General features: G+C 45.5%; 1 pseudogene; it reads left to right on the top strand.

The window, feature by feature from the left end:
- The first annotated feature begins 19,746 nt into the window (after positions 1-19,746).
- On the top strand, positions 19,747-20,663 carry LOC125943375 (uncharacterized; annotated as a pseudogene).
- Positions 20,664-70,722: the final 50,059 nt, after the last annotated feature.

The following is a 70,722-nucleotide window of genomic DNA, read 5'->3' as shown; positions in this document are numbered from 1 at the left end:
TTTTTTTCCTTCACAGCCAGGAAATCGGGATGCCGAAGGAAGAAAGATAAGCAGTAAACTCTACCCCCGCATTGTTATTTTCGTTCACTGTGGACGTTTCGAGTGCTCCGGCGCACATTACTAACGACTGACGTTGTGTTTACGCTCGCCTTTCTTAGGAAATAAGGTGATAGCTTCTGCGCTCGTGATCACACATTTTGGTCCATGCTGAAACGAGACGGTTTTCTTTGCGTTTTCGTTACCATCTGCTTCATAGACAAGCCGCCTTCATGTATACGAGTGAAAAGGTGCATTGCGGCTGCTTGCGTATGCCTACGTTGCTTTTGAAATTTTTAGTTGGTTTATTGTATTTTGATAATCGGATACACGCCAAAACGGCTGCTCGTACGCGTTATCGGTTCACACCGATTGTGCTGGAGAGTGTGGTATTTAGTTTGTTTTCGACTGTGGTGTTTCACAAGATACTGTTTGGTGGGATATGGTTCACTGACATTTTGCAAGCATTCCTGGTGCTATGGAATGTTGGCAGGGGCTTCAGGTGTGTCTGAAACTTCCCGTATGAAAATGAAAAATAGCGTTTTTGGAAATGAATTACATTCGAGTGTGGACACGCGATTGTTGGTTTCGTCGAGGTATTTTCTTGTCAGCGTTTCCTCGGCGTCGCAAAATCGAGTCTAGCAGCAATGCTTTGAGATCCGCAAGACGCCCGTAGGCACCGAGGCGATGGAGTGAAACACTAATTTCATTGACCTAACATGTTAGGATACCTCGGAAACCCTACTGCATTCAAACTTTCTGAAACAAACGTTGCTCTGACAGCTTCTTGCTCATACCATCGTCGCTATGCCTGGTCGCATCGCTCGCGAAAGCCTCTTCATAACCTTCGCACTGTTTGCAAGCCCACCTTGGTACGCGAAAGCGTTTCCTGTTGGGCCAACATTGCAACTGCATGAAGGCTACCCAAAATCACATTCTTTGGGAATGCGAGGGAAACCCTCCTCCACAGTCAATACTGCCAACTTCCTTCCACGAGACATGGGAGTCAGTCCTCTCGGCGACTGACTACCAGATTCAGGCAGAAAAAACTAACTGTGCCGAAGCGGTCGTGGCAAGCAATTGGGCCACCACCCTTCGAACCACCGGCAAGCTAATTTAATTACCTTGTTATGACGTAAATAAAGTTGTTTCTCTCTGTCTCTCTCGCACACTGTACCCAGGATATTCAGATGGCTTAAAACGCTTTATAAGCCACACTGAAAGCAAAACGGCAAAGTTTATTCCCTTGCGCACAGCTTCGTTCTCAACAACGGCAGGGTCACGTACGACTCGGTGACAAACTTGTAGCTTCGTTATCGTTGTTAGGCAGTTCTTCACGCGTAACAACTGTCATCTAATCACTAGGAAATGCTGTTAACGTGGACAGGTCCGTACAGCACTCGTTTGGCATTTTTTATGCGCAGAATGATTACCATCAAAACGCATTGTAGCAGCGACAGCAATACGACTCGGACAGATGCTTTCTTAGATGGCTTGCACGGACGTCATTGTAGCCGCCATGTTGGTACACCGACAGGATCATAAGCTGGGTACGTAACGTCACGTGAAAGCTTTCAATAAGATGGATTGGACGGAAGCGCTCGTAGTCGCCATGTGGGTGCCCCGACACGGTGATAAGGTGGGTGCGTGACGTCACGTGAAAGCTATCAATATGGCGCCGCATTGATAGCATCGTCCGACCTCCGACAGATGGGAGCAACTTCGCATAAGGCCTAGAGTTACTGTATATGCTCCCTACGGTAGCAGAGTTGCGTGTAGGTCCGCCATCTTGCCTGGCAAGCAACTAAAACTATGTGGCGAAGCCCAACTCCGTTTTTGCAGGCGACATGCCTATCGTGTCGTCAGTCGACGGTGGGCGCTTCTCCATCGCGTGTCGACCGCTTTTCCGTCTAATCGCTATCAAGGCGCATGGAAACGGCTCAGTAGATAAAATAGTCAAGAAGAAAAAAAGGCGCTGCTCATTTTTAATGCGCGGCGTTAGATGCAGCGCGAATATTATTAGTTGCTTTTTGGAGTTGGTGCATTCACCTGTGCACCTTCTCGGAACTTTCCACTTTCCGAGCGATTGGTGCAGTTGGGAGCAGAGCACCCGTCATTGTATCATTCCGATGGAACTGTGATGGAACACCTGTGAGATCTGCTGCACTCGTTGTGTTGTTCTGCAGCTGACACGCACGTAACAGCAAAGGCCAAGATCGACCGGATTCGCTTTGAACTTGGCTAGCGTTAACTTGCATCAATCCAGTTAGCTGCAGCGGCGGCGTCGGGAAATACAAAAAAAAAACCTGGCCGGAGCACCAGCTTCTCCTCAGTGCACGGTTGCTTGGAACCCACGTGATGGTGTTCGGCCAACGGAGGCACGATCGGCGTTTATAAATCAGTAACTCAAACTAGTAATCACTACCTCTCAGTAACTATCAGTAACTATAAATGAGCACGATCGGCGGTAGCATATAGAGTAGCTCTAATAAGGCCTATAGAGGTCTATTTGAAGCTATTGAAATCTGCATGCACCGAGTTGGTCCAAAAATATCCTCTAAGCGGATGCCTGCTCTGAACCCACTATAGGTACTTCCCCTACTATAACATTTTCTTCCATCCACTTCGACAACTCTCATTTTATGGCCTCATTGCCGTTCTATATAACACCGACGTTACTGTATACCTTGCATACACGAGCACGTCTTACCCTTATCCTTTTACCTTTGTAGATGACATTCAATTTGCTTTCACACTACTCAGTCGGCATTTTATTTTTATTTTAATCACTTGCACTATGGCATTAGTCAGATGTGCCATGATCTCTAGACCCAGCTGCATGATTAGTTGTATTGCGATTGCATGTGGTCCCACTGCCGTGTTATCAGGGACGTTTACGTTATTCTGCTCTTTAGATGGCGCAGCGAACAGCGCCATCAGTCCTTGGAATTTCGTCTGTGGCATATGAATAGACGATCCTCCGCAGTATGATGCTCAGTACAATCAGCGTGTTTGAAATAGTTTTTTTTTTGTAGAAAACCTTCGTTACGCCAATCATCATCTACTTACTGGATATGGCAGATAGCTCAGACTTGGTTTGTATGAATTATCGGGGCACCTCAGGAAGGAGGATCACGCGACCATCTCGCAGTTTCTGCAGGTCGCAGACTATCAGTTGCTGACTCTAGCTTCGGGGCAACGGTTACTTAAAAAAACAAAAAAACACCTGAAAACGCAATACATTGCTCCTTATTTTAATAGGAACTGAGATGTTGCAGCACCCGTCGCGTTTGTTTGTTGTAAAGACGACAGAGGGGGGGGGGGGGGGCAGGAATTTTTGGGTGGTAGCTAACCCTGATGAGACAATTTGCCAGATTGTCGAAAGAAGTAAAAACCTTGCCTAAACCTTGCCTATATTACCATGTCCAGCATCAAGAGACTGTCTGGTATCTTGTTTTGCGAATATATCTAGAGTAAGACTATTTTTGAATACGGATCCAGTTCGCCATTCACACGGCTTCATGTCGTAAACATGCAAGCTTTTATGCCGACCACTGCGTTCTTTAATGCTAAGTTTAAAATTAACATTTCCTGCAACGGCCATTCGTGTCCTGCATTTCTCTTCCCTACTAATGTCTGCTTCACATAGAAAGGAATAGTCCCGGTCATGGTAGTGCTGTTCGCTAAAGCGCTGTAATGCCAAGATATTCACCAAGCCAGAAGCGTAGGAAACGTCCACCGTCCAGACGCTCTGCGATTGAAAGCACATGGATTCAAGGCAGTTACGGAAATTTGTAACTCTACAATATAGAGATAGAGGTTTTAATCAAGAGATGAAAGATGAGAGAGATAGGCAAAATGCTAGACTGCAATAGGTAGATATAAAACCGCATTAGCTCAAACAGGATAGGTGACTATTTTCGCCCCACCCCGTTTCAATTGGAATGCCATAGAAACCATTATCATCATCATCTGGTGGCCGCCTTCTGACGGACGCGTAGTTCTTCACATGCCCGCATTACGTGTGGTATGCATGTATATCTTAGGTGAGTACGTTAACAATTTGAGACAACGACATTGAAAGTGTTGAGGTTGCGTAACTCCGAGCACCAGGCGTGGAGCGCGCTATTGGCAATTTTACTCGCAGGTTGCTGGGGGGTGTTCTCCAATCGGATTCTCTTCTACAAGGTATTGCCACATTTTTCATGTGTTCGATAGTAGCATATCGTATTTGCCAGTGCCTCGCGGCATAATACGGCCCCAGTTACGCCTGCCGCATCACCCCTTGCACTGCGGCGTCCGGAGCAATCTGGAAAAATAAGCATCCGGCGAGAGAGTTTCACTGGTGAATGAGCCTCAGCCGTCTCGAGTTTCTCTTCCGTGATGCGATGCGCATGCGTGTACCGCGTCAGATGGCGCATCCTTCTCGATGTAGCTTCACCTGACCCATTCACCATGTAATGATGCCCAAACTGCAGTTCCACGACAAGGAAAATTGCAACAACTTGATGACCTTTATTTCTGGACACGGAGAATTAAGTTGTTCAAAAGAATTAATCATATCTTCATTTGAGTGATAACTTAATTAGAACAGTATTTATGTAGTAATTGGTTTGCTGAACAATCCGCATCAAAAGCGAAACTACAGGCTATGCCTGAAGATTTTCTGGCATAAATTCCAATTTTGCGGTATCAAAACAGCATAGCATTTAAGCTACGTTGGACATTACAGGGTTAATGCCTTCGTGGCTCATTACTGGTACGTGTTTACGTTTATGCGAAGTGGGATGCAATGTGTCATACTCATTAGTACAAGAGGCTTGTGGCTGGAATAGATACGGCCAGGGACAATTACAGGAAAGTGCTTATGTGGCTCCTTCCGTGATGCGAATGCGCCACACCACTAGCTGTCTTGAACCCCAGGCCGAGAAAAATAACCGCTTATAATAGGAAAGAAAGAAAGAAAGAAAGAAAGAAGAAAGAAAGAAAGAAAGAAAGAAAGAAAGGCTAATATTTTTTGCGTTTGTGGCTGTATGCCGTTCGCATTCGTTAAACTGATTTAACGCGCAGGCCTGGATTAGTGCTCTAGCGTGACAAGTATGACCATGTTAAAAACACAGTGCTGTAGTTTGTTCTGGTATTTGTCTTAATCAAATTCGTAGCTCTTAAGGTGCAACTTGGCGAGGCAGTAGTATACGTGAAAGAAAAAATTGAAGGAAGCTTAAGGCTTCGCCTTTAAGAGTAGAACGCGTTAGCATTCAAAGATCCCTGAATGCTTGTCAGGCTTCCCGGCAACTGCAGCTTTCTTTTTTCTTCACCTTCGTCTCTGCACGCCGCTGCCGTTTTATACTGCTCCTGATGATGATGATTTATTGGCATCCCCTTTGAAATGGGGCGACGACAAATGGTAACTTAGACGGCTTGATTTATTCAGGTATGCTATACATGTGTTTTATCTAGCATTTTTGTAAACCTCTCATTATTCTTTTTCTTTTTCAAAAACTTACCTTGTACCTCTACCTATGATTTTAAGAGATCAAGTCGTATCCATCTTTTCCCTGTTTTTTTTTCCACCAGCACTCTAATCGTCGCTTGCTTAGCTCTACGACTGATCTGGAGATGTTTCCTTCCACTTTAAACCCAAGCGCTTCTTGGAGTTGCACGTTACCGACGGTTTTCGCTGGGTGGATCCTGTCGCATTTCATTAGGGTGTGCTGAGTGGTCTCTGGATCTTTACTGCAGCATACACATGCCTCATATAGTTCCGAATATTTGCTCCGGTATGTTTTGGTCCTTAGGCAACCAGCTCAAACCTCAAATAGCAAGGCACTGACCTTTGTGTTATGGTACAGATTTTCGCTTCTAATATCATTCTTTTCATTCTTATAAATCTCCATTGTCCTTTTTGTTTCCATTCTTTGCATCCAATTCAAGGTATCTATTTCTCTCACTTTCTGATGACTCCTGGTGATCTATTTACGCTTTCAATTACATAGTTGCCAACTTGCTTGACTTCTTCCTTTATTATTTGAGCACGCTTATGAGGCACAAGTATTTCCTCCATTCTGTGTCCACGCTTTTCATGTACAGGATACTTGTGCACTTTAGCCGCCCATTTATTTTCATCCATGTTCCTGAGCCTTTCTTCAAAACTAATTTTGCTCTGTGCTTCTCTGACTTCAAAAGAGGCTCAACCCATGTCACCCTGCACTGCCTCATTTGTGGTATTACCGTGGGTTCCCAAAGCCAACCGGCCTACTGATCTTTGGTTAACTTTCAAACCCGACAAGATATCCGATTTTAAGCATAGAATGTCATTTTTGTAAGGTAAGGTAAAGGAGTAATGGTGCTGGCAGCATTACTCCTTTCCAGATTCCACGCACCACCTCATACTTATTGTGGGCTCTGTGTTTCATTATTGCTGCATACGCTGCTGAGGAGGCGAGCGCCATCTGGATAGGGTTTTCGCAACTAACCTACCTGAGAGCGCCGCTGTTGGTATGGTTGAAAGGCTGATAAAGGGACTTGTGTTTGAGTTTCCTCGTAACAGAATTATGTTTTCTCGTACATTCAAATTAAAATCCGACGCTGTCATGTTTGTAGGTTGTGGTTAAGTCGTACTTTACGGTTTTCAGACAGATTTTACTTTTAGGAATTCAATTTTGTTCACTAACGCCATCTGCGCCACGCGGAGGGCCTGTGTGGTCGGGGTGGTTCAGTATCATTTTCTCCGCCACTGACACCGGCGCTTACGCTGACACCGACGCCGACGCCGGATTTTCTGCGACACGGGGCCCTTTACGCTGTCGCGTTAAAGTTATCGAGATTCTTGAACTAGTGTTTGTACAGATTGTAAGCATTCAATACACGGTAGTGCATGCGAAAATAAGTCAACCAGAGGAGCGGAGAACAGTCCTCCCGGAACGGCTTCTTGCCGCAGCTGCTGACTGGCGGCTACACAAAACACATGCTAGCGCCGACTTGGCAGCAGCTGGCTTCCCAGTAGACAAAGCAACTTTTATTTTTTTAATGAAAACTAAGCAAGCAACTATGCAAAGCGTAACGTTGAATAATCCTGCTTGTAAAATGCGATATTTTGCTAATTTTCAGAAACAACAGAGCAGCGGGAAGCGCAAAATTATTTTTCTACGATTTTAACAGAAACATTTCCGTTCCAATATATATAGTAACCTTACGGGATACATTCTGCTGGGTGTCCCAAATACTTATGAAATGTTTAGATCATTGCGGTTACTAGGAAATCAGAAGGAAGATGGGACGGACAGATGCATTCCATTTGAAACGTTCTTCGGGTTGCTTGCTCCAAACAACATATAATTCACAAAATTAGGTGACTAGCTCTTCAGAAATTATCGATATTGCGCTATTGTTAGTGTATGGTGCCAAAACACACCCACCACGGATGTTATTTCATTTCTGCAAGACTTCATTCCTTGCGCCGCTGGTACCTGTCTGAAGTGAATTGTTACGAGCACTCATAATGCTTGCCGTTCTTGCACCTGTTGGTGACGCAGTTGGGACGCCACTACCACGATGACAGTGTCCCGAGAACTGTGTACGCGTCATCACGTTGAGCACACGTGACACGGTAACAACCGCCGCGCTATATCAATGGTTTGTATATCAACAACACTTGTATATCGAACCGCTTGTATATCGGTACGGTTTAGGTACCTGCGGTATCGACGAGGGAAGTACGGTGATCGCCGCTTGTGGTAGATCGGTGAATCCGGCCATCCTCCACGCGCACGTGACTGCCAGTGGCCGTACAATGTGGCGCAGGAGTTCGAACCGCGGGCTCGGAACGTTGGTTGGAACCTCGGGCAGGCTGTGCCTGTGCGCAACGCGTGGGGCCCACGAGCTGCCTTGGGCGTCGGCTGGTAAGAGCGGTGGTACGCTGCTGCAACCCCTGTTGGCAGAGACGGCGCATTTCTCTGTAATGATCACGGCACGAGCGAGCGGTTTGGTGCATGTGGCGTAATCAGGACTCAATTGTAGTGTTTGCTTTCCGCCTGCTGTTCTTTCCGGGTGTTGTTTTGGCCTGCAGTGCACCGTTTCTCACTGTTTGCACAGTCATTAAGCATTTAGGACATCTCCATGACAGAAACCTGTCCCATAAAAAGGAGTTTCTCTGGCAGGCAGCAAAAAGCACGCAGTTAGATCTCTAAAAACACTTCGTGGCGGACAATAGTTTTCAAGTGCACGAGATTCAATATCAGATCGCTCCCATCGGATGTCTTCAGAAGGATGTCTTCATTTGGTAACTTTCCGCGTACGTCGTGTTTTGTAATGTGCTGCTGCCGCGGGCCGAAATGCTACTAGCGACCTTGCGTTCAGCAGCACAACGCCATAGACAATGAGCCGCAATGGCGGGTGGCGTGATATCGAGGATGCAGCATCGATCAGTAGTGTCGAGAATGTTACGAGAATGCATTCCTATCGTATTCAATTGAACAAACTGCAACAGTTTAGTTTGTTCAAACATAAGAACGATGACAATTTGGTGTAGATTGTAACTTGTTTGGCTACATACGCGCCACTTATCTGCATAGCTCACCAAGTGCAGTTGTACATAGCGCTAATAATAGTTGGTAGTTAAAAGGAATTTGAAGTCTGGAGGCAGCACACAAAATTAGTTATGAAAAAGTTGCATTGTTCGTCCATAAGGCGAAGCACTGACGCGATAGCTCGCGCAATGTTTATGCGCAGTGTGTTCCTCACTGCGATATTTGTTGGAGTAAATATTCGCAGGTGCGAGCGACCAAGCTCCTTTCGAGAAGAAGCCTTGAGTCAGTGAAGGTCGAATAGAGTCACCTTCGCTTTAGAGCGCAGCTCTTAAGCGCCCGTTCCTGTGTCGAGCGTGGGCGTGCCTCGTAACCGAACGAACGAGCGCAACGAAGGATGAAAGAGCGAACGCGGAGCGCAGCGGGAGAAGAAAGACGGCGAGAACGAAGAAAGCGCTAGAAGGAAAGCGGAGGAGGAGAATGTGGCGAAAGAGTGAGGAGGAAAGCGGAGTGCCGCACGTGACATGCTCAACGGCGGCGACCAGCGAGCGCTATGAAAACAAAGCGCTGGCGTGGGCATCAGACCCACTGCGCATGCGCTACTTCGCCTGCGCCGCCGGCTCTCGAGATACGCTCCGCACGAGCTCCGCGTTCCCGTGTTCAAGCTTTCTATTTCAACAATGAGCGACGCAACCGGTGGAAATGCTTCGTCTGCCGCTGCTGCTAAACGAGCTTGCCCGAGCAGAGGACCCTGTCATTCAGAAACAAATTATTTGCCACAATATGTCACGAATTCAAAACACCTAAACAGCTGCGCTCAAAATTCGCATTAGGGAGTATCGTAATCGTTGACAAATTTTTCTTGTATATAGGTGGCACTTCGCATTGTGGAGCATGGACCTTTTTCCTCGTCTTTGCTATCCACTTCTTGACACACGCTTCGTAAATTCCACTTGGGATTATATTTACAAATAATCTGCAGAGCGTGGCACTAGCCATTTATTATAATGAGCGCTCAAGATGCCATACATAGCACGGTATTAAATTTGGCGCACTAATGTTTACGAACTAACTGATGTGCTAGTTGGTCTTGCATAACTGTTGATGAGAACTTGCGCTAGAAAAACGCGCGCACAGGTTTTCCTGCGCTGTTCCGATCTGCACGCTCATTGAGCGCCGCTTCCTCTCAGCGGTATTGTTTGCTGCAACGTCGGTGGCTTGGCACAGGTGTCGAATCTTCGACTGGAAACATATTTGCGTATGGCGTTCGAATTATGGCAGGGCATGCGAGCTTATACTTTATCAAATCTAAGCAACGCACTCTGTAGGATTTACAGCGACGGTCACCGTCGGCAGGAACCGGCAACATCGGTAGATATCTAAACAACCAGAGGAGTAAGCCCATAGCAGCTATCACTCTAAATATAAGCCTAGAACGCCGGGATCTTCAAAAAATATTGGCGAGATGTAGTGGTGAATATTCAAGATGCATTATAAAGGTCGTAGACGACCCTACGTATCTGGCACGTTCAAACATATCAACGCATACTAAAAAAAAAATGTTACACGCAGAATCTCCTGTGGGCGTTATCTAAACGACGCGTAAGCATTTGCCACTAATCAGCGGCTGTTTCATCGTTGTATGCTGCTGCGTTTTGTGTAATTGCGAGAGACACCGCGAAAGAATTGTGAAACGGAGAAGCGCGGTTTCAACACTGAAATGAGACCAGCATGAGACGATGAAGAAGAGTGGAGTTATAGTAGCAATATTCACTCATGCTATATGATGGTGCGTTGAAATGATGCCGCTGCTTCGTGGAAGATGAGTACTGACCGATGTGTGCTGTATAGTAGATGACGTAATTGAACAGTGTCATGCTTGGTAGACCTCCTACAAAGACGTGGTCGATAACGCTGCCTCCTCTCGAGGCGAATCATTATCAACCATGATCAACCGTACTCCGGCGGCGGCTGCATTTGGCGGGGCCGCGCAGGTCCTATCTTGAAAGTGATCTGCGATGCGGACAGTGTGCGCCGAGTGCTGATTGCTTCCTGAGAGCTCTGTTCTCGCCGCTTAGTTCGCTTTGAAGCGAGAGGCAGCACAAAGGTCAATTCGCTAACTGGTGCGGGCCCTATCTTTAAAGCGATCGTCTTTCGTGACGGACGGACGGGTTTCCTCGTTCGGTACGCATAGAAATGCTTACGCATTTGAAAAATCGCAGAGGCTGTTTATTTTGCGGTGTATTCCTTCTCTGTTTTTGACTGTAAAACCTCTTTGACCTCTTCGCAACAACCCTCTGAATCGCCTGAGTTTCCTTTCTCGATTAGATTAGTCGCAGATGCGTTTTGATGCATGCGTTTATTTATGCGTGCGGTGAACAGGGACGCTATAACGTAAAATGATTCCAAACTGTTTTGATTCCAAACTCCTCATGTCAAATTTACGTAACCACCGACGCAAGCATCCGGCGGTGACCGACAGCGTTGTCTGAACAACCCAATCAAACACTCTCTTCGTTTATAGGAAGTCACTTTTGTGCGATTTCAAAACCAATAACCTTGTCTCACTCAGCGCTTTTCTTATCTAATTGGCTGACAAGAGGCGAGGAGCACGCTCTAGTGGAGAGGGTTTCGATGGGGCCGAGCCAGCACAGTGAAAATAGATATCCGCATGAAAAGGATGGTGCCGGCTTCTCCGATTGGTCCGCTTCGCCTTACTTAGCTTGCGGTGGCTGGTCGAAAATTGCGGCGGCGTGCAACGGAAGGATAAGAATGCCGCTTAAACGGATCCTCAGCAAGGAAAAGTTGGCAGAGCGATGTCGTATGCATGCCGAATGGGCGCGATAACGCTTTACTGCCCCGCGAAAAGGTTTATAGTGCGCAAATAAATACATGCTCACCGACAGGTGCGTGTATAGCGAGGGCCTGAGCGATCGGCGGGCAGCCATCTTCTATTTCTTTCGGAACGGGGCAGTCTGTGGCAATTCAGAAAATTTTTTAATTTTGTTCGGCATAATTATGCATTTTTTTCGCCTACACGTCATTTTGACGTGGTGAGTTTTCGCGGTTTTGTGAGGTCGCGTGACAGGCGAAGTGGGCGTAGCCAGAAAACATTGGACCAAGAGCAGAGGGCTAATGGTGAAAAGGCGTCGAATCAGGAATGATTATTTTTCCTTTGTGCGGTTTAATCATGCATCATATTCAGTGTGTACACGTTATATCAGATGGGAGCTATCGTGGTTTTCGTGACGTCGCGTGGCAGACAGGCGAAGTTGGGAGAGGCCCGAAAATGTTTTGACCAATCGTGGAAGCTGGTTGCAGAAATTGAAAGCAAAACAGTCTGGAATCATTTTACGTTATAGCGCCCCAGGTGTGGCAGAAGAATGCCAGAAAATAACAATACCAAGCCGCTTCATCAATGTGGGTTCGCTGCCCTCCATAGAAAGCACGCGAATGGTCTCCCGTCTGATTTGTCCTTTATGCGTGGAAAGCGTGCACATCATGGAAATATTGGTAGAAGCACTCGCCCCCCTTTCCCCATAATGGTTGTCGATAAACGCAACAGGTTACAACTACCGCGATGGGCATAGAAACATATCTAGTTTATTGCGAAGTCTCGCGAAGTAACTGGAGAAAATACCGATGAAAGGCGAGCCTTATAGTCCCTGACTCATTTAAAAAGAGGAGGCTGTCGAAAATTTAAATACATTTTCTTTTGGACGGATTTCATGAGAATTATTTCCAGCCCTAGGGGTCTTAAAGAGAGACTAAAGAGATACTTAATCAGTTTAGAGTGACAAAATATTGTTTCAAAACCGTATTTTCGGCAATTCCTTGGTAACAGGTTCGTTAATAAAACAATAAACGAAGACTGAACCTCCCATTTTTATTGTTTTACTTTAAACAGTCCAAAATGTTCGCCTAAAGAAAGGCGTAGAGGTCAGGCAAAGCGCTTTCTGTACTTTACCTCATTATGCTGTCGAATCGCCCGCCAACACCCTACTGTCGTCAAGTCTGTGTGAGGTAAGTGATGTCATATTCAACGTTATTCAGGAAAAGTTCTCTAAACGTGCTAAGTTTAGTGTTTGGCTCCTGGTTTCTTTGGAATACAATGTAGTCCCACCTGTATACGGACAAAGAACTGACTAGTCTTGAGTGGACCCTGTCCGAATCCATGACGTCATGATCACCTGGTGCGGGGAACTCGAGGCAGCGTCGCCCCCCGCATATCCTGTTTGCGTCTTTTCGGGCTTACAAAGTTGCCTCTCGCAGAAATAGTGGCTTACTCGCAGCATCCGCCTACTCCGACTGCAGCTGCTTACGGCACAGCCGTGTGGCCGCCGTGTGTTTAAAGCGATCTGCGACTTGGACAAAGTACGCCGAGTGCCGGTAGCTTCGTAAGCGCTGTGCTTTCGTCATTTAGTTCGCGTTGAAGCGAGAAACAGCACGAAAGTCAACTCGCTCGCTGCTGCTGCCACGCTTCCCGATTCCAGCGTTTTGACAGCGAGCTTCCGCGGTCATCGATCGAGCGACATGTTTACCTGTGCGCGCGTGACACCGTGCTAAATAATTTAGTTAGTATGCCTATATGTTTACAAGCTTATGCGGCCGATAAAGCTAATATTCTTACTTCGTATAACTGTCCGCTAATTTGCTATCGCAATCGGTGCTTCGCCTTTCGGGCGAAACTGCTAAAATAAATCGGCGATGAAACACTTTATCTAAATGCGTCCCGCCCCACCCCGCCACCGTTACGGCACCGGTTTCCGTTGGAGGAAAGCGTTCTTTCATCTTTTTTCTTTACAAAAATGGGACGACAGTGACTTTGACCGCCGGCGACATTGCGAACATCGGCCAAGGTCACAGGCGCCCTATACGTTTGGGGAGAAACTGCAGCGGTGACGTGACGGTGACGGGACGGGTGAGCAACTTATACGGAAAGGCCCGTCTATAGCGTACCTGTGCTGCGGCGTCCGCAGTGCTTCGTGGCCCGCAGGGACATTTGAAAAGGACTTGCACGTGGGAGTGCAGCTGGAAACTTGTCGGAACCGCGCAGGTAACACACACGGGCCATTCGTTTGGCCGATCGACGGGGGACAGTCGTTCGGCCGCCTTCCCGATCTCCCTGTGTGTGCAGGCGGACTTTGGTTTCCGGGAGGCCTTTCGCACCACACGCTTTCACCATTTGGCACTTTCCAGCTGTGGTGTCCAGCTCAGTCAGTACGGCAAACTAGCTGGGTGCACGAAAAAGTAGAACAAAAGGCTGTTGCTCTGCTGGTTCCCTAACGCGCAGTTTTTGAGATACGCCTAGATAACGCCGAAAAACATTTTATCATGTGACGACTGCTTTTATACGATCGGATGACAATAAAATTTTATATGGGACTTTCCAGCACAGCTGCACTTCTAAACTGGAACCACGAAACCGAAACTGACTTCTGATAAGTACGACACAACAGCCAGCTTAAAGAAAAATGCACCGGCTGTTGAGATGTTTTCGGATGAAATAAAGTAGGCAAAACTACATTTCAGAAATACGCCATGTGCTTACGACCAGGGTGAAGGCAAGATGCCTGTTCTGTCTACAAATCACGCGTCAGAAACTACATTGGCTGGTAGCTTGCCACGTGTTTCCTATACTAAGCAGGGTTCGCCGATTCCCTCATTACGAGGCTATTTATCATCGACACAGTTTCTAAAAAAATTGACCTACTTCATTTTTAGTGTGGCAACACACATTACATTATCTAGAGCATAGAAGTTGAAGCTGCGAGCTGTGTTTGCGGTCAGTGAAAGAAAAACAGGCCCTCAATGGCTCAGTTCCTTCTAGGACTGACTCAATGCGTACAAACCACGGTGGTACAAACCAAACGGTTCTAAGCGAACGGGTTTGAAGGCTCCTATAGGATGTTTAGTTTAGGACAGAGGGTGAGCCTATATAACGGCAAGCAACCTATTGGTGTGAAGTCGAGGAACTGTGCATGGAAAATGTCTCTTACCCAACGGCGTCGACTCGCAGGCACCGACGATCACGAAACGCTGGCAGCAGTGCACGCGTCAATTGCACGGGCTGGCCTGCTATATACTCGCGCCGTTTACGCTCGCGTTCGGACGTCGTCGTCGGCTTCTCTTGAGCAATGAGATCTTAAATGAATAAAATACGATGACATGGGTTGATATCAGAGCATTCTTGCAATAAAGCGTGTTTTTGAAAACGTGCGTGAAATGCCAATCCACAAAGGAAAAAAACAAAAACAAAAACCAAGCAATGCACATAACGTTATCCGACGCAGAACTGTAGGCCGTGAGTAAATCATCAAATTCAAATATTCAAGATCGCTAGTGGCAAGTGGCTGTGACATAGTATCAAATCGATACGCTTTAAGTAATGTAATTTTAGGTTTGATGCCAGGTATACAAACTCGAACTTCGTTATTTTGAGTAACACTGTCTGTACGCCCAGCTCGAATTGACACACCCGTACAGCATACTTCGAATATGATGCCTCACATAAATAATGTGAATCACTATAGCTGATATCAGGCGGATAATTAACGCATAATAAAATGGCACAACAAAATGAGAAATATATAAGTTGAGCTTAATTAGTAACTTAGGCTAAATTATGGCAAAGCAACTACTTTTGACGCACCGGATAATCATGACGTGATGTATCCTCCTAAGACAAGGGCCCTTGTACAATAGTTTGCGCATTGCCTTCAACATTTTTTTTTAATTCACTTGGAAGTGTTTACGCGAAATATTCATTCTGGGTATGACGTACGGTGCATTTGTAACTGTAATGAAGTCGATTACTCATATTCTTGTCATCCGCTTTCGAAAGACTTGATACTCAATTGATCTAGACCTCTGTGTCATCCCAGGAGGTCGAAAGCAACCTTGATGTGAGTTTCGAAATCACTGACATTTCGTGACAATACCGGACGCGGCAGCAGCATGGCAATGTATTACACGTAGGTTCCATCTTCGTCTCTGCCTTTAAGCTATGAAAAACTGTTCTTGCCAAACAAACATAAGGAGATGAGGGAGATTGTTTTTTCTCACGTACATGGAGACGCAGGTTTTGGAGTCTAACCGTGGTATCTAAATTTAAAAAAAAATCACAGCCCTTCCACTAATGTGAAGATGAAAGCCAGTGAATCTGTGACTATGGTGGGTCTGCTGTAGTGAATATGCTACAGTGAATTTATGTATTGTCATTATTGACTATATTGAGCGTCTTCAGCATGTTCGTCAACGAGCAAGGACACCGGCGTCTTGTTTTTGTCCGGCGCGATGGCCAAGTAGTGCGTTTGCTGCGCCAAGTCCGCCCGCGATGCCGACGAGATTTCTCCCGCTCTCGGCGGCTCATACCCACATATCCTACGTGGGTGTGAGCCACACGTGATTTCTTTCTCACCTTCCTTCTTTCTTTCTCTTTTTCTACTATCGTTAATCGTGACGTAACTGACGAGCATGTGATGTTATTGATGTCATGACCTATTAGTCATGTTAGTCATAGATGCGTACCCTTCCATGCCAATTTTGGTATATACCAAACGAACGAGACGCCACAAGATTGTTGCCTACTTCCGCTGTACACGGACGCGATCTCCTAGAACCTAGTCCTTAGCAGCTTCACTGTAAAATTGTTTATAAGTTCATAACACATAACAGTAGACCTTGAGGACCGATTATATCCCATAGTTGAGTTCGGGTCTCAGGAGGGTATTGCGAAAGAATTCGACGGTCTTTAGATAGGTGTGTATGACTAAAGGACTAAAGTGGTTTTTGAAATAACCAGACTCTGTATAGGAAGCTTTGAGAAATGTTCATGTGCCAACGATCCAAATAAAAAAAAACATGCACATGCGTGATATTACGTGTATGTGGCGGCGTTATTAGGTCTCAGGCAGAAATAAGAAATAATCTTACACTTTCATTTTCTATTAGCGCCATACCAATAACAATAGAAGGAAATTTTTTGGCAACACCGGACTACACAGTTTTCAAGTGGGTGACAGAACAGGGTCTATTCTCGCCTAACAGTTTCCCACCGTTCCGCAAGTCTTAAGGCGCCCAGACATTTGACCTACTTTTCGCATGGCAAACTGGCGAATGACATTTATCCCACAGGAAACACACCGCACCCGTAAAAATTACTCCCAAGAATGAAATTCCACAAGCGTACAGGCAGTGTAGTAGACCTATTCCTCAAACAGAGCAAAAGAGCAGCATTCATATCGTCGGTTGATAAGAATTTCGCAACCTGGCAAGAATCACTGGCCCGAATAAAAAATTGTCCGCAACGTGAGTCTACTATAAGAACGATATGCCGTTGGTGTCATTCGTATAAAACGTACCAGCGTATTCTAAAATGTTTGGTTTCAGTTACGTGAAACGCCCCTATATGAGTACATTTAGGGCTTGTGTAGCCCTTTAACGGTGGCGCAAACCCATTGTGGGGAATTGACAAAAGATGGGCACATACCCCGAGGTATATATTTATTTCTTGTACCGCGCTGTTTTGAACACAAAACAGAAATCAAGTATGTACGACCAATTAGCCCCCGTCCCAGCCCTTCTAAACAGTTTTCTATCCACACATATCCCCACTGGCAAACACCCTGTTTTACCGTTCTTATCATTTGGTATGCCATGTTTTGCCATATTTTGGCATGTCTTTTTTTCATGTATTGTATCGGGCAATTATCTATCACTTCCGGGACAATTCTTTTTTTTTTGTCTTCCTTCCTTACTTTGTCTTGTTCTTTTTATAAATTATTGACTTCCACGTGTTTAGCTTTGACGTTTTCTTTGAAAGTTTCTGCTTAATTGTATTTGTATTTTTTTCTATAATCAACTATGTGTGCTTTGCCTCTGTATTTACCTTGCCCCTCCCCTCTGCTATGTAGATCTGTACCTTGAGGGTATATTAAATAAATAATAAATAAATAAATAAATAAATAAATAACACTCATAATTACACCGAGCTACGTGGAGATGAGCAAGTGGCACAATGCTTACGCATACTTAGACAACTCCCGTAGGAGTTTCTGCGAGTCTGTTTCTCCTTGAACAGCTTGGCTAAAGTTAACTGGGACACCCTGTATATTAACTATCAGCTCCCAACGCTACACAGACTCGAACTGATTGTCTTCATCATATGAGAGGAATATCTGCGACTAGGCCGTCGCGATGGTTTTCGGCGTAAAGAAATGTAAACAAACCCTTTTTTCCGAAGCAAAGGTCCTGGCAGCCTGGCCTCGCAGCTAGCTCATCAGCCGAGAAAGCCTCACGAGCTCTTATGTCGTACATGAAGGCGACAGACTTAAGCGCCCGACTGTAGACACGCTGCTTGTGTAGTGCCTATACATGACTGATCTGGACAAGTATCTTCGCTCGCTGTTTATTTTCCGTTCCCCCTTCCCACGTGTAGGATAGCAAACTGGATAAAAGATAACCTACCCGCCTTTCCTCCCTTCCCTCTCGCTCTTTTGCGTGTATTCTCGTGAAAGAAGCCCGCGAATACACGCAAAATTGCCACACAACTGACCGTTCGAGGCACTTTGCGTGTATTCGCGGGCTTCTTTCACGCTCGGAAAAACACTTTTATGTAGCACGTACTGAGCAACCGAAAGCTGTATCGGGGAGTTTCTCATGTTGCTCTACAATTTTCCCATTGACACTTTTCATCTAATTATAATAATTGAGAAGTCGATAATTAATTAAGACTAATTATCTAATTAGGCGTAATAAAAACATAATCTGACTATCTCCAAGCGACGGCAAGCAATATTACCTTGGTTCTCTCCAGCTATGTAGCATTTGCATATTTTAAAAGTTTGACTAAAGTTACGTGGGACACCCTGTATAGCGACACACCGTGTACTGCCAGCGTCGAAAAGAATTATGTATGAGGCTTATACTGCAGCGGGACTCCTGTTTCGCGCTTTCCCAAGCACACTCGGCGATGCACACACCCAGCGGCACATACTTGTAGTGGATCAAGTTAGCAAGATGTTCATTGAAGAGCGGCATACCCAGTGCATTCGTGGCGCGGCTCGCTAAAGCGTTTGCGTGAGGCGTGTTCATTGAAATCAGCGCAGCACCGAGTGGCACATACCCAGTGCTCCAAATCGGCGTCAGAGAGTTTCTTCCAACAACGGTATACCTACCCAGTTCCACATCTACAGATACATATGTCAGCCTCTAGAGAATCGAACAGCGGTACCTACCTAGTCCCGCATCTATAGAGTGACCCATGTCGGCGTGAAAAGAGCTTCGTTGAAGAGTGTCACATATGTACACATTTCCGCATACTCAGTAACCCTAGTTTGTTGGACGGTTGGTTTTGAACCCTGTTCCCTCACCACAGCATGCCGATGCCCTACCCATTCGACCATGGACTACCGAGTGACCCAGGTAGACGGGAAAAGGGTTACACATACACACGTAGCTAGCTCCCGGAAAGTGCGTCAAGTACCTCAATAATGCTAACGCATTCACAGCTTTCTGCCTGGTTCTTCGCTCTTTCCGACTGCACCACTTCCCCATGTGTGCCGGTTAGCGCGGCCTCGTTCCTTGCTTCTCCTCAGGCTGCGTCGGCGACAGTACACTCGTCGCGCGTTTCTCAAGGAAACCTGATTTACGAGTTATACTTAGAACTAGGCTACGGCGGAAAGCAGTCTCTCAAAATTGCGAATGCTTTCATTAATCACGGCAACATGCATTCAAGTCTCGCCTCCATTCAAGGAGAGTCCTGATTCTGTCAGCAAAAGTAAAGAAAAAGGCCGCTCAGTTCATCGGTTCTTTCTAAAACTTCGTGCGCACAAATCCAAACGGTGTCGAAGCTAAGGGGTTTTAAGCCTCCTAAGATGTGATACTTTTGGGGGGAAATGGAACGGTTATCCATGTTATAAGAGGGCACGGCACTCGGCCTGTAAACAGCATGCCTAAGCCGCTACTGCTGCTTTTGCAGGTCTTGCCGTGTTTTTTTCGCTCTGGCTTCTTCAAGCGACTCCGACCGGTCTCCACACTTGCCGCCACATCTCGCAGACAGAACTATTGCCTACGAATTGGTAATCATCTGCCTCGTGGAGTGACGTCATCGGTACCAACAGTACTAAAGGACCATCGAGACACGGGCCACTTCAGAGGGCACGGCACTCTGCCTGTGGACAGCATGCCTAAGCCTCTACTGCTGCTATTACAGGTTCGTCTTCGATATGAAGTTCCGTCTTTCCGTAGTGACAACCGTTTTCTGTTAGTCCTGCCGTGCCCTCGTAGATTTTGCCAGATTGTTCTTGATTGTTGGTCAATGGTGTTACTGCTCATAGTGTCGGGTGATAATGAAGGAAACCCTGGGCCCAACTGTTGCAAATGATACTAGATAACCAGGCCAAGGCTGATAGTTGTTTGAATGACATTAAGGCTCAGATTTGCGAACTGAATGCAAAGACAGAAAGGGTATCCAGGGCACTAGAAGTTATCCAGGAATTGAAAACCAAAATAGATTCTCTTGAAACCACTGTGCGGTTACAAGCCAAAAAACTGGTAGAATACGAAAACAGAAGCAGACGCAACATATCTTCTCGTGTTTGGTATCAAAGAAAGTGCCTCTGAAACAGTCACTGACTTGAAAGAAGCCGTCATGAAAAAGGTATTTCAGGACAAGTTCGGCGTTGAGATAAAGACGTTAGAAAGAATGCATCGCCTATGCAGGATTAAAAAAGGGAAAAGTTGACCAGTTAATATGCGATTCTATGAGTATTAGGAAAAGGAGCACGTGATGAAAAACTGCTATAAACTGAAGGGATTCTACTACTCGGTCAGCAATGAATATGCACCAGAAACAGTGGAAATCCGAAAGCAATTATGGGAAAGTGCTGCATCGGAAAGAGCTAATGGGGTGAAGTTTCCCTGAGCCATGAAAAACTGAAAATAAAAGACAAGTGTTACATTTGGGACCAAACTCGAGGAGAGCGCCGGGAGATACCGCAAAGCGGGGACAAAACTGCCCCAAACATGCACGGCTTCTCTGTAGCTACTGCGCGGGAGAGTGCTTCTAATTCTGAGCAGCACTACACCTGCTTTTGTTGAATGCACGGAGTGTTGCAAATAAAATCGCACAACTTGAATCTATATTACTCTCTCATAGCCCACACGTACTTATTATTGCAGAAACGTGGTTAAATAGTTCAGTTCCCAATGACTGTGTTGTTCCTTCAGGGTATAAAATGTTCAGATGGGATAGGGGCTCAAGATGTGGGGGCGTAGCTGTAGTTGTGAAATCATCAGTTAGGGCCGAAAGAATAGACTGTGGCTTTTCAGAAGCAGTATGGTGCAAAATATCTTTAAATGGCGTTGCGTTATAGTGGGAGGCATTTACAGGGCCCCTGCTACCACGCGGTTGTTCCTTGACGAAATAAACGCTTTTTTGTGTGCTCATTTGAATAATAGCACGAGGCTAATAATGACTGGAAATTTTAATTTACCGCACATAAACTGGAAAACTCTCTCGCCCGGACATACAGAAGTCTCGAGTGCTGAAAAACTCCTGGAAAATATTTTTGCCATACTTTCAGGCAAATTATTGAAGAAAATACACGAGAGACTTCATGTTCTCAGTCATTGTTAGACCTTGAGTTCTTATCCTGCAATGTTGCTGCTAGTAGGGCGTCAGTTGAACCAGAAATATCAGACCACGAAATGATATCCGTCGATATACCAATCGGTACACACAGTAGGTTTAAAACAGTAACCTGTTTTTAAACCTATAAAAGACTACGCACGGGCAAACGATACAACAATAGTAGATAACTTAAGTCTATCATTTAGTGAACTTGAACTTGTGTCATCTAGTGAGTCAGTAGAGGAATTGTGGCAGCGTTTCAAGGGAATCGTCAACCATTGCGTATATGAATTTATTCCTACCCGCATGGAAAAAGAACAAAGCAGCATAGCCCATGGACAACTCGGGAAATTATACACACAAAGCGTAGAATAAAACGGTTAGGCAAAAATAAACAAAATCCAACCCAAATATCTGATTTGCGTGCTAAACAAAAATTAGCGATAAAGGAATCCAAGCAGAAGTATTTTAACGAAACACTTCCTCGGTTCCTGAGGTCTTCTCCACAAAAATTTTGGAGGTAAAAGGGACAAGCGATAAAAAGGGACAGATAGATCAGATAAAAAAGGGATCAGATAAAGGGATCACGGAAAAGAATCAGATAGCAGACTGTTTCAGTGTGTTCTTCCAGTCAGTATTTACGAAGACGAGAACAGAGCAAGGAAACAATCAGTGTAGTGAATTAGGAGCTTGCGCAATGGGCCCACTAGAAATCACTCAAGCAGACATATTTCAGCAATTGCTTGCGCTTGACGCCAAAAAAGCAAGCGGACCAGACGGGATCCCAAGTGAATTTTTGCAGCGATATGCTGAATGGGTGTCATTTTACCTAGCAATAATCTTTAGAAAGCCCTTGGAAACCAGTTCACTGCCTCAAGATTGGCTCAGCGCTGTTGTGATTCCGGTTTTTAAATCCGGCAGTCGAAGTCAAGTTAACAACTATCGTCCAGTATCGCTCACTTCTGTGAGTTGTAAGGTTATAGAGCGTGCAATAGCAAAGCATATTTCTTTTCCTTGAGTCGAATAACTTCTATTCTTCACAACATGGATTCCGAAGTGGTTTATCCACTGTTTCGCAACTCATTGAGACGGTTCGTGATTTTTATCTAGCTTTGGATGCCCAAGAACAAATTCACAACATCTGCATAGATTTTGCGAAGGCCTTTGATAAGGTACCGCATTGTAAATTGCTTTTTAAAATTCAGAATGCAGGTATCGCTCCAGACATTGTGAAGTGGATTGCAGCCTATTTGAGTGGTCGTGTGCAATCCGTCCGCATTGAAAATTGCTTGTCTCGTTCACTAGAAGTCTTGTCGGGGGTTCCACAAGGATCAGTATTGAGGTTGCTATTGTTCTTGTTTTACATCAATGGTATTTCCAATTTTATTGAAACCTGGTAAAATAAAACATTTTGCCGACGATTCCTTAATTAATTCCTCCGTGCCAGAAAAACCAATCAAAGGAAAATTAACTGATGCCTCCAAGGTTTATATGACTGGTGCATAAAATGGGAAATTGAAACAAATTACTCGAAATCAACGTTTGCTCATGTAAAAAGAAAGAAAACCGCGCTTTCCTTTGACTATAAAATTGGTGACAACCCTTTGTTGAATGTACGTAGCTTAAGATATTTAGGGATGATCATACATCATAATCTGTGCTGGCGCCTCCAGGTGGAGGAGGTCTGCTCTAGGGCTTACCGGAAATTGTGCTTCTTGAGAAAAAAGTTGCAGCATGCACCAAAAAGCTTAAAGTTAATTGTGTACAAAACATTCGTTCGCCAGGTTTTGGAGTACGCCTCCTCCGTTTGGATCCCTCATCAGCTGTACTTGCGAGATAAACTCGAAAAAATTCAGAGAAATGTTGTGCGTTTTGTTTGTTCGCGTTATCGGAGAACCGATTCTGTAACAGACATGTTGAAATGTCGCGACCTGGAACTGCTACAAACACGACGAGAAAAACAGCGAATGAAATTGTTTTTCCAGATAACCAGAAATTAAAAAAATATAAACAAAGAAACGTACATTCGTCTCCCCCTAAAACACAGTGCGCGTTTAAACCACAGTGCCAGTATACAGCCTTATAAAACACGCCTTGGTGGTTTCCAACACTCGTTCTTTCCCTCATGTATTAACAAATGGAATGGCCTTCGGGACTGCACTGTAACAGCACAAAATGTTAGAGTTTTATACTCAACTAGAATTGTATTACAGGCAACAGGATACGTAAGAATTTATCCTGCTTTCTGTTATTTCTTGCATTTCTAACAGAGCTTATACGTGTATAATTTGTTCATTTTCCCTGTAATTTGTGTTTCACAATGCCTTATGTTGTTGTATTGTCGGTGATATTCATATTTATGTTTTCTTTGAGAATTCCTCTCCTGTAATGGCCCTCAAGTAAGGCCTACAGTATTCCTAAATAAATAATAAATAAATAAGCCCCGTGGAAATCGATCTATGCGAAGGATTATGCAGGTAACTGGCTATCCAGCATTATCTGTGAGTCCGGAAAGCACTACCACATGACACACACGTTTGTTTAAGGTGATCAGCTGTGTTTGTTTTCCTATAGCGCGTGTATGACGAAGACAGCAAGGCGGTAGCGATGGTCCGGCGCCGATTTATTATATTATCATCGTTAGTCCATGAGTCACACAAGCCGTCATTTTCCGCGTCCCTAAACCGTCATCGCATCGGCCTCCGTCAGGACAGAGCGTTTTCTCGCCGCTTTCTCCTAAAAAACGGCACGCCTGTGACGTTGTCCTAAGGCTCATAACGTCGCCGCTAACCTGTTTTATTGCGATAGCAATTATATGGACACTCCAAGCGCATTCCCGCCGTCGCCGTCGTCGTCGCCGTGAGGTTCCGTATAAAGTCCAACGGCGATAAAGTCGTCGCCGCGCGCCGTATGCTGACTTTCCTCTGTACACCCCTCAACGACCTCTTCCCAGCAATCTCCGCTGTGCCCCTATTCCCTCTAATATGACCCCAAATCTTCATGAGGGACGACGACAAGCCCGAGCTCACTTCCACGACCCTTTTCCACCGGACACTGTCACATGCTACGTCGACGCAGCGTATTACCAAACTCATGGCTCCACTGCTTCTGTGACAATGCCGACCCCCCTTGGCATTCCCATCACTTCCACCGCTGGCCCCTTCTCACCCCCCTTCCTAGTTCTTCTCTATCCCTTGAATTGGCCGCGATCGTTCACGCGACGCACGAACTAACCCTTATTTCTCCCTCTCCTCGGTATCGCATTTGCTCGGACTCCATGGCGGCAATCAGGGCTCTTCCGCGACAACAGACTTCCCGATAATCTTCATGACGACCTTTCTGACGCTCTCTCACTTCTCTCTCCTGCTTTGGTCACTGTGGTGTGGGTGCCAGGTCATGCGGAGATTATCGGCAATAAGCTCGCTCGTGAGCTTGCCCGCGAGATTAATAGTCGGGCGCCGACGATCCCCTTGCCGTGCGTGCCCATAGCGGACGAGGTACACTTTTATAAGAAAACTCTGAAGAAGCACTACAAACACCTCCGGCATTCATTGCAGACGCTTCCACCACCACACCCTCGTCTCTCCACTGCCCAAGTACGCACCCTCAGGGCCATCCAGCTCTACACCTTGATCACTCCAGCACGCCTATACCTTTATCGTTACCGCTCAGACCCCTCATGTCCCAACTGCCCCTCTACGTACGCAAATGTAGAGCACATCCTTTTCTCTTTCCCCGCAGCCCTACAATCCCCTCACTACCCCAACCCCCCACCTCCCCACTGGCGGGTGTGGTTGGCGTCGGCGGCCTTCGCCGACCAGCTGGCCATGGTGCTCCTGACGGAGGAAAATCTATAGGTCTTAGTCTGACCTGGAATAAAGTCTTTTCTCTCTCTCTCTCTCTCTCTCTCTGCATGTGCGAGTGAAAAGGGCGCGAGGGACGCGCGCTTTCACGTAGAGGGAACGCACGGCGGAGAGCAAACACGACGTCTCCAGTCGTGCGAAAGGCCGTGGTGGGATGGGAGGGAGGGAGGGGAGGCGACGTTTAGCTGCGGCACTAAATGCGTATCTTGCGACTGGGCGCAAGCGGAACTGGCGACTCAATCTCCCAGGCGAAAGGAGGAAAGCGGGAAGGCAGCGTGGGAGGGAGGGTGCGCTGCTTCTACTTTGCCAGGAACTGCGTACTTTGCACGGCTGAGGGCTGTCGCGCGCACCGTATCTTGAAAGCGAGCTCCACACGGCTCTGACCTTTGTATGCGCTGTGTTTTCGCCGCTCAGTTTCCGTTGAAGCAACAGAACACACCAACCTTCGGTCACTGCTCCCGGCGCGCTAGCACACGTTACCGTTTTGACAGCGCTTGTCTGCGGTCGTCGAGTGTGATCTATTCATGTTTGCTTGAGCACACTGACACCATGCTTGTTAATTCATTTAGTAAGCGAATGTGTCCAAGTTTATGCAGCCTGTAAAACTACTATCCTTACTCCGTATACTCTAGTAAATTTGCTATCGCTATTGATGGTTCGCCTTTCGGGCGAAACTGCGACTTTTTTTACTAGAAATCAGCGAGGTAACGCTCTGTCCTGACGAACGCCTACGCCCGCAGTGACGATTAAGGGACGGGGTAATTTACTACTGTGTGAATAAATCCTTACAGCCTCATCCGTTGCGACCTATATACTAACCCAGAATACGGTACATAATGTGGGAAACTGCCGCGCTCTCGCTTTTCTAAGCAACTTGTTGCTATGTGACGTGACACACGCGATGGACAGCGATCTACAGGTTGACCATTTCAGCATTTCATTCCGGCGCCTGTTCAAACCTCGGGAAGCTGCAGGTCCCGCGCCGCATAATAGTACCGGCTGGTGTGCTGGGGAACCATGGTTCGCGATCCCACCATTGGTCCATCACACACGTAACTTTCTTTTTTTATAGATCTCAGATGAGGCGTCCCAGCAACCTTTCGTTTGGTATACGAGGCAAATCATTCTGCACATTGAGAGTCGTCGACAACAGGTAATGAAGATAATCATGCTCAAGGAAAGTCAAGCCTATGGGCTTCGAAGAATTCTGCAAGAATTATGTATATAAAAAGGTCGCTTACCGAACTGTGTTTGGATGGAAAACAGTTATTCCGTGCACCTCACTGACAGATTTACTCGAAAACAAGTGGTTAAGAGTATGACGCCACATGGCCCGCGACTCCTGGGAATCTGGTCGCTTCGCGCACGTGTTCGAGGACTGGCGCCATGATTCCGATGCTTCCTCGCGTCCAGGTTTTGTGCATGTGTTTTTCTCGTTATCACTTTTTTACACCAGCTGCGCTGGTATGCCGTTTCTTGGAACTTAAGACAAATATGGGCAGCCCGACCCTCTCCCTTTTGTTGTTGTATATTGTGTATCTTGGGTGAGGACTCTAGACGGCGAAATGTGCTAAAAAAGTGTTCTAAGATGGTTTTTTGGTCGACTGGTCAATCACGCATAGATGTTCTAACGAACTCAAGGATTGGTGAATGATTCTCCAGCCCCAAAACAATCCAACATTCATTCGTCAGCAAACATTTTAGGCGGAGCGTTGGGTCTAGAAAATTCGGCTGCAGCGCTCCGACCAGGTACACTGGTTGTGGACCTGACTTCAGGTGCTAAGCACCATCGGCTCGGCCGAGATAGGGTCGCTCCGGTTGGTCTGGCCAGGGGAGTGAATCTTCCTATTGACCCTTTTCGCGGCGATCCCGTGGGCGCTGCCATGTTTGATCACGTGGTGACGCGTCCATTGCTTGCCTCAACTGCCTCCGTTGCCTCCGTGTTTACAACGGATGTGTATGACGCCGGTGCGGCTTAGCAAACCTCTGTTTCGTGAGATATCGTAGGCGGTGACTGGGTGGACGACACGAAGCTTCGGCCGCAGTTTCAGAGAACATGCAAAAGCGCTTTCGGAGTATGTCCAAACGGCGCAAGCAGCGTGTATTGTACTTGCTCTAAAAGCGGGGCTAAATATGTGTTCGTAGCTATCCAAACTTTCTGCTCATGAATTGAATCAGGATTATGATGTTTTGGTCTTCGTTCTTTATTTGGGGGGCAAATATTTTGAGGCAGCGGCTTGTCACGTTTCTGACTGAGTAAAGTTCCTCGGTGCGGTCACTATCTGATTATTTTCTTCCTTATCGCTCGCGGGTGTGCTCAGTTCCGTTAGATTTGTTCATGCTACACACAAGGCTTGAAACGGAGCTGTTCTGCACATTGTAATACGTTGTAGCAAATGCGTATAATCGCTAGTAAATCGCTTACTCTTGCGGACCTTCACGAAAAATGCGTTTCTGAGAATTAAGGTTGATATATCACAACTAGTACTCTGCCGCGACGCGAAACGAGCTCAGTTTTGTATGTTCCAACTGCGATGTTATAATTTATGATCTTCACTGTTCTTCAGGATGGAAGCGTTTTTAACCTACGCTGGAAGGATGGACCTAATGGTTTTGCCCAGAGACAAGGTCAACCACCACAGAATATGCTCGGCGCACTTCACGGAGGTGGATTTTATGGACCGAGCGCGAAGCAGACCATGAGAAACTATTCTGCGCATTGGCCATTAGAGTAATTACAATAAATGTTTTTTTACATGTGCGTACATGAAGCACCATACGCGTTTTGTTGCATTCTATAGTGTGTTGCACTGTCTGCTCCAATTCTGCTTTTCGCAAACGAACACAATAAAGTGATTCCAGAGAACTGTTGTGTTGTCCCTTTTGTTGTTGTATATTTTGGGTGAGGACTCTAGACGGCGAAATATGCTAAAAACGTGTTCTAAGATAGCACACGAATGGTCAGCTTCGACCATTCGTGTGCTATCGGTGTAGTACCGTCACTTATTGTGCGTATATAGTGCGCATACGAGTATATTCAAGTGTTCGACCATTCACTTATTCTTGACACGTTGGCGTTATCGTTTCTCGTTATCACTTTGTTACACCAGCTGTGCTGGCATGCCGTTTCTTGGAACTTTAGACAAATATGGGCAGCCCGACCCTCTCCCTTTTGTTGTTGTATATTGTGTATTTTGGGTGAGGACTCTAGACGGCGAAATATGCTAAAAAAGTGTTCTAAGATAGCACACGAATGGTCAGCTTCGACCATTCGTGTGCTATCGGCGTAGTACCGTCACTTATTGTGCGTATATAGTGCACATACGAGTATATTCAAGTGTTCGACCATTCACTTATTCTTGACACGTTGGCGAAAGAGTGAGTGTAAGGTTCCGTGTTGGTTGGGGTAGATGTGTGTAGATACTGTGCGCGAAACCTACTATGACAGAAAGCGGCGCTACTCCCGTTATCATTGTTTAATGAGCGGTACTCACTCTTGCCGACGTACCGGGGCTGAAGCCCTTTCTTTGAAGATTAGCAATACAACGCTGGCGGATGAGCAAATTTGTGTGTCCTCAAGGAAAGCCGTACATCTCGAAGTGCCGTAAACACGTGCGGACAGTTGCAGCAGCGGTCCGCGAACTTGGCCCCACATATTCATTACATTCCTTAATATGCCAGTCACTATTTTTGCAGCCAGCTACTGCACACGCCTTCAATCCACATGATTCAAACCAGCATGAATGCAGCACAGTGCGTTAGCGAAAACTCAGTTGCACTTCCGGCAGCTCATCGCACAGAAGCAAGGTAGACGCGGTAATGGGTTCGTATTCGTGCGCGGTCGCTGAGCAGACGTATGGCGCGCCGCCGAACGCGCCATCTCGTTTCTCTAGAACAAACTGCTCCGCGAAAAGGGTCAATACCTCCCATTGGTGCTTTTATAGCAGACGCTCAGTCAACGCTAGCGCCAAGGCGCACTTCAGTTAGGCCCTAGCGGATGGATGACGGTACGACGGTGGCGAAAAAAATACAAAAGAAAGAAAGGCGGCGAGATTTTTTTACCCTTCCCCTTTCGCTATACACTTTTTTTTCTTCCTTTTTTTATGATAACGTTGTTCCGCTCGATTCTCCTTTCCCTCTTGACTTTCCTATCCCTCCCCTCATGCCTCGCGCAATGCGTTTCTTTATTATGTCTTTAGCTGTCCGCGGCGCGCTCTTTTCTTTCTTTTTTTTTTGGCCGCAGGCGTTATCAGACGCGCCACCGGACCGAAGCGCGCTCCGCGCTCCTCTTAGGGATGGTCGATTAAATGTTTTAATCGATTAACGATTAATCGTTCGTCGCTTTTGCGTATCATCGATTAATCGATTTCGATGCGGGGTTTTTCGTCGATTAATCGATTAATCGACCTTTTTTTCGGGCGCTTTAAAAAGGCTGAAACACAGTTATCTATTCACATAAGTACCTATTTTAACGCTTGAAAGGTGGAACCAGGATAAGACATACAAGCGTATATATTTTGATAAAGCATAATGTTTAATTTGTTAGAGGTCAACTATAATTGCCACTAGTGACTAGTGAAGGAATAAGCAATATACAGAGTGTTCATATTGACACGTGTACTTGTTTATCTTTCCCCGGTGACCGCTTTTCACCGGCTAACAAATGTTAAGGTGGTGGTACCACTCCGGCGGCACCAGCCCCCCGTTTCGAGTACTTTTGGAGCAACCGTGGTGGCTCTTCTACTTAGGATATAAAGTTGTCGTATATGCCATAAAAAAGCCTAATTCTTGTAGATTCCAACTATTTACATTATAAAGAAATTGAATAATGTGATTTAGAAATAAATGTTCAAGATCAAGCATGATATACACGGTTCTTGCGAAATGTGTCTCAGTTGTGACCATATTTAGAAGAAAATACCGCATTTACTGCATTGCGGCTTGCTCTGTAGCTTTAGGACATATTTATCCATTGCCTAGACGCAGCAAAATAATGTTGAATTTTTACTTTTTGGATAATTTGCTTTTGAAGATTGCCAAATATCGCAACTTCTGTTGCGATATTTGCCCGGTCACTACATGCTCTAGAAAGCTAAATTTTGGACAATTAGAGTTCAAGGAATTTCCATGTAGGACGCTAAATTTCATTCATGTACCTTTAGTAGTTTTACACCGCACCTTCGTAGCTTTAGTACCTTCCCGCAAAAATGGGCAAAAGTAGAACCAGAATTCTAAATATTGCTTAATTTCGGTCGCATTATTAGGAAAGCCAAGAAAGGTACATAAATGAAATTTTGCATCCCAATTGGAAATTGCTTGATCTCTAATTTATCCAAAATTTAGCTTCCTTGAGCGTGTAGTTGCCCGGCTAAACTGTTAACAACAGAAGTTGCGATATTTTGGCAAACTTCAAAAGCAAATTATCCAAAAAGTAAAAATTTACATTGTTTTGCTGCGTCTAGGAAATAAATATGTCCTAAAGCTACAGAGCAAGCCGCAATGCAGTAAATGCGGCAATTTCTTCTAAATATGGTCACAACTGAGACACAGTTCGCAAAAACCATGCATCTCATGCTTGTTCTTGAACATTTATTTCTAAATCACATTAATCAATTTCTTAATATTATCTATAGTTAGAATATACAAGAATTAAGCTTTTTTATGGTATATACCACAACTTTATATCCTAAGTAGAAGAGCCACCGCGGTTGCTCCAAAGGTACTCAAAACAGGGGGCTGGTGCTGCCGGACCACCACCTTAAACGTTATCGCTCGGCGCAGGAAGCCCCTGCATGTATCGGAATTTTCTCGAACGTTATCGATGCTTCTATCCGTTGTCAGTTCTGACTGATTGGCGTCGCTCATACAATCTGATTGTATGAGCGACGCCAATTGTCTAGTACCTTCTGGAAGACACGCGGGTACCAGAGATTACTCTGGAACCTTCGATGACTCATGTATAAAAGCCGACGCGCTTCGCCGCTGATCATATTTCGACGATCGCCGATTGTGTTCGCCGCTATCGTTGTGCTTCGAGTGAAACTTGCTTTTGTGGGCACAGGCTCGCCCAATAAAAAGTCCGTTTCGTCATTCACAGTTTTGCGACTGTTTTCTTCATCGTAACTACTACGTGACAACTACTACGGAATTTTTAAAAATCGCCTGTGGCAGGTAGCATAATTCTTATCGTTGAGCGGTGAACATTAGTAGCACGAGGAATCGAAAGACATATTCAACCAATTAACAAAAATTGACTAATGAACTTCTTGGTTAATTACTTTACGACACATATCGCAATTTACGAACTGTAGCCGGTGAGTTTGCAAGACGCATCTACTTGAAATGAATTTCCAGGATGACACCAGTTTCGAGATACTATTTCTCAAAGTGTAGGACGAAATACATGGACGTTACAGTTACTTTTGTGCTTCAATGCATTTTGGTAAAAAATTAAGTGGAACAACAGTGCATTTTTACGGCAAGTATGATGGCGCATATCTCCAAACTGGTGTCGTTCTGGAAATTCATTGCAAGTGGATACGCCTGACAAGATCACCGGCTACAATTCGTGAATTGTTATATGTGTCGTAAAGTAATTAACTAAGAAATTAATCAGTGATTGTTTGTTAATTAGTTGAATATGTGTTTCGATTTCTCGTGCGAATTTGCGCCTCATCGAATAACTCAGCTCAATTATAAAATTATGCTACCTGCCACAGGCGATTTCTAAAAATTCCGTAAAACTTAAAAATGAACACCCTGTATGTTAAAAATGGCGCTTACTGAGGAGGGTGGGCATGGAGGAAGGAATAATTAGAAGAGAACATCGCAGCACAACTGACATCAAGAAGTAATGGCGCAACACCCGCCGCGGTTGCTCAGTGGCTATGGTGTTGGGCTGCTGAGCACGAGGTCGCGGGATCGAATCCCGGCCACGGCGGCCGCATTTCGATGGGGGCGAAATGCGAAAACACCCGTGTACTTAGATTTAGGCGCACGTTAAAGAACCCCAGGTGGTCCAAATTTCCAGAGTCCCCCACTACGGCGTGCCTCATAATCAGAACTGGTTTTGGCACGTAAAACCCCACAATTTAATTTTAAGTAATGGCGCAACACGTGATCGCCACATCAGAGCGCGCGGTAGGTTTAATGCTGCCGGGTGCAGGGCAGCAGCGCAGCTGAACGGGTGCGCACTGATTTGAAACTGCTGCGAACCAAACATTATCGGCCAATACGTTATGTCACTCAGGGTCACGTGTTGACCCTACTGCGAAGTAAAAAGCGAAGGAAATCGCTTGACGGTGAGTTCGCTTGCCAAGACTAGCTGCCTCACGTAATGCTGTCGCCTAGTTTATTTCTTCCTCCACGGGGGCGGCCTCTCTCCGGGCCCCAGGCAGCCTGTGTGACGTGCGCGTAAAGCGGGGAAGCGCTTGGCCAGCTCGACATGACTCGGGAAAAAAGTCGACAGTCAGCTCTCGGTCTTCGCAGCCGCGCGGTCGTTGCTCGTACTCCGCATTCTACAGTACGATTTCAAAATTTTCACGCCACTTTAGTCATTGTCTGGAAGACGATTAATCGAACTGCTTTAATCGATTAAACCGATTAAATTAAAGGTACACATCGATGACGATTAATCGTATTGCGGCGTACTTTTAGTAGATTAATCGTTCATCGATATTACCATCCCTAGCTCCTCTCCTGTCCGGCCGTGCTATTCGTGCTGCGTGCTTGTGCGCAGTCGATTCTCTTGCGTTTTCATGCACGCAGTCGCTGTCATTATTACAATCAAGCAAGCATGTGCCCAAATTGTATTAAAAAATAATTCCACTTACAACACAACAGTTCTTTGGAATCACTTTATTGTGTTCGTTTGCGAAAAGCAGAATTGGAGGAGACAGTGCAACACACTATAGAATGCAACAAAACGCGTATGGTGCTTCATGTACGCACATGTAAAAAAAACATTTATTGTAATTGCTCTAATGGCCAATGCGCAGAATAGTTTCTCATGGTCTGCTTCTCGCTCGGTCCATAATATCCACCTCCGTGAAGTGCGCCGAGCATATTCTGTGGTGGTTGACCTTATCTCTGGGCAAAACCATTAGGTCCATCCTTCCAGCGTAGGTTAAAAACGCTTCCATCCTGAAGAACAGTGAAGATCATAAATTATAACATCGCAGTTGGAACATACAAAACTGAGCTCGTTTTGCGTCGCGGCAGAGTACTAGTTGTGATATATCAACCTTAATTCTCAGAAATTTTTATACGATGGCGACCAATTAGCTAGAAATAAGTGCAAAGCGCACGCCTACACACATGTTCCTTGCAATATGCACAGGTGGTACTGCATTTATCAGGAGCTTTATGTTTGCTGCTTGTTGACATAACGATTTACTGCATCGTGGTGGTGTTTTCAAATCAGCTAGCTCCTGCCTCACCACCGGACAGCCATGTACGACTGCGCACAATTACTATCACAAACAAAAACCGGGAAGTAAACTGCACAGTTCTCACCTGTTACCTTTAAGGATGCGGTAGAATTTCACGTCGCATGGCTCACTTCGTCTTGATGTGTTCGTACACCATCGAACCACACACGAACAGCGACAGCTGCGAGACATTGCGGAAAAAAGCCGACAAACGTGCAGCGGTAGGGTACCACATGGACCACAGGGCTAGCGAGGAAGGCGAAAACCGTAAAACTGACAACATAATGCCAGAAAAAAAATTGCTGCCGTTTTGGCCGTTATCAGCACGGCCGACGACGAGCGCAGGCCGCGCCAGCCGCGCCGCCGATAGTTGAAGGCGAGAGAGAAACGACAAAGTTGAGGGAGGGTTGACAAGAAAAAAAATAAAAATCGATTTTGGTTTCGCATCCATCGATCTCATGGATGGCGCTGCAATTCGCGTGGACAAAAAACCAGCGGAGTTTCCGAGGCCTGGTCTGGCTGCTTGGTGTGCACCATAGAGAGAGCGTGATCACCTGTGCAAACACTCGAAGTCTGCTGGCTGCGTGGGACCGTGAGAGCGGTATGGCCTCTTATGCCACGTACACACTAGCGGCAAAACGCGCGCGGCGCGCCGCCGGCGGCAAGACGCGCGCCGCGAAAGCAGCCGCGAAACGGGGTTTTCTTGCCGCGGCATGGATCGCTCCTGGACCGATTTTTTTGCGGGTTGCCGCGTGCCGCGGATGAAGGAGACCAATGAGAGCGCCCTGCTTCCGTAACGTGCGCGCAAATGGTGCCATGCGGACCCGCCCGACCGCTCGTTTCTCGTTTCGCACTATCATCTGCACGCGTCAGCTCCCGGATAGTTCGAGAAGGGGAGAGGAGTAGAGTCTGTCACGTGATTGCCGCTGCGGTGCGCCGCCGGTTCGTGTGGCCGCCCTGCCGCTGCTGCGTTTTGCCGCCGGCGGCGCGCCGCGCGCCATTTGCCGCTATGTGTACGTGCCCTAAGGGAAGCAAGAGAGAGCAAAGACGGCCCTAACGCCGCAATATTGTTGGCCTATTTCGCTTCAGAGATTGCGTACGCGAACAATTCTTGCTGTATCTCTTCAATACAAACTTCGCGCATGATGTACCTTAAAGTTCACCGTGAGCGAAGCTTTTTTTCAAATTCAGACATTCGAAAGAAAAGCCATTCGATCCAGCCAATATAGCTAAACAAATATATATTTTTTCGACATTCAAATGAATAGATAGCTACTACTGGCCCAGCCATTACTGATTTGTTATGTAAAAGTTATTACTGCAATAACCTCGTTTTAATAATCAGTGAATCCTCTCTGAAATTACCAACATGTAACTTCTCATTATATCAGAGTTATTGCGTAACGTGTGATTTCTTACGTAAACTAACAAGCATTCATGGCGCGTGACAATGTTTGAGCTTGCATTATATTGAGTGGAAAATCGTCTTGAAAATTACTGTCTTTGATGCACTACAAATATCGCTATTGATTCTACATATCCCTAAAATAGTTACCTTCAATAACAGCAAAAAATGAAAAGTTTATGTTCCGGTGATTTGTTGCCTCTTCCATTACGTAACTATAAGTACGTAGTTATTTATCAGTCAGACTCAGTATATTTGCTGTGTACGAACCAGCGAGCATATGCAATAAATATTCCTAAAGTTACTTTCATGTTAAAATTCGATTAGTGTTTGCGCTCTTGCAACACAAGAACGCGAAAGACGAGTTGCACATACGTAATCCATCATGTTCGTTTTCTGACGCTTGCTCGTAATTATAGAATGAGGGATACGTATATAATGTTGCACTTGTAGCATTTCATTTAGTTTGGTTTGTCTTGTTTTTTGCCGCGTATATTTCTCGCCTACCCTTTACCTATACACGCCGTGCTATAGCTTAGTGGCTTTGGTAGGTTGTACTGCTAAGCTCGAGGACGCGGGTTCGATTCCCGGTCCCGGCGGCTTACATGTCGATGGAGGCGAAATGCATAAAACACACGTGTACATAGATTTAGATGCACGTCAAAGAACCCCAGGTGGTCGAAATTAACGGAGCCCTTCACTGCGGCGTCTCTCATAGCCGTATTGTGATTTCTGGGTGTAAAACCCCAGAAATTATCATTACAATTATTAACCTTTACCTGTGCTCTCAGTTCTTCATGATATATGGGTAAGTTCGACACGTTGAGATCGAGATTGGCATTCAACACGTTGTTATCGTCACACCCACAGCATCAGAGGGATTTCTGGCCGTCGTCTTATGACCACACGTCATATTGTTATCGTTAATCGTGACGTGAGTGCAAGTATGTCAAGTTACTAATGCCATGACCCATCAGTCATCTTAGTCACACATTTGTGCCTTTCCACACTCTACTTTGGTATATATACCAAGTGAACGAGCCGCGAGAGTTACGCGGTTTGTATTTATTTTTGGTACGGCAGCATTAGCCAACAGACACATTCCGCGTCCCAAGAGCCCAGTTAAGGATTTCGCCTTACTAAAGAAACAATAGAGCACGGCATGCAGTCTTGTAAAGCAAATCGAATGCATGAAATAAAAGAAAGGAAACGATAGGGTGTAAAAGCGTTAGCATGAGCTAGCCAAATCTGCTACGTTCTCTTGGTTATTATCGCAGTCTCCAGTTTATTTTCTTCTGCAGCACGTTCACGTTGCTCATTCCACGCATAACTAAATGAAGTAAGCGCGCGAAATCGTTACTCAAACAGCCGCGTAAGCGCGGACCAAGCGAGCTAGAAGTCAATAGATTAAATACCCGTATTCACAGCCGGCAAACGCGTTCTCTGTGCGGTGAGTCATTGCGGTATTACCTTGCTCTGACGTGGTACTTAATATATTTCACATTATCGCGATGTTGGCTAATAGCAACCAAAATATCAGGCTCGTAGCAGACGCCCGCCGCCTTGGCGCGGCTTCCGCAGCGGAGAAAGCCCACGGGTCCTAGGGTGCCTCGATGCCAGCGTGCCTAGGGTGCCACTTCTAGGGTGCCTCGATGCCCAGCGCCGCCGTCCAGGGTGGAGACAACCCCGCCGGCGCCGCGATATTGAGTCACACGAGCTGAGACTCAGCTACGCTTGCGTTCATAAATAGTGTTACTCGCGGTGCACTTCCAAGTGCTTTGCCTTGATGAGGATTTTTTATCGGTATAGCATCTGCACATCTTTATAACCAATAGCCGTTAACTCGTCGAAGGTCTAAGACGTAAATGTATGGCGCCGGGAACATGCCCCAAGCTGCCTAATTCAATTTACATTTAACATGCCGTGTGTATGTTTGAAATACGCACTATTTTTTTTTGCGCTTAGATGCCTGGTATATAAGGTTTGCGACCCCCTGTGTGTGGAAGTTTTTCTTTTTCGCTGTTGTATTTTGGTTTACACGTCACGCCTCCTTTACCGTAGCCAGCCACTCGCGCACGGCGGTTAGTTTCCCTTGCGTTGCGCGTGCTCTTCGCGTTCGTTGCAATTATTTGACGATATCTACGCGCAATTTTGCTTTTTTTTGCCCACAAAACTGTGTGCTGATAGGATTAAGCTGGTGTAAAAATAACTGCGATGTGAAAAAAGCTTTAGTTAGTGCTGTAGAGAAACATGTAACGTAACTTGTCTGTGTCAATCTTGCGTAGTGCACACAAGAAACCAAACGATGCACAAAATACATTTACTTATAATGTCTAGTACAATCAATAATGAAAGAGATATGTACATGAAAAATTATATGTACTGTGTGGCGCCTGAAGGTCATGTTGAAAGACGAGATAAAAAAAATTCGCAAGGTAGGCTCGACACACACAATTCGGGATAGGGAGTTTTTTTTTTATTTATTCATTACATGGGGGGAGGGGAGTTTCAAGTGAGTACATCAAACTTTTTACACACAATATAAATTGAAAACAAGAATACAAACAAGAAAATGCAACCGCGGGCAATATTAATCAAAATATCCAGCCATAATACATCAGCTACCATCGAATACGTCGCATCAGCCAAACACATCGATGGCGAGTACAGAACATTTTATAAATAACCATTAGAACACTGATAACCGCATTGAAAAAATAAACAATACTGCATACATATCGCGTACGAAAACCGTAAATGAAACTAAGACAGTCAAATACAGATTAGCAATGTTTTTCACTTCGAAAATAGAGTCCATGATGATGCAAGGCTGTTGACTTTAACAGACGGCGCCCATCCTGTCGATTTCCCTCGTACTGGTCCTCTTCAAAGTGTTTCTAAGTACAAGTAAAACAACAAAAGTGATTATTGATATGAAAAGTTGCCTTGCAAATACAGCTAGAGAACCCATTACAGTGCTTAAAAATAAATTTTCGCAGAAGTAATGCTGTATTACCTCGCTTCACACGTTTCGCTTCGCACGTTTCGAAGAAATGCACAGGCTACAACAGACACCATACCAGAAAGCGCCGAAACATTTTGGTCCCATGATGCCCCTTAACTCTACTACACCTGGGCATACCGTGCACAGGCATTTAAAGACCGTCACAGTACCCACTACGATCGGGAATGAGCACGAATGTCCATCGGCTTACGAGCACCACGCTACAAATAAATTCGTCTAAAAAATCAGCTATATAACGTACCAACCTGAGATCCGCAAGATATCTGCTGAGAATAGAGAAAATCACAGTGCTTCGCTTGCCACGTGCACAACAGCCGCTCTCCCCAGAAGAAGCACTGCGTTCTTTAGTCCCAAATAACCAGTAGCGAAAAAGAAACTGAGGGAAAAAAAGAAAAAAAAAAGAAACAAGAGACACACGATGTGTGCTTCCCGTGAAAAATTAAAATAGGTGGTTTACATGACGATTTGTAGCTAATGTAAGGCTATTTCGCGGCGAAGCATTTTCGTCAGTTCTTAAAATAAGGGTACTACTCGCGACTGCGCTGATCAAAACGGCAAAAGCCTATGCGACGCGCGCTCGCAAACCATAGGCTACTCAGCATCGGTGCAGTGCTTAGTTCGTGAGCGAACGTAGGTACGTGAGCGAGGATCAGAGAATACTTTCTTATTTATGAAAAACACGATGCGATAGTCTAAACTTTCTTGACACTTACCTCGCAAATGTAGGAGCTATCCGATGCCTTCCAGTGATGCCGCTTTACTTGGGCTTACCATCTCTTCCTTCGCTCTGGGTCCCGGGGGAAGCGTAAACAACGAAGCCCTTTACGCGTCGATCCGGTTCACTTGGGAACACAACAGCCCGTCATGTCGACTCGATGCACTTGACAAGCTTGTCATTCATGCGGCTGAACACTGTCCAGCAAGTAGAAGCGTCAGCGAAGCATCCGCGCTCACTGTGTCTCGAACTAAGCACCGGCACCAAGCACTCGCAACCGCTCGCTGTGACTGAAGATGGCGTCGCAGCGAGAAAGCGGCGGCGCGGGTGCGGTCAAAGGATGGCACCACCCTGAACGGCGGCGCTGGCATCGAGGCACGACAGCCGCGGGACCTTCAGAGTTCTCCATATGAGCCGGTTTCACGCGGTCAGTAGAGACTACCTCACGTCGACGACGAATGTCCACAGTAAATTGCTTGTTTATATGATGGAGGACTTTGAAAGAGCCGTCATACGGTGGTTGAAGAGGTCGCTGCACTGCGTCACGCCACACAAACACATGGGAGCAGGACCATAGCTCTGGGCGCATGTGGACGGTTCGCGGTGCTGGCTGACACGGTGGTGTGGTGCGAAGCTTGCCCATGATGTCGCGCAGCCGGCTGGCATAGTCGCTAGTAGCTACAGGGCTTTCATCTCCACAGCGTGTAAAAAATTCGCCAGGCAATCGCAGTGTTGTTCCATACTACAGCTCGGCGCCAATGAAAGCCAATGTCGGCTTTCAGTGTTGTGCGGATACCAAGAAGGACGAGCGGTAGTGCTTCGGTCCAACTGTGCCCTTCCGTGACCATGACAGCTGCTTTCAACTGGCCCCCGGTGGAATCGCTCTACCATACCGTTGCTCTGAGGATGGTAAGCAGCAGTGCTGATGCGAGAGGTGCCGATCAGCCGTGTTATGCTGACGAAAAAAGCCGACTCGAACTGCCTGTTGCGGTCAGTCATAACTGTGGACGGCTGCCGAAGCGAGCCACCCAGTGGTACAGAAAAGCACGGGCAATTGTGTCAGCGGTGATGTCTGCGATAGGCACAGCTTCAACCCAGTGTGTAAATCTGTCCACGCAAGTGAGTAATTAAAAAGTGGTAGCGATCCGACAATGTCCCCGTGCACGTGCTCAAATCGTTCATCTGGCGCTGGGAACCTCGCCAATGGCGTCATGGTGTGGTGCTGGACATTGGAGCGCTGACAGGCAATGCACTCTCGCGTCCACTGCCGGACGTCTCGATTTATGCATGGCCTGACGTACCTTGCCATCACTAGCTTTTGTGTTGCCCGAACACCCGGATGCGCCAGCTTGTGCAGTGACTGGAAGACGGTACGACGAAGGCCAGAAGGAACAAAAAAAAGGACGAGGGTTGTCCATCGATAAGTCGCAGCACACTCGGTCTTTTGTCTTTTGAGCCGGACACATGTAGCCATTTCAACTTCAGCGATGTTGTTGTTGTCAGCAAGTGACCGAGTTCTTGATCTGCTTGCTGAGCTGCCACCAGCTGAGTCAAATCAGTTCCCTTGGAAAGGCTAAGGGCATTGACATCACTTCGTGACAGAGCGTCTGCGACCACATTGTTGACGCCGCTTACATGCCTGGTCTGTAGTGAACTCGGATATGTAAGACATCTGACGTAGCTCACGGGCTGTGTGCGTTCCTCTGTCCGATGTCGGGAGACTCAGGGTGTACGTCATAGGTTTGTGGTGTGTAAGCACAAAGAAATCCACGCCTTCCAGATAGTGAGGAAAATGCCGGATGGCGTCATAAATGGCAAGCAGCTCTCGGCCGAAAGTGCTGTAGTGCTCTTCTGTGCAGGGGTCAGCTTTCTCGAGAAGAAAGATGTCGCGCGCCAGATTCCGTTGCTCAGCTGCTGTAGTAGTGCACTGATGGCTGTGTCTGAGGCATCGACCATGATGCACTGCGGTATGCCTGGTTGCGGATACACGAGCAAATCAGCATTTGCCAAAGCCTCCTTGACTCGATGAAAAGCGTTGCATGCTTCGTCAGTCCAAGTGAGGGTCCCCGCTGTGCTCCCCGCAGTTGCTAGTAGTCTGTGTAGAGGGTGCAAGATAGCCGCGCACTGAGGTACAAAACGGCGATAGAAGTTCACCAGTCCTAGAAACTCGCGGAGCTGCCGCTTAATGTTAGGTTTTGGGAATTCTTGCACAACTTTTACCTTTTTCGGGTGGGGGCGAATTCCAGCACTCGATAAGGTATGGCCCGGAAGGTGAGCTCAGAAGGTGAGCTCGGGCAGACCAAGCTGGCATTTTGCTGCAATGACAACAATGCCATGTGCAGAGAGACGTCAAAAAACGGTTCGCAGGTGTTCCTCGTGTTCAGATGGAGTGGTGCTAGCGATAAGCAGATCGGCCAGGTAAATTTCAGCTGGAGACGTAGGGATAATGCTCACCTCTGCGCCTGTGTCCACAAGGAAATGGACACCACAACTGCGTTCGGTGATAAAGAACACTGAGGGGCAACTTTCCGCCAATATTGCAGCATTGGTCGCCCTCAATGCTGGCCTCCGACGTTTCCCGGATAGTCACAGGGCGCAACGCATTTGCGTGCAGCATCGCTATGTTTCCTGTGGTACCAGCACCAACGGAGTCGCGGCTGCTGTGGCAGTGCACTGCGCTGCTCAAAAGGGCACGAGGTGCGTGCCTGCAAAGCTGCCACTTTTTCGGTGAGGCGCACGATCTCTTCGCGAAACTCGAGGGGGGCAGAAGCACTCGCCACTTGCACGTTAGCGGCGGAGGGGACGCTGCATGTGGCGCAGTAGTTGAGATGGTGTGCGGTCGCCAAGGTCTGCGTCGTTCAGGAGTTGCCGTAACCGTTCGGGTTCGGATAGTGTGAGGCGTCGAATGAGTGTCGCCTTCAAAGTTTGGTAGGTGTTCTCCGCAGGTGGGGCAAGAAGCAAATCGCGGACCTCGCTGGCTGTAGCTGGTGGCAAGCTACTCACGATGTGATGGTAGCGCATGAGGTCGGCTGTGATGCGCCGGGTGGCGAATTGTGCCTCGACTTGAATGAACCAGAGCTCGGGGTCAGTGGCCAAAAGGGGGGCAGGTTCAATTCGACTGGAGACACGGTAGGCGCGTCTGTGTCGCTGTACGTTGTCATGTTAGGTCACCACTGTTGATTGCTAGTGCAGGCGAAGGGCAATGAGACCATGAGCGATGAGTTCCAAACAAAGACTAAACTTTTTTATTCTCTCATGAGACAACAGAGTGGTGCTATAATCTAGCCATTTAAACGCGTGCCAGTTATAGCGTCGCGTGGATGTCGCAGATGACTACAACACAAATGACCAGCGATGTCATTAGGAATGTGAACATGCGAGCACCGAAAACATACTCGCCATTGATTTGAGGACCAACGACGTAACAAGAACCACAACGCAGAATGCAAAGCATGAGCGTCAGCGCCCATCTTTCAAAAAGATTCATTCTTTTATTGAACACGCCAATACGATGCTGTGCCCCGACTCTTTTCAAAGCCGTGAACTGCGCTGTCTGACAGGGTGCCTATTCGCCATCTGTCCCATAGTTGCGCTTCTGCTGCGACATTCGCGATGCTCGCCGGCAAGCTCCACGGTGAGGACTGTATACTTCCAATTATTTTCAGCAATTGAGGCACACTTAGCTATAACGTTCATGTTTAGTGCACTAGTGAGTATTTACCCTAGGTACCTTTACAACAAATCAAGTGTATGTGCTATGCATTTAGCTGAAAACTTTCTATTTTTTAAAAGTGATTCTGAACAGTATCCACAATTGTCCAGCAGGTCACTTCCTTCGGCCTCCTCAGCCGTTCTTATCTTCCAAGCTGAAGTAGCCTGTATCAAGCTCAGTCATCATTCTTTTGACCAGATGATTAAAACGGACAATTAAATTAACTCAGAGAAAGCATGGGGTAAATTAATTCTGAATATTTGGAATTTATAAATAATATGAAAAAGAGAAATGAAAGTGGACTAAAACACAACTTCCTGTAGGTGGGAGTTGAAGTCCACATCTTTAGGCATAGGGTGCCTTACCAATTCAGCTACTGTGGCTCTCGCCCTCCCATCCACTTTAAGTATTTGTGTGTGTGTAGAATAGCAGCCCTGGGCGTTAGCCAGTACCACTAACAACCATGGCAGTAGACGTAGAAGATTCTTTTAGCTGCAGGTGTCATGTAATACATGAGCAGGCAACTGCTCGAGGGCCCCGACTTCAGCTGCCTTGATGCCCTAAAATAGCATACAATGGTTTACTGGCCATTTGCCTTGTTGGGGGTAATGATGTGATTTCATCAAATGAACAGGCATTTAAAAGTCAGCTTCACTCAATTTTTCATGCATGCTGCGACCAAATCCGTTCTTTGAAAGGTGAAGAGCAACTTGACTAGGACTCGCCAATCAGACGTAAAAGGAACATACATCACTAGACCTGAGTTTGTGCCATGTGTGCACAGAATTAGCCACAAATTGAAGAACTTGGCTGCTAGATATGGCGCTCCAGTCCTTTCTCCCACACCCAACAGATTAGCCTCATTGTGTCTTTGTACCATGAGTACTGAGCCCAAGAAAGCATGAAGAACCATGCCAAACACTTTCGTGTGTTGTGCTGGGAGGGTTACCTACGTGATACCTTTCAGCTGTGGAAAGTCCTATGTGTGTCAGAGGGACTAGATTTTGAAAGGCCATATTAGAGGAACCCTCAAACAAATCAAATTAATTTGATGGTGAGGGTCTTAGCACACTTTGCAAGGCCTGCTAATGTGAACCATGCTTCTTGTGTGTTATGGTCTTGGGCAGTGTGTGAGCTCATGGAGGCATATTTTATCAGAAAGATACTACACGTGTTAGTAATACTTTAATTACCTTACATTTCACAGAGGTGCACTTGTTTGAGGTCAACTTGTAGCATTAGTAAATAAACCAGCACTGTCACAATATCAGTGTCTTGCATGTGCACAAAATTCGCTCCCTATGTTCCATCCTTTGAATCAACAAATCAGTTGGTAGTTGAGACTTTGTATGTGTCCTTCCTTTGTATATTTGTGTTTGTGCCCCAAAACAATGTGTAACATTTCTGATATTGTGAGCAGTAGGGCACGGTTCTCCTTTCCATGCTAGTCAAAAGAAGCGAGAACAATAAGGGGATCCATCAAGCTCAATTCTTTGTTAGTTACAACCGCACGAAAAGAAAATGGACAATGAAGCCAGAGAGCATAGGAGAAAGTAATTGTGTTTAATTTTAATGTATAAATAATAAGCGAAATTGAAGCGCCACAGCTTGGAGTCGGACCCACATCTTCCACATTGTGCATGCATGTGCTTTACCATTAAGCTGCCTTAGCAACCGTCCTGTCAACTTTCTTGTATATTTGCGTATGTGTACAAGATTAGCCCTGGGAGTGTTAACCAGGACTGCTTACAGCCATGTTGGCAAATGATCCTTTTAACTGCAGGGATAATCCCAGCCGCATTTCGATGGGGGTGAAATGTAAAAATGCTCTACTAATAATCCGATTGTGGTTTTGGCATGTAAAATCCAGAATTTATTTCATTTTAATAGCATGTGACCTTAGCAGCAGTCAAGTTGCCCAAAATTACTAGGGGTCCCTTCTGCTACAACTAAGACGACTTGAAGGCAAAAGCCCTTGCGCCGCTAACTGAAGTCCTTATTTCACCAAACTAAAACTGTGATTCGGCACTTCTTTCTTTTTTGCTGAGTCATCGTCACTCTGAACCTATATTTTGCAGTCATTTTCGCAAGCCATCCTTTATTCAGCAAACTCGGACCGTCACTCAGCACTTTTTTTTTCGCTGAGATATCATCACTCTGAAACAGAGTGTACTAGAATGTGGTTGAGTGGGACGAGCGGCTGGGGCGGCGCATGCTTTGCAGTGAGGCGCCCGACGTGGAAAAATACTGGGGCGGCGCTGCGGTCGAAGTGGATTGGGCCGCATCAAGGTCGCGCCGTTGGAAACTGCTGGCGATACTGCTCGGCAGGGTGATTCGTACTACTTCGCGCGCTGGTATTTGCGTTCAGACCGCTCAAATGGGGTTCATAATTGCATATGAGATGTATTTATGCCTTAATAATGAATTCTTTTCTTTCTCTTCTGTATTTGTTTTGTATTATTTTCTAATGCCACTCGGTGATTGCGCGTACATTGCGGCCGCAGTGTCGGCTTTCATTCTACTCTGTTATTGTACGGTTCCCTTTGGAGAAAAAATATTTTTTCTCGTTCTTCAAGCAGAATGTATCTCTCGTGTGTATTGTTGCGCATATAGTTCTCTATCAGTAGGAATTGCAAAACGCAGACGAAGCCACATACGTAACCTTCCTGCTTGCCGCTTCAATCAAGTAAAGCATATCTGCCCCATCCGGCGCCATGTACATTTATGGGAAGCATTGGCATAGATTAAAAAAGAGTACTGCAGTGCAACATTCCATTCAAGTTTCCGCCTTTCTCGCGTAACAGAATGCGGAGTAATTGGTACGAGGTCATTTATTACAGTTGGACCTCGAGCGCCGCAAACGGTTTTAGTTAACCATTCTATATGCTAATCTTTGGCCGTAAGCCGTAAATGGAATTTTTTTTTCCAGTCGATGCTTTAAAAAAGAAAAAAAACAAAAAAAGCCTGCGCGGTAGCCTAATTAGTGCCTATATCGTGGATACGGCGTTGCGCTGCTAATTCTGGAGCTCGTGGGTTCAATCCAGGTCGCGGAATTCGATGGGAATGAAATGGAAAAAGACTCGTGTACTTCTCTTTAGGTGCGCGTTAAAGAACCCCAGGTGGCAAAAACTCAACCGGGTGCCTCATAATCATGTCGTGGTTTTGCCATGTAAAACCCAAGAATTCGCATATATTAAAAAAAAGAAAAAGAAAAAAAGCAGTTGGCTGCGTTCTTCGGCTTATTTCTGGGGATGTAAACAACAAATTATTCTCGAGATTTATTTCCGAGAAAAACATGTTACGCTTATCCTATATTTCATGCGTAAATGTAATGCCGTTCCCAAATGTATGACCACTCAACTCTGCAGCTTATATATTATAAACGGCTGCGTTCAGTTATCCGGTGCACTATCATAACGACCATAATGAAACAATTAAAAGAACGGCATACCTCACATGCACGTAGAGATATGTATAGATCTGTTGCGTTCGTTGAAGATAAGTGTCGTACCCCATGGGGCACCCAGTTTTAATGGGTGGCAAACATGGTGACACTGTCAAAAATTCTTGTCTGAATCAAGTTAGCAGATTTACAGGCTGCTCCAAAATGGGTCGTTTATATTAAATGAGAGCTAGGAACGTGTTAAGCAGGACTTATTAACACCCGTCCGTTAACTCTCCGGCAGCAAAATCATTCGGAATAACAGTCCTCACTTGCATGCAGTCACTCACCTTTGAGATTTCAATAGTGCTGTTATGCGTTACATTGGAACGGAAATGACTATTCAGCGTCGTACAGTATAATGATAACACACACACACATAATATATATATATATATATATATATATATATATATATATATATATTGTCACTCCGCTTCACTCCGTCCAGGACCGCCGTCGTCGTAGTGCAGAAATTGTTAACGTCTCCCGCATGAAGCACTTTATTCCCCGTTCAGCCGATCTTTAGATTGCGGCCAGGTTGGCCGCTTCCACGAGGGGGGGAAATTAGTGTAAGCACATTTCACGTACTTCATCGTTCTCATTTGTATATAGCCATCATCATCCCTGTTTCTCTTCTTCTTCGTGTTTGAGCCTCGGCCGTGCCGGTGGAATAAACGGGTCTGCCAGTGCTGCCTGTCCTGGTCGTCTTCCGTCTTTCAATATATATATATATATATATATATATATATATATATATATGATGGTTTTGCCTGCTATGAATATTATTTCTGCGAATGAGAGTCTTATTTCCAGTATTCACTAATAAGTGTGTTTGTCACTGCATACACGTGCGCTTATTCCGGTCGGGAGTTCTCACTTTTTCAATTGTTGTTGTTTTTAATTCTATATATATATATATATATATATATATATATATATGTCTATCTACCCTTTGATATAATTACCTAGGAATACATTGGTCATTGTTTGCGCCACGCAGTTAATAAACCTGGTTTATTTCACTCTAATATTGTTTTCTTCCATCATTGTCCCTGATCAATATCCACCAACAAGAAGCGCGTGTAAAATGACACGATATCAATAATAAAATTTTCTTACGTAGCCTTCATGGTGCGGAGATACCAGTTACTTTTAGAGGACAGTGGTAAAAACAGCAGTTCACCTGCCTAAAACTACATTTGGCACCGGCCGTCAAGAGTCATGGGCGCACCGAAGCAACTAAACCATTAAAAAATGTGCTGCACAGAGGTTCTGCGAGAAAAGCTGGGCGCTGCCAGCGTCCGCGTAGCGAACGCGCTTGCTAGCAGACGAGGCGCTTGACGACAGCAAAATTGAAGACGTCGCATTGTATAATCTATGCTTCAAATATTTATGTTTGGCAAAATGGTGTAAACATAAAGTTGCAGTTGAAATAAAGCGCTATTTCAAGAGCGTACTATGCGCAATCGGCCTCGGCGCCCGCAGCGAAAGTACGTTGAATATGCCGCGGAGCGCGTCTCCGCCCCAATCCAGTTCGCTCGCAGCGCCCTCGCACTATTTTTCCACACGCAGCGCCTCAGCGGCAGAGCGTCGTTCGGCCCACTCAACCATTGTCTAGTACACTCTACTCTGAAACCACAATTTACCATCATTCATGCAGTCGTCATATTTTTTTGCAAGTCACCCTTCCTATGATTCACCAAACTCGTGCCGCGACTCGGCACTTTTCTTGCCGAGTCACTCTCACTTGCACCGTAAAATCTCTCATATATTTTTTGCAAGTGACTCTCCCACTTCATAACCCCTTCATTCACTCTTAACTCACGCTTGAATCATTCTTTTGATTCACCCTATCACTGCTTGGTTCACTTTCATTCATTCTGTCCATCTCGGTTTTACTTCCATCACACTTGGTTTGCTCTATTACTCCAAATTTCCAATTTTCATCACTCTTGATTCAGTATGAATCAGTATGAAATCTATTCAGTATGAAATCTATTTCATTCCTTGTTTCTCCATTAGGGCTTTTCCAGGTCCACTTCCTGTTGACCTGGAAAAGCCCTAATGATTTCATACTCTCTGCCGATCCAAGCATAGTGCAGGATGTAGAAGTGTTTGGTAAGGCACGGCCGGACTGGACTACGCGCGTGCTCTTCTCCTAACAGCCTTCTCAGTCGACCCGTGAACAATGGCATTCCCCCTCCATGAGCAGTTCGATGACCCGCCGTGTGGTGGCGTCGCGCGCCCTCCTTGGATGAAAATAAATGGGCGGCTAAAGTGCACAAGTATCTCTACATGAAAAGCGTGGACACAGAATGGAGGAAGAGGTCAGGGAAGTTGGCAACCAAGTACATGATAATCGAAGCTGTAAATAGACAACCAGGGGTCATCAGAAAGAAAGTGAGAGAAATAGAGACCGTGAATTGGATTTAAAGAATGGAAACGAAAAGGACAATGGAGATTTACAAGAATGAGAAGAAAGAAATTAGAAGGGAAAATCTGTACGATAACACAAAGGGCAGTGCCTTGCTATTTGAGGCTCGAGCCGGTTGCCTAAGGACGAAAACATATCGGAACAAATATTCGGAACTAGATGAGACATGTGTATGCTGCAGTAAAGATCCAGAGACCACTCAGCACATCCTAAAGGAATGCGACGGGATCCACCCAGCGAGAACCGTAGGTAACGTGCAACTCCCAGAAGCGCTTGGGTTTAAAGTGGAAGGAAACATAAACAGATCAGCCGTAGAGATCAGCAAGAGACGATTAGAGTACTGGTGGAAAAAAAGCAGGGAAAAGATGGATACGACCTGATCTCTTAAAATCATAGGCAGCGGTACAAGCTAAATTTTTGAAAAAGGTATACAAAAATGCGAGATAAATAACATGTGTAGTATACCTGATTAAATCAAGCAGGCTAGGTGACTATTTGTCGCCACCCCGTTTCAAAGGGGATGCCAATAAATCATCATCATCATCATGGTAACCCTTGGGAGAGCACGCAGGTGCCGCGCTCAGTTTGGAATGTTCGAGGAGGCCGCGACGTTGGTGCTCAGCCAGTTGCCATTCTGTGCCACGTGTAGTGCAGCTTCGTCATGCACAGAGAACTTATGTGAAGTTTTTCCGTCGGACATTATTTTGTGAAGGGATGTTAGACGTGGACTCAGCAGGGATGAACTCGTTGCGGCGAGTCCTTCATGAACGTTCGCAATATTTTACGTAGCCCGTGACACCACCTCCACGACAATGGTCTACTGCTGCGTGCCGCTTTGCAAATCCCGGCCTGGGAAGACTGTTGGTGTTTCATTTCATCAATTTCCGGTTGACCAACAGCTGTGTTCAAACTGGAAAAGAAACATTTCTAGGAAAAATCTTATAATTAACGACAAGTCGGTATCAACAGTAGTATGCAGCAGGCACTTTCTTCGACGCGATTATGTTGAAAGATGCCATATCAAAAAATTTCGTTCTGGCGCCGTGCCGACAGTCTTCGAGGATTATCTTTCTTACATGGCACCAAGCTCTAAAAAGCTTCGCAAAGAACCAACGGCTAGAGATTCGCCACCGTGGTCTCAACCAAATAAATGAAAAGCCGATGAAGCAGAGTCATCCCAAGACGTTTCAAGTGCGGAAGACCACACTAATGAGCGCACTCGAAGTGTTTTTACCCAGACCACCAACAACGACCAGCAACGAGTGAGTCATTACGTTTCACTGGTAGCGAGGCTCCGTGCTCAAAATTCCAACTACCGCTCAAGGAGCGGCAGCCTTGCTCAGCAAGTAGCAGAAGGACAAAAACAGTTGAGCGCTTATCGTGAAGACAAGAATTATGGCTTGGTGCGAGATATCGTCGAAGATTCTGACAGAGGAGAAAAGAAGGCGGCTTTCCTTTTGCATCAAATTCGATGTTATGGCGTAAAGCGCCCAAACTACCCTGAAGACATCATAAGGGAATGCATCATTTGGCACTTTGCATCACTGAAAGGATATGGCCATGCAAGGGCATTTTTGACACTGCCCGCCAAGTGCACAATACAGAAATACGTCGGCCCTAGCCCAACATCATCAGGAATGAGCGCTGCCTGAAAGAAAGACTGATTCTCGAGGCGTCGATGTTGAGCAGCAAGCAACACATAGCGTCATTGATAATTGATGAGGCTTCAATAAAGCTGAAGTGCTTGTATGACCCAAAGGCTGATACCATTTTTGGATTTAAAGACAGACCGAACGACGGCGCATCCTGCAGCGCAGATGGGACCCTCGCAAATAGAGTATTGTGCTTTGTTCTTCAAGGTGTGACCAACACATACAGAATCCCTTGCTCGTATTATTTTACCAAGCAGCTGAGTGGGAGGGACCTCTTCGCCTGGGTCAAAGAAGCCAAAGAAGCAGTGGAGTTGTGCGGATTTGTCGTAGTGCGCATAGTGACCAACAACTACTTCGCAAACAAAACTATGTTCAAGCTGCTGGGAAATGGTTGTTTTTCTACAACCGTGAGCCACCCATTGGACAACGATAGAGTTATCTTTCTGAGTTTTGATCCCTGCCACATTCTGAAGAATATCCGCAGTCAGTTCCTTGAACGGACCCTTACTGATGGCTCGGGCATGATCACTGGAACGTTTGTCCAGCAGCTGTACGAGTTTCAGAAACACAAAACAGTGAAACTTGCAAGAAATTTGACGTGAAAGCGTGTGTACCCGTCAAATATGGAGAAGATGAACGTGCTCCGAGCCGTACAAGTATTCTCGCCACAAGTTATTGCAGCGTTGCAGCATCTGCAAGCAAATTTTCGTAGCGACCCAGCTGCAAGAACCTTCAAGGAAGCAGGCCCTATTATTTATTTTATGAAGAAAGTAAAACAGTGGTTTGCCATTCATGATACAACTTACAGCGGAAGTGACTGCAAGACGCCCATTTCACAGCAGGACGACTATCGATTGCTCTGGCTGGAAAATAAGTTTGTAAATTTTATAAAGAATGTCCAACAAAGATCGCTTGCGTCAGGAGGGGATGCCTTCATGGACGAAACGTTTCATGCACTGTTATTCACTACGAAATCTACGGTGCAGACAACAGGGTACCTAAATTAAATTATGGGGTTTTACGTGCCAAAACCAGTTCTGATTATGAGGCATGCCGTAGTGGGGGACTCCGGAAATTTGGACCACCTGGGGTTCTTTAACGTGCACCTAAATCTAAGTACACGGGTGTTTTCGCATTTCGCCCCCATCGAAATGCGGCCGCCGTGGCCAGGATTCGATCCCGCGACCTCGTGCTCAGCAGTCCAACACCATAGCCAAACAGGGTACCTCCTGAGCAGGGGTGTCCGATATGTATTGACCAGAAAGTTCAATATCGATCCCATTGAGGCTGTCTTCGAGCGACTGAGGTCCATTTGTGGAGGCAAGGACGCACTAGATGCAAGGGCTGTCATGACAGCACTTGACCACATTGTCAAGGAAAGCGGACTTTAAATGCAGCTCCATGCGCCAAACGTCGACAATGCCGAAAAGATGGCTGCACATGTACCTCAGAAGGTACTTGATCAACTGAATTGCCTAAAGGAACAGCAATCCAATATCTCACCATCAGTTACGTACTCTGGCTTGGCCTACGTTGGTGGCTACCTCGTGAAGCTCATCAGCGAGTATGGGTGTGACGCCTGCGTGATGCTGCTGTCAACTACCAGCAAAGATAATGTTTTGTTTGAGTTGGTGAAACACCAAGATAAGAGTGGCCTTCACTACCCCAACCCTAGGTTTCTTGTACTCTTGGACAATATCGTAAGCTTTTTTGAGAATGCTGTGCAGCATCTACCCCAGAAGAACATGCACGAATGCTGAATTTGATTGTTACACCTTTCTTGGAAGATTCTCCCGTTCTCAGTTGCCCAGAAAGCCTCGACAACTGCCATGGCAGGCATCACCTTTCCATTGACTCCTATCACCCAACTAAACCCCTTTAATTCACCCCTCTGTATACCTATTATCACTTCAGTTCACTTTGATATGGGGTTTATTGGCGTTTAATCCCATTATGTCCAGCGCGAAGAGCACCCGAGCAGTTGTTGTTGTTGTTGTTGTAGCCTATCACGCCTGTGGCTCCTACCCACGGAGGCGGATTGGCCAAGAAATGGGTGGATTATTCCAAATTAATGTGGAGGCTACATTTCCGAATATCTATGAAATTAGTATTGAACAGCGTAGAGTTATATGTTAAAGTAAATCAAGAAAGTCATATCGAATGAGTAATCATTAATTTGGAAGTACAAAAAAAGGATAGAATTTAGCAGGGTATTCGTTTGGAGTCTGTAAGGAACGTTTGGACGGCGAAGCAAGCATCCCTGTGGCTGAATCCTAAAGTGGACGCCCCGAACGAAAGAATAGTCCAGGCCAAGCCTTCGAAAAGGTATTTCCAACAATCGTTTTCTTGCCGCAGTAAAGCGGCGACAAGATAGAAGAAAGTGGTGTATCGTCTCTTCCTCATTACAAAACGGGAAGAGGGGGGAGGGAACCAAACCCGACCTGTGTAATTAGAAATTTAGGGAGGGTATACGGCAACGTAATTTGGTGAGAGAGACCTCAAGCATCTTTGTGTTACAGGATTCGCTACGCCAGGGAAATATCAGGTGCTTATAATCTGGAGAAGCAGTCAGAACTGGGTTTGATAAGGCTTTTCTAATTGATCGCATCCGAAATCTAGCCGCCGTGATGTGTGCAGTCACTGGTAGAATGGGAAGAACAGGGCCGGAAAATGAGGTCTTTGCCAGTGAATCGGCAGTTTCATTAAAAAACAACCCTTTATGACCAGGTACCCAAATCAAATGAACACATTGCACATGGGCAGGAACTAGCAAATAAAATAGTTTTAGCATAGGTGAATCATTAGTGGCGGTAAGGGAAGAGCATACAGAAAGGGAGTCAGTAAGGATAGCAGCTGTTGTAGTCGTTTGGTCTAATTTACGTAAAGCTAGGATTACTGCTAAAAACTCGGCCAGAAAAATAGGCACAAAATCGGGCAATCTTAAAGAAAAAGACCAGTCGAGTTCAGGACAAAATATCCCAATGCCAGTCTTTTCCTCGCTCTGTGACGCATCTGTTGCAATGATAATATTTGTTCCTAGGGAGCTTAGGTGGTCTTGTAACATGGCGTTTAAGAAGCTGTAAGGTAGTAGTTTTGCGTGGTTTGGGAAAATATCGTCGAACCTGATATCCAGGTAATTTGTATATGTTAGGAAGCACATCGCGAATTTGCACATTTAGTGGTTCAAGTAATTTTTGCACAAATATAATCTGTGGTGTATGAAACCTGGGCCAATGAACAGGAAAAAATAATTGTGGATCGGAGATGAAAATTATTTGAGGACGGCTTAATGGTGATTCATATAGTCGTAAGAAAGTCTGTGAACGGTCAGAAGGTGAAATCGGCATAGAATAGGTGGGATTCTCGCTTCCAGATATAATACGGCATTTGCAACGTATTTTGGAAGGCCTAAGCACAGACGTAGCGCCTCTCGCTCTAATAAAACTAGCGGTCGAAGCTTGTATGACGGAACACCTGAGAATAAAACACAGCCAAATTCTAATACTGGACGAACGTACATTTTATATACCATCAAACGGGATTTTCTTCGCAAACCTGTTCTTCGATTGCTTAACTTGTGCAAAATGCCCATTGTACGAGCTCCTTTTGTTGCAAGATATTCAATATGCGGCCGCCAGTTAAGATTTCCGTTATAGATAACTCCAAGGTACTTCAGTGACTGTACTTGTGGGATATCTTCGAGATGATAGTTAAGCGATATGTATACTGGGTCTTTAACAGGAAAAACAAGGATAGCAAACTTATTAGCATTCAGGTTTAAGTGTAAGCTATCCAGCCAGCCTTCCAGTTTCTTTAGATAGGACTGCAAAATTTCGTAAAGGGAGTATAGGTCACTAGCCATACCAAAAAAGGCAATGTCGTCAGCATAAACGTAGGTACTGACACCTGGGTGAACGGGGATACCGCTCAGTAAAATATTAAATAATATTGTTGAAAGTACCGATCCCTGAGGCACACCTCTTGTTTGCTTGTGTTTACCAGATGAATAGCCGCTTCGAAAACAAAAGAATTCCCTGTCTTTCAAAAATTTAGGCACCCATGCTACAATATATCCTTGAAAGCCATGGCCCTGTAACCGATTTGTTAAAATTGCATGTTCAATGCTGTCATAGGCTTTACATATATCTAAACTAACGCCGCATATTGTTTTTTCTGTCTGGCGATGTTAATGCGACTTTCAAGGTCTACATGCGCGTGCCATATTGAATAGCCAGATCTAAATCCAATTTGACAAGGACTCAACAATTGATTTTCATCAATAAACTTCATTATATGCCCGTGAAGCACTCTTTCAATAAGTTTTGCTATGTTTGATGTCAACGCAATTGGTCTGATGTTGTCGATAGTATAACCTGCCCCTTGCTTTTTAAGTAACGGGAATAATTTTGGCGATCTTCCATTCATGTGGAATCCATGCATTGCTAATAGAGTAATTTAGCAACTTCAGAAGCTCACGTGGGGCTTCTTGGAAGAAAATTTTTAACATTGCATTTGTTATTCCATCCGGGCCAGGCGCTGTAGTTGGTAACCGTAACATGACCTGTGCTAGTTCCGAATAGGATATCTCTTTGTAGTCCGAGAATGTAGGAGTAAGAACAGAATTTTGAAGGCGCGTTGTGAACCGGCTCTCCAATCCTTTAGCCAATAGGTCTAAGGACTCCTGCATTTCCTGTGCGGTATAGACGATTGAGTCTACATTAACGCTCAGTGGGAGTCTGTTTCTAGGTTTGTTTTTGGATTCAGATAGATAATCAAAATGTTGTTTATCGTACTCATCCTTTGCGTGTTTGACAGTGCGTTTGAAGGTTGCCGAAATAAATTGATAATCTTTCCAATTTTGTGGGCTCTGATTATGTAGAAGTTTTTTCCAAGCAGCTTTTCTTCTGCGATAAACTCGTGAGCACTCATTGTTCCACCAGGGACTAGATGATGTACGTTTAGCTGTCTGAATTACGAATTCAGACTTTTGTCGGGACATCTGTAACGCTGAACAAATGATCAAGCCAATTTCTTCGTCATTAGTATTAGTTAATGACGCAATGGAAGAGTGTAAGCAGTCTTTAAATTTTTTGCAATTAACAAATATTCTGTCTTGTCGCTCAACTGATGTTAATGGGCATGCAATTTCGAAGTATACTGGGAGATGATCACTGTTTGTAGAGAAATCAATTGTAGTCCAAGATGTCACGGCAATACTTGTGCTAGAAAACGTCAAAATTAACACTGAGTGAGATTGGCCACGGACAAATGTGGGTCGTCTCATATTTAGGCATGAAAGATTTTTATCTATGGTCCAGTCCCATAGACGTGTCCCACATGCATCTGTTCTGTGACCCCATGATACGTGATGCGAGTTGAAGTCACCAGTAAGGATGACTTGATTTTTGCAGCTAGCAAGCGCACTATCCAATTGGTATGTACTGTGTACGCCCGTAGGGAAATAACCATTTATAATCGAAAAAGTACGGTAGCCTGGTATGCTAAGGTGTACTGCCAAAATTTGACATTCCGGAGTCATTAACTTGAAAGCTATTAATTTTAGCCTTATGACAGAATTTAGATGACAACAAAATCATTAAACCACCTCCTAGTGAAAGGCAATCTAATCGAAAGGTCGAAAATCTTTAAAATTAAAATGTTTCTCTGGAGTAAGCCAGGTTTCTTGTAAAATTATTACGTCAGGGTTAAGATGTGTTGTTAAGCAATTTAAGTCTATTGAAGCAGAAATCAAGGAACGACAGTTCCACTGTAGCACTTTTAAAGAAGCTATGGTGATGATCTAATTGATATAATTATTTCAGCGACTACCGTCGCAATGTACTTTCTTGGATGCCAGAATGAGAAATAGGATTACCCTTTTTGTTTTTGGAATAGGGACAACATGCTGTTACTGGAGAACCAGTTCGCTTATGCGGCCTGGTATCATGACCTGTTTCCATGTCATCCTGTGAGTCTGTCTGACGCGAAGAACAAGGATCGGATCCAACAAACGTTCGGTCCGATCTGGTATTCGGCGCTACGACTGAACTGGCTACCTGTTCTGCAGCACAAGCAAGCGATTTGGTGATTGGTGTTGCGGCTGTTTGCAACAGCTGTGCCATCTGAGCGGTAAACACTTGGTAAATGCATTCTGTAACAGTTTGAACAATATGTTGCATAGCCTTTGTCATCGCGTTTTCCACTGCTGACTCAATGAGTTTAGACAAGTTGTCTTCATTTAAAGTCGACTGCCTCGCAGTGACGCCAGCGTATCCAAAAGCTCTGTCCTTGACGACTGCAATAGCCTCTTGCCGCGAACATCTTCGCCTGTCAATTACCTCGAGTACCTGCATTTCATTAGCTTTTGCCGAGTAGTTTGCATAGTCAGCCGCATGGTTTCGTCCGCACAGGCAGCATGTTTCGGTTTCAGCTGTGCACTCATTAGGGGAATGATCCTCACCACAGACGCGACAGCGTGCATTTGATTTGCAGCCTCCTGCACTATGGCCAAAACGCCAACAGTTCCGACACTGTAGTGGACGGGAAGGGAGAGGATCCACTCTAAAAATAAGTGGCCATACTTTTAGTTCAGATGGGCAGGACATGCCAGCAAACGTAGCAATAACCGATTCAGTGGCAACTTTTTCCCCGTTTACGAGTCGGTTGCATCGGTATACGGCTATGACACCAGCATCAGACAACTTCTCCAGAGTCTCAGTTGGGCTCAATCGAGAGTCTACACCCCGGACAATGCCTTTAGTGCATGCTAGATGGGGAGGAATGAACGCACTCGCCGACACAGATGCGAAAATCTTACTCTTTAGGAGGTCTGCAACACAGGTCGGATCTGATGACCTACAAACTATCCCACCTCTTCCAAATTGTCGGACATCGCTTATCATTTGGAAGTGACGCGTCACGGCTTGGAGCTCGGCCTGGACAGCCTGTGGGTTGTTCAGCCGGATGAATCCACCACTCGAGGGCACCAGCGCGACAGGGATGCTGCTAACACCGCTGCGGAAGAAAGATTCCAAAGGCAAATCATCAGGAGAAAGGGAGGCTGACCAAGGGCTGGGCCCTTGCCCAGGAGAGTTTTTAGACATCAGCGCTGCTTCAAGCACTAGGTAAGTCCTGTAAATATGAGATGGTTAAGCTGAGTAGGTCAAATCCACCCAAAACTCAGCCAAACCACCGCGCAGTTAGCTTGCCAGGAGACTTCAGCGTGGACGTCGGGACGCCGATGACCAGGATGATCCGAAATGATCGTCTTCAACTTTCAATCGTCTTCAACCTTCAACCCGAGCAGTTCCAGCCAAACGCCAGCGCGAGGCAAAATCAGCGACACCGATCCTTTCGTCTTTCTCTTCCTCACTTCAGCCATGCGACCACAGCGATGCTTGTGCTAACTTCGTCATTACAATGGCCCCACGAGAGAAGACTAGCCATCCTGGTAACTCACGGTGACGACACGATAGAGGGATCGTAATACGGTTTAAGCCGGCTGACGTGCACAGTCTCGCGATGCTCGCGGTGCTCGATGGAAAGGTTGGCGTCAACGCATGAATCAAAGACTTCGGTAGCCAATCGGGAGCTTTTCGGAAATGGTGTCATGGCGTCGAGCGAAAGGCCAGAAGAGGAGCCAGGCACGTCCAAACACTCACGACATGTCAATAGGTTCAACACAGCCGAGGCACTCGTCGCGAAGCAGAGTTAGCGGGTATTGGAACGGGTTGTCCACTAGCATAATTGTTGTACCAGCGGCTACGTCAAGAACGGCGAATGGAAGTGGTAGAGATTTGCGGTGAAAAAAATAGATGAAGGCGTGAACAGTACCGAGGCGTCGGGCGCCGATGGACACAACAAAGCGACTGGTGTCGAAGTGCTTGGTGGCAGATCAGTATCGGCAGCGACAATAATCTTTAAGGGGGCGGGAGAGGCGGCAGGCAGAGTGGTGTTAACGACAGACAGAGCAACTTCGGCACGGGCACAGTCAATGACGGCACAGTGGCGCGACAAAAAGTCCCATCCCAGGATGACATCATGGGAGCAGGAAGGCAGAACAAGGAACTCAATTGTGTAAACTACGTCCTGAATAACGATCCTAGCGGTGCATGCGGCTGAAGGTTCGATGGGCTCCGTGGTGGCAGTACGAAGTACAAGGCCAGAAAGTGATGTGGTGACCTTCCTAAACTTACGGCAAAGAGTCTCACGTATGACGGAAACTGCAGCGCCCGTGTCGATGAGTGCGAATGTAGCGGCTCCTTCAACTTGCATTTCTATAATGTTTTGCGGCAATAGCGGAGGTCTTGGGCATTTCGACAAGCGTGCAGCTCTTCCCTCCGAAGCTGCAGCATTTAGTTTTCCTCGTTGGAAGGCGGGCGACGACGCATCGGCGATATCGAACGGCGACGCGGTGATGGTGAACGGCGGGGGCTGAAGTTCTGACGACCAGTCCAGAAGTTCGGCGATGGGTTGGAATCAGCATGCTGGTGGGATGCAGGTACCTGTGGCTCAACGACGACGTCCTGACGCGGCAGGCGACGGCGACAAAAGCGCGCCACATGTCCCGCGTGCGCCATGGATCTTGCGGCCGGAAGTACTGAGGGGGCATTTCAGGGGCAGGGAGAAGCGCTGGGCGCGGTGGCGGCGCCGAGTAGGGGAGTGTCGTTGGTCTAGGACGCGACACGACTTCAGCGTACGTCAAAGGTGCAGCAATCCGAGCTGGTGCAGCAATCTGTTGGATTGGTGGAAGGGCCTCTGCAACCTGCTCACGGATGGCCTGTTGCACGGCCAACGACAAAGGTTGGACAGGCTCCTGGGTGAGAGGGAGAAGCGAGAGCTGGCGGGCCACCTCTTCACGAATGAAGGCTTTGATCTGAGGCAGCAGAGACCCGTCAGCCTGTCCGTGAGCAATCACCAAACTGGAAAGGGAGGCCACTTGAGGAACAGTTTGGCGGGCAAGCGCTAGTTGCCGGCGTAATCCATCGAAGCTTTGGCAATATGTGACTACGGCTGCAACGGTGGTAGGATTCTTGGCCATGAGCATCTGAAAAGCGTCGTCATCAATTCCCTTGAAGACTTCTTTAATCTTATCTTCCTCAGTCATCGTTTGGCTCACGCGGTTGCAGAGATCTACGACGTCCTCGATGTAACTAGTGAAAGTCTGCCCGGCTGTTGCGCTCGGTGGCGAAGGCGCTGTTCAGCGCGAAGCTTTCGCACCGCAGGACGGCCAAATACCTCCGCGAATGCAGTCTTAAAGTCATTCCATGTCGCAATAGTTGCTTCATGTTTGCGGAACCAGAGGTGGGCGACACCCGCAAGATAAAAAATAACCTTGGTGAGCTTTGTCCGATCGTACGTCCCATTTGTTGTGGTTGCTCACTCGTTCGTACGACGAAAGCCAGTCGTCGACGTCGGTATCAGCGGTGCCACTGAACACAGCTGGGTCTCGTTCACGAACGGCACCGCAGGTGACTTGCACAGTTGACGAAGTGGGTCGCTCACCGGCGTCGTCTGGCATGGTCGTGGGGGGAGTGTGGCTGCGGAGTTCCAGGGCGAGTTGTTAGGATACCCAGCACCTCCACCAAATGATATGGGGTTTATTGGCGTTTAATCCCGTTATGTCCAGCGCAAAGAGCACCCGAGCAGTTCCAGCCAAACGCCAGCGCGAGGCAAAACCAGCGACACCGATCCTTTCATCTTTCTCTCCCTCACTTCAGGAGCCATGCGACCACAGCGACGCTTGTGCTAACTTCATCATTACAACTTGCTTAATAATTCTTCTAGCCTTAATCGCGGTTTTGTGCGCATTATCGCCTCTTATTCTAAGAGGACCATTTCGTGTCGATGACATGGTTTTGAAACTGCCTTGAAACGGAGACCTCACCATGAGACATACATATAAGGCTTTTGTGTTAATAAACTCTTGTACGCTATCCCACTACATCGAGGCTGTCAAAGTCAGGGCTGTCTACCAATTTGCCTGCTCCTAAGCTCAGGTATTGGCAAATCATTTCTGTGGAAGCCCGCAAGGTGAAGGAGCGTTCACGAAAGGAATATTGTCATCAACCTGACTTTAGCACAATGTCCCAGGTTCGATCCCCAGACCAGGAGAAGTTTTTTTTATACTACGAAGCTTTCTTTCCGGGAAACCCATATGGGTTTCTAAAGAAATGCTTTTAGCTGAGAAACCCATGAAGCCATAGGTATGTACGATTGTGTAACACACAGTCACTGAGGACTTCACAATCCATGCTTCGCTTGCAAATGCTCGTCCAGTACATGTGTAGAACCAAACCGTCAGCATATCGTAAGCTCACATCGAATCATGCCATCAGTGTCACACGATAGTGGTCACTGCCGTCTTGTTGCTGTCGTTACACACATTGTTGTTCATTGTACACAAACATGTTGGTCCGCCTGGTAACGCTTCACATTAACCGTAACAACGCTGGGTAGCCAGTTACCAGCAAAATGTTTCCCATAACATTTATTCCCACAATGCATGGGAGCCGCTTCATTTTGATTTCCAACTTGTATAATTGTTAACCTTTCTGCTTAAATGTACATTCGCAAGGCTTCGTGGTAAATTACGTGACTGCAATAATGACTTGCAGGCTAATGCAATGTTTTGCGACTTGTGACGGAAGCATTATGAGCAGAGGCATATGTACAAAGAAGTATTAAACGTGTTTAATGCTTGAACATCTCTGCATTGCATGAGCTATTAAATACCCCCATCACGTAAGTGCAGAGACCTTCCGCTAAGTCTATCTGGCAGGAGTCCTTTGTCCTGTAAATGCTCCTGTTTTCCCTGTCCGTTGTACAGCTGAATAAAAGAGCCCCCACTGCGTCTACTTGATGAGACACCGACGCTAAACTCAGAGGAAGAAGTAAAGCTAGATCCACATTGAGTGCCTGAAATGTGATAGCATTGTTGTGATTATCAGCATTCAGGATTGGCTCTCATTACAAACCACATTTAAACTCTTGTGCGGAACCTGAACCCTTCCGTAAACAGTACGTAGCAAAATTGGAGTGAGTGTGTGTGTGTGTATTATGAGCAGAGGCATATGTACAAAGAAGTATTAAACGTGTTTAATGCTTGAACATCTCTGCATTGCATGAGCTATTAAATACCCCCATCACGTAAGTGCAGAGACCTTCCGCTAAGTCTATCTGGCAGGAGTCCTTTGTCCTGTAAATGCTCCTGTTTTCCCTGTCCGTTGTACAGCTGAATAAAAGAGCCCCCACTGCGTCTACTTGATGAGACACCGACGCTAAACTCAGAGGAAGAAGTAAAGCTAGATCCACATTGAGTGCCTGAAATGTGATAGCATTGTTGTGATTATCAGCATTCAGGATTGGCTCTCATTACAAACCACATTTAAACTCTTGTGCGGAACCTGAACCCTTCCGTAAACAGTACGTAGCAAAATTGGAGTGTGTGTGTGTGTGTGTGTGTGTGTGTGTGTGTGTGTGTGTGTGTGTGTGTGTGTGTGTGTGTGTGTGTGTGCGTGTGTGTGTGTGTGTGTGTGCGCGTTCGTGCGTGCGTGCGCGTGTTTTGCTGCTTATGACCGTTCAACATGGCGTTTACTACTTTTCCCCCTCCTTTTATAGCATTTGTATAGGGAATATAGAGTGCATATGCACTGCCTTGTTCACCTAAACTTATCTATGTCCGCGCGCCTACTTGAACTGTGTTCTCTTGAATATGTATCCTGCCCCTTTCCTGCAACAGCATCAAATGTGAGGCTAGCAGCATGTTCAAATAAAAAATAAAAAAAGACAAAGCACATACTTTCTGATTAGCTTACTATGTCCATTTCTCATTCTATTAAGCTTCGTCAATATTTTTTCTTGTATTTTTTCTTCAACATTAGGTACACCAGGTTTTTCAACTCATGGTCAAATATATTTACACAAGAAGTAAAGTTCGTGCTAGTTAGTGCTGACTAGGCCAAATTTCAGTTTTTAATGTTGTATGTCTTGCTTTTTTTGTTCTACTTGACACTTAAGATACCTCACTAGACATTTACGCACAAATCCATACAACTATGTGTATTACAGATTTTCAACCTTAAAATGCAATAAAATACTACTGTTGAAGACAGAAAACACTAAAATTTGGTAAGAAATACTGAAAATATTTTGCGCAATACTTGCATTGTTTATTTAAAAACAATTAGTTGGCTTTGGGCAAGGCTCTAAGAAGTGTTGCATAGTTCTGTTCACTAAAGTCAGTTTCTCCACGCTACAGTTGTGTTACGCAGTGAAGCATGCGTAACACTATGAAAAGTGAAAAGGGGCCTTTGTCACAGGATGTGTGTGTTCCTTACACACACATACCTGCCGTTTACTGTCGCATTACGAATACCGAGACATGTAATAACTGTACTGGCAGCCATTCAAAACTGTTTTTGTGGCGATTTAAATTTCATGTTCTGGGGGTGAAAAGTGCGGCCCTAGCTGTAAGAAAGTAATATTTTGTTTATCAAGCTGAAGTTTATGCTGTTCATGTTTTTGATGTGTTAATTATTTCTAGAATATTACCTACATCCTTGCAAGGTGGTCGAAACAAATGTTCAAATCGCCACAGCCACGTCCGAAGTAGCTCAGAAGGCCTGCTACTACTACTACTAATAATAATAATAATAGGCTTAATAGGTGTCATGGTACTTTTACTGGCAGGCGACGGTGGGTGTGCGCGTGTATAATTCATCATCATCATCAGCCTATTTTATGTCCACTGCAGGACGAAGGCCTCTCCCTGCGATCTCCAATTACTCCTGTCTTGCGCTAGCGTATTCCAACTTGCGCCTGCAAATTTCCTAACTTCATCATCCCATCTGGTTTTCTGCTGACCTCGACTGTGCTTCCCTTCTCTTGGTATCCATTCTGTAACCCTAATGGTCCACCGGTTATCCATTCTACGCATTACATGGCCTGCCCAGCTCCATTTCTTCCGCTTAATGTCAACTAGAATATCGGCTATCCCCGTTTGTTCTGTGATCCACACTGCTCTCTTCCTGTCTCTTAACGTTAGTCCTAAGATTTTTCGTTCCATCGCTCTTTGTGCGGTCCTTAACTTGTTCTCGAGCTTCTTTGTTAACCTCCAAGTTTCTGCCCCATATGTTAACACCGGTAGAATGCAATGATTGTACACTTTTCTTTTCAACGACAGTGGTAAGCTCCCAGTTAGGATTTGGCAATGCCTGCTGTATGCACTCCAACCCAATTTTATACTTCTGTAAATTTCTTTCTCGTGATCAGGGTCCCCTGTGAGTAATTGACCTAGATAAACGTACTCCTTTACAGACTCTAGAGGCTGACTGGCGATCCTGAATTCTTGTTCTCTTGCCAGGCTATTGAACATTATCTTTGTCTTCTGCATATTAATCTTCAACCCCACTCTTACACTTTCTCGGTTAAGGTCCTCAATCATTTGCTGTAATTCGTCTCCATTGTTGCTGAATAGGACAATGTCATCAGCAAATCGGAGGTTGCTGAGATATTCACCATTGATCCTCACTCCTAAGCTTTCCCAGTCTAAGAGCTTGAATACTTCTAGGCATGCAGTGAATAGCATTGGAGAGATTGTGTCTCCTTGCCTGACCCCTTTCTTGATAGGTAACTTTCTACTTTTCTTGTGGAGAACCAAGGTAGCTGTGGAATCCTTGTACAGGTTTGCTAAGATATTCACGTATGTCTCTTGTACTCCTTGATTGCGCAATGCCTCTGTGACTGCTGGTATCTCTACTGAATCAAATGCCTTTTCATAATCTATGAAAGCCATATAGTGAGGTTGATTGTATTCTGCAGATTTCTCGATTACCTGATTGATGACATGGATATGATCCATCGTAGAATATCCCTTCCTGAAGCCAGCCTGTTCTCTTGGTTGGCTGAAGTCAAGTGTTGCCCTTATTCTATTAGAAATTATCTTGGTGAATATTTTATACAGTACTGAAAGCTAGCTAATGGGTCTATAATTCTTCAATTCTTTAACGTCTCCCTTCTTATGGATTAGTATAATGTTGGCGTTCTTCCAGCTCTCTGGTACACTTGAAGTTATGAGGCATTGCGTATGAAGGGTCGCAAGCTTTTTAATTATGATATCTCCTCCATCCTTGATTAAATCGACTGTTATTTCATCTTCTCCAGCAGCTTTTTCCCTGGACATGTCTTTCACGGCCCTTCTAACGTGTATAATTAAGGAACACCTATTATATGTCCTGTGACAGTGGCCCCTTTCCACTCTTAATATGCTTCACAGTTTAACAAAGCTGTATTGCAGTGATGCTGACTTAAGGAAACCGAATTATGCGATGCTTTTTGGACCCGTACCTGAATTCAGTCTATAGAGGCACTATGAAAAGGCATGCTCCTCTATGTTCGCAGCAAACATAAGCTGCGTCACAGAAAAACAAATCTTTGTGGTATTCGCAAAATATTCATGTATCGTCAGCCAAAATTTGACCTGCCGTTTTACTCGTGGCACTGCTGCCTTGTCCAAATAACCAAGCAGGTCTGGATATTTCAGCTCTAAAAATTGCCCAATGACTATATTTGCATTCTGTTGAGATCAGTTTTGCCCTTAATCGGATGCAATGAAAAATCCTAAAATCAATGGTGTTAATACAACAATTGTAAGCAACTGCTAGAAATCTGACATTTTGTGATAAATTTACAAAATTGGGCAGGTATGTATTATGACATCAAAGCAGGAAACATTAATTTTGTAATGAAAGAAAGTCATGTATGCATTTACTTTTTCACCTTTTGTGCTTGCGCTTTTATTGGTCTACATTGTGCAACAAGCAACAAGAATTGATTAATAACTGAAGACCAAGAAAATCCTAGCCTGTTAACATACACCTTCTCAGTAGACTGTCGACACATTCTGATTTACTTGTGCGAATACATAAGCGTGCTCATCTGTCAAGTCAGGTGCAGAAGCAGTTAACTAAAACTTCAGTTCTTGAGCTGCAACATATACAACCATGCTTACACAGGAAATAGCTTTCAGGTGGCCAATTGTTGGCACACACATTGCAGATAATATTATACATCAAGCATGGAGCTGACCACAATGCCCTCAAACTCTTTCCAACATACATCTACTGTCTAGCATCCTGGGCCAACCTTCTAGCTATGCTTTGAAGCTGCTGTCAGGTTTTCAACCAAGCAAGTCACTTTCTTGCTTTGTTATCTCCTCCTCGTCTTGTCATTTTACCTTTCATTTACGTTTGTCATATTGACAGAAATGTTTGATGATTTTCATTCGTGTGTAGTTTGGACAAAATCAATTTTAAAGAAGACAAGAGTACAAGAGTCGCTAAGCGATTCTTTATAACCGAATTTTTTTAACCCATTGATTATGCGGACCTTCCCGCACTGCTGCGACATCAGCTGATAGAACCAATGTATATGGCAACTGAGTCCTTGACGAATGTTACGTGAATATTTCATTAATAAACTTCACCAACATTCCTGCTGTCTACGGCAGAGACCCATTGCTGCTGCGACTATATTGGGCTGCATGGCTGTTCACAGCACTATTACAGAACAAAATCTGCAAGTCTTTACTTAATAAACAGTGAGCATATTGAATAATAGAATAGTGTTTAGTATTTTCACTAAATTTAGGTATTTTTAGCTTCCACTGTTGTGTTTCCTTAATTTAAAGGTTGGCAGGCCTAAAAAATATCAACAGACCATCTAACCATGTGGAGGGATTTTTTAACCAAGCACATGTTCACTGCTTTATGTGCTTTTCACATGGCTACCCATAATCAGTCACTGTGATGCAGGTTCTTTATATTTGAAATGTGCTACTTAAGCAAAACCTCAGAGCACCCATTTAATGCACACATAGAAGGGAAAGTAAATAGTATAGACTTAAGAAGCTGAGAGTAAGATTGCATCTTGACCTGACGTAAATTAACAGCAGACTACAATAATAAAGTAGTAGTACAAGACAAAGCAAATTAGAAAAACAAGGTTCAGCGCAAAAAAAGTAGTTCACTGTTGCATGACTGGCAAGGTGAGATGAGTAAAGCAGCGATGTGCTCAACCCAGCAGCTACAGGCTTGACCGAAGGGTCCAAGACATCACAAATGTAATATCCACACTTGGCCAAAGAAACGGGGGCCATATCGGGAACCTTGAACAGGAACACCCGGAGGAGGTGTCCTGGCCCGGCAGCTGTCTGTAAGTTCAGACCCAAAGCTTGTAAGCTTGTGTTCTGGCCACAGAAACGGGTGCTCACAGGCCTGTGCTAGAACTCTGTGGCATGGTGAAGTTGCAAAGTGTACTCTTGTAGCTATGTGTTGGCCAGGCCTTGACTGGTTGCCATGGTCCAGTGAAGTCTCGGCGGCTTGGTTCCAAAAACTGAGGAACTGTCTTCAGCACATGTCGCTGGGCGACCTTCCTACGTGGCTTTCCTCCATGTTCCAACTGTCCCCTAATCTCTTCCGGGACTTAGTGGTCCCCAGCGATCACTTTTTCTGAGATCAATGGTCCACAGTGATTGGTCCCTTACTTAAAAGGTACATAATAACTAAATCCCTTAATTTTCCTGTTTTCTTGCCTTGCATGCCCTTGTGCCTGTTGCAAAAGAAGAAGGTAACATCTCTCGCCTATCATCATGGTTCTCATTCAAGTTCCATTAAAGGAGGAAGATTGGGGTAGCCATAGCATCTGTCTTGGTTCCTTACATTTTGTGCCGTAATACCCGGGACTCCTACTGCAGCTGCAGGCGCCATCTTCAGGTTCGAGGAGGCGGGAGCACATTCTGCTTGCTTCAGCTCCTGTCTGACCTTGCCTTCAGCATGATGAGCTCGCAAGGCTGGGATGCCCCCGGAGATGAATGACACAACCTGTCCGGCTCAGCCCTGATGGCCTGCCTATCGATGTGAAGGACAACTACAATGACAACTCGAAGCTTGCAAGGCTTGGACGATGAATCCCTTCATTGACATCCATCCTGTTGGCCTAGCCCTCAAATGAACAGCACACATAATGCTGACTTGCCATCACAATGATGACTGCTCCATAGCTTGCAAGGCAGAGATAGTGAGTCTCATCCGAAGCCTGATCGTGTAGGCCTAGCCCTTGAAATCACCGTCCGTGTGCCTGCCGATATTCTAGGCCTTCAGCCTGACGGCCACTCCAGGGTTTGCGAGGCTGGAACGCTGTCCTGAGGTGTTCCCATCTGAATTTCGGAAGCTTTGCACTTCGAGCAGCCAGTGCTGTCACAGCAGTATTAAAGATGAGAGGAACCATAATGATTACTGATTTTTACAAAAATAACTATGTAGCATCCTTGGCTATGGACTCATGGGTGCCCTAGGGACAGAAAAGACTGAAATGCAGGACAATGAGCTGCTGAGAGTTATGCGAGTGTTCTTGCATGCTGACATCGAAGAAGTCACGAATGAAAAGTGATAAAGAACTTTCATCTCTGTCACTAATTGTTGGCAAGTTTAACGTTTGCTTACACATGGAAGTGATGTGACAGGAGGTTGACAAACTAGACCACCAGATTCATAACACCATTCATTTGGATCACTAGAGTGACATAGAGGCTTGTTAATACCTTGAATTGAACATCTGCTGCGCTTAAGCAAAGCTTGAGGTTCAATTGGTCATATTAGACAAGAAACCACTGTATATATGTGCTGTGCCAACAGGGACTTTAATAAGTAGGTCACTGAGCTGGGTTTATTCACATGATGAGTGGATGCCCTTGATAATGGCGAAGCTAAGAAACTCAGTCTAAAAAACGCTGCAAGAAATTCTTATTGAGTAGTGATGTCACAGCAAACAGATGCGTGGCAGAGGCAACAGTCCTAGCTCCAAAAGCCCCGAAATCCGGAGACAAATCTGAATAATTGTGCTACAAGAGCCCGTTTACAATGTGGAATTCTGTTCTCTGTCAGTTGGTCTGCTGTGCTGTGTCGGTATCAGTGGATGCTGTCTCTGCTGTCCTTTAACTGGGACTGATAATCCATCTATCGGACACCACTGCTAAAGAGGTGTTACACATGTGTCACGAAGACAAAAAAGCAAAACGAAGGTGGAAAAAATGAAGTTTGCGGAAAAACGAGACAAGATTTTTTGATATAAGGTGCAGCATTCGGGATCAGCCCCCAGAAGCAGAACAATAAAGTCAAAGGAGAGTTTGCATTTTAGTGTGCGATCAAACGGACAGAATCAACATTATACCGAATCCAGGCCCGAGCGTCAACCGGCAAGAAGGGAACAAGGATGCAAAGTTACCTGGCAGCTTGCACTTTGACATCTTTCTAAATTGCCCGAACAAGCCCAGCCCCTGTGGCGAGGGTCAAGACAGAGCCTGCTCTGCGCATCATGCACTCGAATGCAGAAATATTGGCCCGAGGGCGGGCTTCCTTTTCCCCCCCCCCCTCACAAATAACTCAAACCCCTGAATGCAAGAAAAGAGTGAAAATTATATTTTGTGCCAAAAAAAAGGATTTCTTTTTAACACAAGGGTAAAATAAAACTGCCTAACCGCACATTACTCAAACCATTATAAACAGCTCCAAAATGGCATAACTGCAATCTCGACCTTAAAGCCTGAAATAAGTGGAACAAAATTTGTTCCTCTTGTGAGCAAATCGGGATGTGTGGCTTGGATAAGCTGAACGTGTGCAGTTTTGGCTTTGCAAAAAGGTTGTTAATTAGTTAAACTTCTATAGCGGTGACCCAACAGATGTTTGGCAATGGGAAAAAATGTTTAGTGCAGTAGTGTGATAGTTAATGTGGGCAGAAGTGCAGTGTGTAAACGGGGTGTATTTTGGGTTGAAACACCAAGATATAAATTCCACTGGCGTTGCACCGAGTCAGGTTATTTTGACAGAAAGCAATAGCCTCCCCTTTTATTTGCTTAGATTTTGTCATACAGTTTGCCAACATGTGCATTGCTGTTGCAATAGTGCATACCTCAGCAAGGCCAGATGGCTGCAGAGTGTATTTTCAGGTGGTTCCATGCGCTTATGTGATAAGTATCATATATATAAGGCAGCCATGTATGTCTATGCACCAGCAGGCATTCCTATATGTCATGATGGTGTGCAAATTTATTGTTTACAGGTGCCATATGTTGTGCATAATGTATAGTATGTCCTTTCGTTCATGCTGGACAGCGACAATATTTACCCCTCTAGGTCTTTGTCCAGAGAAGGAAGGCCTACTGCTTGAGTGCCCATGATAGAGTCGATGCTGCTTCAAGCTTCAACAACTCCTCTGCCATTTACAGCTATGTAAGCTAATATTTGCACCGAGAAAATGTTACTTAGCTCCCTCAGATTTTTCAAATAAAGTACTTTACCAACAAAACTGTGTCCCAGGGCTATCCCTCTTCCACTTTTCTTTGGCATTTACAACACTTCCTCAGACTATACATGCATATTCAAAGCACCCAATACATTTCAGGTAGGACATCTTCTGCAAAGTTCCTATTAACGAGGTACTGGCATGATTTTTTGAACTATTCTTTTTTTTTGTGAAAGCTCTAGAAGAAAAATGACAAGCCTCGGAGTGCCGTAAGTAATTTACTATAATAGCTTTTCTGGAGCCGGTTTTCGGTTTTGTTTTCTAGAAGGACACTGTGTCGTGATGTCATAACACAGTATGTGGTCACATGGGAGCCGGACATTTCAATGTTTTGACATGCTCTCGGGGCCTCCAGCTAGCTCGGTCGACTCGTGTGCTGCTACTCGTGAAGGCCAATTTAAGAGTATAGCGGATGACCGAATGAGCTGGAATGAGTGTCGTAACATCGCAATGTGCTGCTCCCACGTGACCATATACTGTGTCGTGACATCTCCTCCTGGAAGACGAAACTGGCTCTAGAAAAGCTATTATATTACATTATTTATGGCGTTCTGAGGCTTTGCCCCTCTAAAGATGGGGTGAAGTCAAAGCAGTAAACACAGTGCTGTCTGTCTTCTCTCCACCCATCTTCAGCGCTGTTCGATTCCCTTTTAAACATGCACTAACTAGCCCAGTTCAGCACACTCGTGCAGTATGTGCTACCTAGCACCTTTTTAACCCCTTCCATGCCACGCTATTACCCCAAATTCTGACCTTCGATGGGGGTGAAATGCAAAAACACCAGTGTACTGCGCATTTGGTGCACACTGAAGAAACCCAGATGGTCAAAATTAACCCGGAGTACCCTACTTTGGTGGGCCTCATAATTGTAACCTGGTTTTGGCACATAAAACCCCAGAATTTTTTTTTGATTCTGACCAAAAGGGTGACCAAAGTATTTTTAGAACCCCAGTTGCCAACATGTTTTACCTCCTCGGAAAGAATTTGCTTCTGCTTCCGCTGTCCCATGGATTATGCGTTGCCATCAATCAAAAGCCTGATTAAGCACTGAGACAAATCTTGGCTTATCCATGGCATTGCTAGAAAATGCAAAGTACTGCTTATAAGCTGAGCTCGTCTTTGGCCATTTTTACCAAAAAGCCATGGATGAACTCAGCTCGTTGAAGGCACGTAAGGGTTAAACACCCCACACAAAGTGTACAAGGATTTCATTTCAGAATTAAGTAGGAGAACACAAGCTGCACGTCTGGTAAGTATTGTTTGTACAATTGAGGGAAAACCAAGTCTACCAATCTTGCTAGAAAGCACCCCTGAAATAATGTATGCCAGCAATTCCAAAACTAGACAGCAAGGACAAAAGTCTAAGAATGCAAGGCATGCAGTGAAAAATCTTGGGTAGCTTTTGCAAAGAAACAATGAATAATTTAGTAGAATATAATAAAAAAGCCTTTGGTAGACTAGTTCATTTAATAATTCAACTCAACGCAA

The sequence above is a fragment of the Dermacentor silvarum genome, chromosome 1 (genome assembly GCF_013339745.2).
Source record: "Dermacentor silvarum isolate Dsil-2018 chromosome 1, BIME_Dsil_1.4, whole genome shotgun sequence".
Classification (NCBI taxonomy): Eukaryota; Metazoa; Arthropoda; class Arachnida; order Ixodida; family Ixodidae; genus Dermacentor; species Dermacentor silvarum.
This window is presented reverse-complemented; position numbering and strand designations above follow the sequence as displayed.